General features: G+C 42.5%; 1 protein-coding gene across 3 annotated transcripts; it reads left to right on the top strand.

The window, feature by feature from the left end:
* Window positions 1-6,617: 6,617 nt before the first annotated feature.
* On the top strand, window positions 6,618-63,714 carry CA5B (carbonic anhydrase 5B). 3 transcript variants are annotated; one of them, XM_064364506.1, is made up of 9 exons: window positions 6,639-6,706; window positions 21,963-22,284; window positions 24,817-25,011; window positions 37,888-38,085; window positions 50,717-50,835; window positions 52,535-52,630; window positions 53,476-53,538; window positions 54,928-55,083; window positions 60,181-63,714. In XM_064364506.1, exons 3-9 carry the CDS (start codon window positions 24,870-24,872, stop codon window positions 60,358-60,360), a joined length of 954 nt encoding a protein of 317 aa, XP_064220576.1. In that variant the 5' UTR covers window positions 6,639-6,706; window positions 21,963-22,284; window positions 24,817-24,869; the 3' UTR covers window positions 60,361-63,714. The 3 variants fall into 3 exon arrangements, with proteins under 3 accessions (XP_012290034.2, XP_064220576.1, XP_012290049.2); XM_012434611.2 differs by lacking the exon at window positions 21,963-22,284 and having other exon boundaries at window positions 6,618-6,706; XM_012434626.2 differs by lacking the exons at window positions 6,639-6,706; window positions 21,963-22,284 and adding an exon at window positions 24,416-24,715.
* Window positions 63,715-67,320: the final 3,606 nt, after the last annotated feature.

The following is a 67,320-nucleotide window of genomic DNA, read 5'->3' as shown; positions in this document are numbered from 1 at the left end:
TAACAGAACCTTAAACTATGTTCCTCCTGTTTGGTATACAAAGCTTATAAATTAATCAGCATCTCAATGTTTCTGCCCTTCAGTTTTGGCCAGTAACAGTGACCTTGAATTCTCTACCAAGTGATAGTTATCAAGTGTGCTATAATGAGAAATGTTGTTTTGGTAGGACTGTAAAAGACTTGCATGCAAGGTCTCCATTACTACAAATTAGAGATGTCAGATAGGTTGCTGTAGATAGCCACTCACCCATCCTGTACCCACGATAAACATTGTTAATCAATCACAGAACATTTTCCTTCTGAGTATGGACTCAGCCACAGAAGTTCACAACACAGTTTATTTAGGCAGCTAATATGAATGGATCAGAGTTGACAAGCAAATTGAAACCTACTTGTCATGCTGGGGAGCAGCAATCTGAATACTACCATGGATTAACCCAGACCAATCCAGACGTGTGTACAGTCTATGGAGTTGAACAGGAAAGTTTGGATAATCATAGAATTGATGTAATGCACTGTGCTTTGTGATTGTAATAGTAGCTTACATTGAAGGAAACTGTGTGTAAATCTTTAGGACACTTATTTCCCACTTAGCTCACAACCTCATCTTTATGAGGATTCAGGGTTTCTTTTGGCACTGAAAATCAAGAAAAACTGGAGTTCTCAAAATCAATCAAACAAGCAGACAAAACTTTTGACTTTTATTTTATGAACACTGGGCTGGTCACAGTGGCTCACACCTGTAATCTCAGCACTTCGGGAGGCTGAGTGGGTGGATCACCTGAGGTCAGGAGTTCAAGACTAGCCTGGCCAAAATGGTGAAACCCCATCTCTACTGAAAAATAAAAAAATAAATAAATAAATTAGCTGGGCATGGTGGCGTGTGTCTGCAGTCGCAGCTACTCAGGTGGCTGATGCACAAGAATCCCTCAAACCCTGGAGGTGGAGGTTGCAGTGAGCCAAGATGATGCCACTGCACTCCAGCCTGGGTGACAGAGCGAGACTCTGTCTCAAATAATAATAATATTTTATGAACACTGGAAAACCTTAAAATGATGGTCATTCTCTCTTCATTCAGAAGCTTAGAGCCAAATCTCTGGCCTGCCTTTAACAAGGAAATTTTCCTCTGTGCTAAGAAAGAAAAAATTCAGGCTTGCTTACTTGTTTATTTTATCATTGGCTACATTATTATCTTTCCTTTAAGCTTCCTTTTTCTTGATTCCTTCAGCTATTTCTTTTATCCAATATTGTCTTTAATTTTCTAAACTGCCTCAAATCATTTGTGGGAGAAGATGAGCCGTTGCTAACTACATAAAAATGAACACAGTAACTTAATACAAACCATATTTGGTGCCAATTTTTGTTTCTGTTTTCAGGCAAGAAATGTCTTACGTTTGAAACATTTTATATAAATGAGGCAGAATTCTCAGGGTCAGGGTGAACTTAATAAAAATGTTTTGTGGGAAAATTGTTCTTTTCTCTGTGGTCCTTCTAGCTCAACTTTGTGAATGTTCCCATTGTCTTCAAGGCAGAAATAGAATGGAAGGTGAGAAAAGAAGGGAACTAATATGTGATTCTAAAATCTCTACTGTTAAAAAAAACAAAAGTAAAATCTTTATTGCTGGCAGATGAAGAATTATGTGTAGCAAATCTTGCTGCTATGAGGGGAAAAAAGTGTAGCTCTATAAACTAGTTAAAAGGGTATACAAACAGTGAAGATGTATTATGTAAGAGACTGCAGTAAGTACTATAAATGTGGCTTCCTGTGTTTCCTGCCTAGAAATATCCTACTAATCAGATAAAGAAAGCCTGGCTATGGAAAAATATGACATCCTGGCCGGGTGCGGTGGCTCACATCTGTAATTCCAGCACTTTGAGGCCCAGATGGGTGGATCACCTGAGGTCAGGAGTTCAAGAACTGCCTGGCCAACATGGTGAAATCCCATCTCTACTAAAAATGCAAAAAATTAGCTGCATATGGTGGTGCATGCCTGTAATCCCAGCTACTCGGGATGCTGAGGCAGGAGAATTGCTTGAACCCAGGGGTGGAGGTTGCAGTGAGCCGAGATCATGTCATTGCACACCAGCCTGGGCAACAAGAGTGAAACTCTGTCTCAAAAAAAAAAGGAAAAAAGAAAAAAAAATGGCATCCTAAATAATCACTATGCTTAATGACATATCAGATTTACATTCTAGTTTAAGCTTATCTCAGCTTTAGGCAGAATACCTAGCAGTTCATAGAGTAGCACTTGAGTAGCGCTGCCTTCTATCATTTATAGTTTAGTTCCTGGATATAACTGAGCAGGAATTGATGAATCATAAAGTCATTCATTTAACAATATTTAAAAGGCATTTGCTGATACTACAGGTACTGTGTTAACTGCCAGCACTGTAAAGTTGGACAGACTGGTCAGAGTCCCTGCTCTTAAGGAATTTACATTCTAGTAAGCGACCAACCAACAAATAATGAAATAATTTCAAATACTGACAAACACTATGAAGAAAATGAAATAGATAATAGAGATGGAGAGGTGAAGCTGTTACTCAAAGTGTATTTTTTTTTTTTTGAAGATGAAGTCTCACTTTGTCAGGTTGCAGTGAGCTGAGAATGTACCCACTGTTTTCAAGGCAGAAATAGAATGCAAGGTGAGAAAAGAAGGGAACTAATATGTGATTCTAAACACAGTAACTTAATACAAACCATATTTGGTGCCATTTTTTGTTTCTGTTTTCAGGCAAGAAATGTCTTACATTTGAAACACTTTATATAATGTTTCAACATTTTATAAAATATTTATATTTTATATAATGTTCCCTACTTGGGAGGCTGAGGCAGGAGAATCACTTGAACCTAGGAGGCAGAGGTTGCAGTAAGCCGAGATCGTGCCATTGCACTCCAGCCTGGGCAACAAGAATGAAACTTCAGAAAAAAAGAAAAAGAAAGAAAACCAGTTTTTATCTTATAAACAGTGAAAACCTAAAAATGATTACTATTTCCTCTTTTCTATGGCTATTCAACAAGCTGGAGTGCAGCGGCACGATCTCACCTCACAGCAACCTCTGCCTCCTGGGTTCAAGTGATTCTCCTGCCTCAGCTTCCTGAGTAGCTGGGATTACAGGTGCCTGCCAGCACGCTCGGCTAATTTTTGTATTTCTAGTAGAGACGCGATTTTGCCGTGTTAGCCAGGCTGATCTCAAACTCCTGACCTCAGGTGATCCGCCCATCTCGGCCTCCCCAAGTGCTGGGATTACAGGCGTGAGCCACTGGCCTGGCCTCAAAGTGTCTTTTATAGAACCCCAGGATTGCATCTCCTGGGAGCTTGCTTGAAATCTAGAATCTCAAGTCACATCTCAGAGCCACTGAGTGAGAGTCTGCATTGTAACATGATCCTCCAGTGATCTCTGGGCACAGTGCATATTGAGAGGCTCCAGATACAACTTCAGGTATGGTTGTCAGAAAAAACATATCTAAAGAGGTGACATTTTAGCTAAGTACTGAATAATGAGAAAACTCCAGCCACGTAAAGATCTGCGTAAAGAGTGGTGCAAACAACGGGAACAATAGAAGAAAATGTTCAGAGACAGGTATGAACATGGGAAGGCCAGTATAGGTGGATCAGAGTGAGAAAGGGACCTTGAACTCTCTACTGTCTGACATTTGTCAAGAACGCTGTATTGAGAATTTGTTGATTTTGAGTGACTGCACAAAAGTTCTACATGCAAGACCTCTATCTCTTCAAAGCAGAGGTACCAAGTAGGTTTTTGCATGCAGCCACTTACCTATCCTACACCCACAGCGTTGTTAATTGAGCACAGAACTTTTTCTTTCTGAGCCTGGGCAAAGCCCCAAAACTTCTCAACATAGTTATTCAGGCAGCTATTACAAATAGATCAGAGTTAACGTGTGAGTTGAAACCTATTTGCCATCCTGGGGAAAGATGATATAAATGCTACCCTGGATTAAGCCAGACCATTGAGGGCCTGTGTATTCAAGTGAACAGAAATATTTTGATGGTTCATAGAATTTTTTTTTTGAAACAGGGTCTCAGCCTGTTGCCCAGGCTGTTGTGCAGTGGTGTGATCACTGCTCACTGCAGCCTCAACCTCCCCAGGCTCAGGTGATCCTCTCACTTCAGTCTCCTGAGTAGCTGGGACTACAGGCGTGCATGACCACGCTCGGCTAATTTTTGTATTTTTTGTAGAGATGTGATTTTACCATGTTGTCCAGGCTGGTTGAACTCCTGGGCTCAGGCAATCCTCCTGCCTTGACCTCCCAAAGTACTGGGATTAGAGGTGTGAACCACTGCACCTGGCCATTTCATAGAATTGATTTAATGCACTGTGCTTTGTGATTGTGCCAACAGTTTTCATTGAGGGGATTTGGGTGTCACTCCTTATGACACATAGTTCCCACTAGGCTCACTACATAATCTTGATGAGGAAACTGCATTTCTCTCAGGACAAAAATTCAAGAAAAACTGCTTCTATAAAAACAAAACAGCCAGGCATGGTGGCTCATGCCTATAATCCCAGAACTTTGGGAGGCTGAGGCAGGAGGATGACCTGAGGTCAGGAATTCGACACTAGCCTGGCCAACATGGTGAAACCTCATCTCTACTAAAATACAAAGTTGGGCATGGTGGCGGGCAACTTTAATCCCAGCTACTTGGGAGGCTGTGGCAGGAGAATCGTTTGAACTTGGGAGGCGGAGGTTGCAGTGAGCCGAGATCGCCCCATTGCATTCCAGCCTGAGCAACAAGAATGAAACTTTGAAAAAAGAAAGAAAGAAAGAAAGAGAACCAGCTTTTATCTTATGAACAGTGAAAACCTAAAAATGATTGCTATTTCCTCTTTTCTATGGCTATTCAACAGCTTAGTTAGGGTCAAATTTCTGGCCTGCTTCTGACAACTGTTCTGGATCTGACGGAGTACAAACTCGAATGTTAATTTTATCATTGGCCACATCATTCTCTTTCCATTAAGCTCTTTTTTCCTTGGTTCATTCTCTTTTTTAAAGCAGGTAATGTCTATATTTTAGTAAGCTGCCTCGAATCATTTGTGGAAGAAGGTGGGGTAGAACTACTTGTGTAAAAATCAAGTTAGTAATTTATATAGGCTGTATTTGAACCAATTTCTGTGAATTCATTTTTCAGGCAAAAAATGACTGACAGTTGAAACATTTTATAAATGAGGCAGAGTTCTCAGGGTCAGGGTGAGCATAATGAAAGTGTTCTGTTGAAAGTTGCTCTTTTCTCTGTGTTCTTTCTAACCCACGTTTTTAATATTCTCCCTGTCTTCAAGCCAGAAATGCAAGGGAGGGTGGGAAGAGAAGAAAAAAGCACTGTGCGATCATAAAATCTTTATTGTTGGCATATGAAGCAGTACAAGTAGCAAATTTTACTTCTACAAAGGGGGAAAATTATATCTTTCTATACATGTGGAAGAGTAGATATTCAGTTAAGATTTATTGATAATTTATTGTGTAAAGAAATGTACTAAGTACTATAAAAGTGGCTTCCTATGTTTACTACCCCAAAATATTCCTACTAATGGGATCAAGAAGACCTAAGATTACCAAGTCCTTTTCCACCCATCAACATTTTGTCACATCTTCCCCAATTTTCTCATCCAAATCCAAGTTGGGGCAACTTCAGACTGTAAGGTCCTTGAGGCTTGTCTTATTTGTCAGGGGAGCATGTACTCAATAAATGAAACTTGCATGAATGAGTCAGAGATTTATGTACACAGGGAAAGAAAGCTGGTTATGGCTTCTTCATATTTTTCACGTGGACCCAGAGTTGTAAATGGAGGGAGGAAGGATAGTAGAGTAATCTCAAAGCACAAAGTGGGGGTGATGTCTCCACAGTCCCTCGGCAGCAACGGGGCACTGGGTGCCTAGGAAAGGCCATCTAGAGGAGACATCAGGAAGTAAAGGAATTCTGTTATTTTCCACTCATCTGCTTAGCATTTAAGGTCGGCTAAGAGGCTAGAAGGAACACATCCACGGCTCTGCTTTAAAGGATATGAAAACTGGGCTGAAAGGAACACGAGTCCACAGTTCCAGTTCAGAGGACATAAAAACTGGCTCAAGGAAACTCGGGTAACTTGGACATAAAAACTAGCAGGAAAAGAAACGTTCAGTGTTTGTTTCCCTACTGAGTCACCTGTTCCCAGCACATCAAGTCGTGGTGTTTGGAGATGGAAGGAACGGGGGGAAAGTCACTTTTTAGATGAGGCTCTGAAGCCCCTAGTCTAGTTTCAATGCACAAATGCGGCCAGCGGCGAGCAGGAGGAGGGAGGATTAGTCTGGCGGGGGGGCGGGGGCGGGGGCGGGGCCAGAGCGGGGCTCAGAGGCTTGGCCCAGGGTAGAGGGAAGAGCCCAGGCGGAGCGCAGAGGCGGGGCTAGGACTGAGCAGTGGGATGGGGGTGTGGTCCAGGAGAGAGGGGCGTGGCTGTGGCTAAAGGGATATGGCCATGGTGGAGGGCGAGACTGGCACGGTTTGGTAGGGCGTTACCAGGGCGGTACATACGGGCGTAGTGGGGCGTGGATCTGTCAGATGGGGGCGTGGCCTCGGTTGAGGGGCGTGGTCCGGGTATGTGGGGCGTGACTGGGCACGAGGGGGCGTAGCTCTGATGGCGGGGCGTGCAGGCTGCGGATACCCGGAGACGAGCGAGCCGCTAGGTTCCTGATCTGGAAAGACGCTCAGGTAAGGATGGGTGGCCCAGAGGAGTTGAGGGGACAACAGGGGCGGGCCGATCCAGATAGGGCCGTGATTCTTCCCACGACTCTTCCCCACGCCGCACCAGGTCCCGGAACTAGGAGAGCTGTTGATCCTGCGAGTATTGTCTGGGTCCCGGCGGGGCGCCCCGGAGTACTGAGTGGGGCCTAATAGGGTATCGAACTCCTCCACCCCAGCCCTCTTCCTCCACTATGAAACTTACCAAACGGCTGTCATCCTTCAAGGTTCTTTGCACAGGACGCGATAACAGCTGTTCCAGAGAATGGGGAGAGGTGGGGTCGGAGGAGGGCAGTTCCTTGAGAGGTGGTGTTGCCAAGGTTGGTTGAATCTAAATAACTCCAGAAAGTTCAGCCTTCTGCGAAATAGCTAGAGACGGGGGTAAGGGCGACAAATCTGAGGTTGCTGTTCCAGAAACCGAGGCGCAGTAAACTGGGACTCCCTCAGATCTGCATTATATCGGCACCGCCTACTCTGTCAGGGGCTGTGGAGACTCAGCCACCTCCAAGACAGGGGATCAGCATCACAACTGTGCCATGCGGGCAAATCTGAGCCTTCTTCACTCTGCAGTTCTTCTTCTGGCCTTTTTGTTTTGTGTTCAGCCCTAAAGCTGAAGGAGAGGAACCTCCAAAATACAAACCTTGTTGGTTGTCCCAATTCTTGTGGCATTCAATGTTATATGCTTCTGCCCCAAGGCTTGTGGCAATTCATTAATATTGATGTCAGTGCCCCTCCCTCCAGTGTATTTTCACTAGGAAAGTTTGAGGGATAAAGGGAGTTAATGTGTACACCGTAGTTTGAAAAGAACTTATTCTCTGTTAGCCACTGAAAACCGTATTGCTTTCTGCTTCCCATTCGTCCTTTACTGATAATCCGGCCCCATCACCCTGCTGTTTAAAAGTCTTGATAGACTATGGAGACAAGTAGCCCAATTTCTTTCTTTCTTTCTTTCTTTTTGAGACGAAGTCTCACTCTGTCGCCCAGGCTGGAGTGCAGTGGTGCCATCTCGGCTCACTGCAACCTCCGCCTCCCGGGTTCAAGCAATTCTCTTGCCTCAGCCTCCCGAGTAGCTGGGACTACAGGCACACGCTGCCACGCCCGGCTTATTTTTTGTATTTTAGTAAAGACGGCGTTTCACTGTGTTGCCCAGGCTGGTCTCGAACTCCTGAGCTCAGGCAATCTGCCCACCTCGACCTCCCAGAGTGCTGGGATTACAGGCGTGAGTCACCGCGCCTGGCAAGTAGCCCTATTTCTGTGGTAAGAGAAGCTGCCCAGACCACATCCCTGAATTGTCCCTGCATATCCCTGAGGAGTGGCCACTCTTCTTGGGTATGTTGGAAATGGAAAACCGTAAAGCTTTCTAGGAATTTTCACTTTTACTCAGGTTTTGTTTTTTTTTTCACCTCTGCACCATGTTTGGAATTCACTGAAATGCCAAAAGTAGCCAGGGCACCGTTCTCTGTGCCTGTACACACCTGCCCTGTTCTCCCTGGAGCCAGGCAAAAAAGCTGCAACCACTCACAGTTGGAACGCAGTAAAGATTGAGTGAATTGTGAGTGAATGAATGAGTATTTGGGAAATTTGACGGAAAGGGGAAAATACATTTCATCTCATTGATGGCACTGGGCAATTAATTGCAGCACACAGAGCAGTTACTAGAAATATATTTTGAAACCTTTGGCTACCACACATTGGGATCATGCTCCCAGGGAAGAAGTGGGTGAGAGGAAGAAGCTGAGCTTTCTCAGTCAAGATATTGCAACATAATCTCTATTTAGATTTCAGGGAGTTACAAAAGGCTTGTTTCCTTTTAAAATGGGAGATGAGAAAAGGAAGGGTCAATCTGTTGAGAATCAGGGAATTGTTTCCAATGTAGTTGTTACCTTTAGTCAGAGTATGTTGTTGTTGTCTGTTTTGCCTACATATAAATGGCTTCATCAGGCAGAGTTCAAGGTACTTGTCATTTAATAAACGCAAGATTTATGAATGATTCATTGAGGGCTTTCAGAGTCTTTGTTTCCACACATTTCTAAGTCTGGAATCAGATAAGGGGCAGGTTAGCAAAATCCAAGGATATACATAAGTCATCAGTGATTGCAAAGAGCATATAGCATAGAAAGCTCCCCTGTGGCCCATCCAGCCCAGCGACCCATCTTTATGGACAAACTTACGTATGGACAGATTCTCCATGAAATACAGTAATGTATGGTGCTAGTTGATTGTCATGTGCTATGTTTGATGGTTAAACATTATTTTTGGTTTCACAAACTTGGCTTTTATGAATGCAGTGAGTGAGTTTAAATAACTAACTGTTAATAAACTGCTACTTTTAATTTAACAGAGAGGGTAGACCTTAGGCCTGAGCAAAAATAACCTCATGTGTTTTTATAGGTATTACAACCTAGCATTAGCTGAATTGAATTTCTGCTTACTTGGATTTTCCTGGAACCTCCTCACCTGGATCTTCCATGCTATGTTCCTTCCTTGATTGCCTTTGACTGTTCCTTCTCAGTCTCAGCATCCTTCATGGCTCCTTTTTGTCAGTCTCCCTTGATACACCTGTAGCTGCTGGGAGGAGAGAATTCTCCTTCTGTCTGTAGCTTCCTGACTGCTCCTGAGCACCAGAGCTGTGTTGCTAACTCTCTCCTAGACCTTTCCTGTCAGCTGTCCCATTGGTGCCTTAAATCCAATATTATTAGTGGGCTGGGTGCCATGGCTCATGCCTGTAATCCCAGTACTTTGGGAGGCCAAGGCAGGTGGATTGTTTGAGGCCAGGAGTTTGAGATCAGCCTGGACAACATGGCGAAACACTGTCTCTACCAAATATACAAAAATTAGCTGGAGGTGGTGGTGCTCCTGTGGTCCCAGCTACTTGGGAGGCTGAGGTGGGAGCATCACTTGAGTGTGCGAGGCGGAGAATGCAGTGAGCCAAGATCGTGCCACTGCACTCCAGCATGGGTAACAGAGACCCCATATCATTCTTTTGTTGTTGTTGTTGAGATGAAGTCTTGCCCTGTCACTGAGCACCAAGGCTGGAGTGCAATGGTGCGATCTCAACTCACTGTAACTTCTGCCTCCGGGATTCAAGCGATTCTCTTGCCTCAGCCTCCCGAGTAGCTGGGCTTATAGGCATGCACCACCATGCATGGCTGATTTTCATATTTTTAGTGGAGATGGGGTTTTGCTATGTTGGCCAGGCTGGTCTGGAGCTCCTGCCCTCCAGTGATCTACCTGCCTTGGACTTCCAAAGTGCTGGGATTACAGGCATGAGTGTCCATGCCTGGCCCGGAGACCCCGTCTCAAAAATACATATATATGTGTGTGTGTATATATATATGTGTGTGTGTGTGTGTGTGTGTGTGTGTGTGTGTGTATATATATCTCGAATATGATTAGACGTATGACCTGCCATCTTTCCCTTCCCTGTTTCTCATGACAAGTTCTCTCTTTTTAATATTTATTTTTAATTTTTTTTGAGATGGAGTCTCACTCTGTTGCCCAGGCTGGAGTACAGTGGCGTGATCTTGGCTCACTGCAACCTCCGCCTTCCAGGTTCAAGCAATTCTCTGCCTCAGCCTCCCGAGTAGCTGGGACTACAGGCACACGCCACCACGCCCGGCTAATTTTTGTATATTTAGTAGAGACAGGGTTTCAGCATCTTGGCCAGGCTGGTCTTGAACTCCTGTCATCGTGATCTACCTGCCTTGGCCTCCCAAAGTGCTGGAATTACAGGCATGAGCCACTGTGCCCTGCCTGACAGGTTCTGTTTTTCTCTTCAGGGATTCATCCTCATTCTACTGCCACCATCACTCCAGCCATTAAATCATGAGGTCTTCCACCACTTCTTCCTTTTTTTTCTCCTTTAACTGAGTGCCAGAGCCTACATTTTAAAAATCACAATGGCTATCTCTTGAATACCAAGTCACCGAGGCAAGTGGATCATTTGAGGCCAGGAGTTTGAGATCAGCCTGGACAACATGGGAAAATCCCATCTCTACCAAAAATACAAAAATTAGCCAGACGGAGTGGTACGCCTGTGGTCCCAGCTACTTGGGAGGCTGTCCAACTCCACTGTCACTGCCCAGTTCAGTGCTTCATATTCTTTCACTCAGATTACTGGAGTTTCACTTTAAATTCCTCATGCTTAAAACTGAGCTAATTATTTCCCACCCAAAACCTGTTTCTCCCACTGTCTTCCCTATCTCAGTTCATAGTAACTTTATCTTTCTGCTTGTGTAGACCAAGAATCTTCCAGTAATCCTTAACTCCTTTCTTTCACATCTTATGGACTGTATATTCAAGATATATCAAAAATCCAACCACTTCTTACCACCTCCACTGTGACATCTGTGGATTAGTTCAAGCCTTGGATTATCCTAAAGGATTTTCCTACTTCTTTCCTACTTCCTAATCCTTTCCTGTTCCTGTCTCTACTCCCCAAGGCAATTTTCAATAGGACATGATCTCTGCTCACTACAACCTCCACCCCCCGGGTTCAGGCGATTCTCCTGCCTCAGCTTCCTGAGTAGCTGGGATTACAGGTGCCTGCCACCATGCCCAGCTAATTTTTGTATTTTTAGTAGAGACGTAGTTTCACCATGTTGGCCGGGCTGGTCATGAACTCCTGACCTCCAGTGATCCTCTCCTCCTGCCTCGGCCTTCCAAAGTGCTGGGATTGCACACATGAGACACCATGCCTGGCCTGAGTGATCTTTTAAAAATGTAAATTGGATTATGTTACTGCTCTGCTCAGAAACCTCCATTGTCTCCCCACTTCACTTAGAGCAGTAGTTTTCAACCTGTGGTAACCCTACTCCCCTCCCCCAGGGGACATCTGGCAACATCTAGACAATTTTTGTTTTCACAACTCTAGTATAGGGTGGAACTGGCATCTATTGGATGCTAGCCAATACCAATGCTGCTAAACACCCTGCAATGCACAGGACATTCCCCCACAACCAAGAGTCATCTGTTCAAAAATGTCAACAGTGCCAAGACTGAGAAACCTTAAAGAAAGAACCCTTGCAATAGCCTGGAAGTCGTGATCTGTCATCCATTACCTATGGACCTCATCTCCTACTGCCTTCCTCCTGGCTCACTCTACTACCATATTGGCCTCCTTACTATCTCCCTTGAATATGCCAGACATATGCCCACTTCAGGATCTTTGCCCAGGCAATTCCTCATGCCTGAAATGCCCTTCCTTTAGACAGTCATGTAACTAATTCCCTACCTCCTCCAATCCTTTGCTCAAATTTTATCTTCTCAACAAGGCCTCCCATGAGCAATATATTTACCTTTCCCAAGTGGCACTCCAAATTCATCTTACCCTGCTCCACCTTTTACTGGACATATTCAAATTGTCTCTACAACTGACTTGTTTATTACATTTGTTGTTTATTATCTGTGTCCCCCTACTAAAATGTAAGCTCCAGAAGGGTAGGGACTTTGTTCTGTTCCCCAATGAACCTAGAACCATGTTTCACACTTAATAGATATTCAATTGATATCTTAATGAAGAATAAAAGAATGATGGATTGAATGAAGGATGGTTAAAGGAATCACCTCCTCCCTGACTTTCCTGGCCCCATTCGTTCCCATCCATTATCACTGCTTTCTCCCGTACACGTGGAATAATATCCAAAAGGCTTCCAGTCTCTTGGAAGTTCATATTCCCCAAATTAATCTCAAACCCTTATCTAGCCCCACCTCCTGCTGCATCCCCTGGGCATCTGTTTGGCCAGTGCATTGACAAATATTAATAGCAGACTTGGAATGAAGGGAAGTTCAGAAATACTCTTGGCTTGCTTTAAAAAAAAACAGGTTTGAGGTTTGTGGGGTTTTGTTTTTGTTTTGTCTAAAGAAGAAAAAGGAAAATATTCAGAGTCAGGGTCCCCTGCAGTGAGATCAGCACTATTCTGGGGCACAGATAGAGGTTCAGACTTTTGGATCACTACAAGTAATTCACCACTGAGTGTGGAGGAGAATGACTGAGAGGGTGAAGGTGAGGGATAAGTCAGGCCCTCTGGAGCCCTCCTGCACCCTAGCCCTAGAAAGCCAGTCTGGATGTACAGGAGAAACTTCCTCTAGGCCAGGTATTATAAAAATATAACACCCTCTCCCAAGTGGTGGCCTCTAGACTCGGTGTTATGCAGACAGTGTGATTGCAGAATGCAGGGCAATCCTCAAGGCATGACCATGACCCTGGCTGTCAGCCCCAGCCTGCTATGCCTCAGTGCTTTCCTGATGGCTCTCTGTGGAGCAGAGTCAAGAGTCACTTCCCAGACTTCTCTGAGTGCCATGCTAACAGGCCTCAGACCCCCACACAGCCTCTTGTGCAGAGCCCTGTGCCTTAGCCTCGTGTGTGTTCACTCATCTGTTTGTACAGCTCTCCTGGCTGGGAGGCATGTCCTTGGCCTTGTCTTATCACAATCTTCCCTTTGAAGACAGAGCCCACATGCCCTTTCTGTTGACTTTGCATTGTACTTGCCATCATCTTCCCAAAAATTATTATGTCTCGTTCTCACTCGATTGTGAGCAAGAAAGGAGGCCTTTTCCACTTGCTTGCCCACATCCCCCTGACACTGGAAGTGTTTATTGAACAAACCTAAGGTTCTGCCCATTTTGACCCCAATTGTCCTCTTCAGCCTTGGGGCCTAATCACCCCCTGCCACCTCCTCATCATCGCTGAAGGTTCCCCTGTTCATCCCTCTGCCTTTGCCTCCCTGTTAAACTGTCTCTCTCCTATGATACATTTTTCAGATGCCACCCTTTCCTGAAACTTAGAGCCTCTGCCCCATATATGCTCATTGCACTAAATCAAGGCTGTCATCGTGTCCAGCTTTGATTAAGAAATATCTGTTTATGGCCAGGCATGGTGGCTCATGCCTTTAATCCCAGTACTTTGGGAGCCCGAGGTGGGCAGATCATCTGAGGTCAGGAGTCCGAGACCAGCCTGGCCAACATGGTGAAACTCCGTCTCTGCTAAACATACAGACATTAGCTGAGCATGGTGGCAGGTGCCTGTAATCCCAGTTACTTTGGAGGCTGAGGCAGGAGAATTCCTTGAACACAGGAGGCAGAGGTTGCAATGAGCCGAGATCGCACCACTGCACTACAGCCTGGGTGACAGAGCAAGACTTTTTCTCACAAAAAAAAAAGAAAGAAAGAAAGAAAAGAAATATCTGTTTAATTAGGCTAAGTAAAATAAGCCAGTCACAGAAGGATAAATACTATACGATCCTAGTTATTGGAGGTACCTAGAATAGGCAAATACACAGAGACATAAAGTAAAATAGTGGTTACCAGGGGTTAGGGGATGGAGGAGGAGTTCATGTTTAGTGAGTACATAGTTTACGTTGGGAATATGAAAACGTTTTGGTTACAGATGGTGGTGATGGTTGCACAACATTATGAATGTATTTAATGCCACTGAATGTATACATTTACAGCTGGTTAAAATGATAACTATTATGTATATTGTATCACAATTTTTAAAAGGTAACAAAAAAAGAAGTATTTGTTTAAATAGCTTTTCTTTGTAGAGTGCAAGCTTGTGGGAGTGGAGAAAGAGCATGATCTTTTCATCTTATACAAGCACAGTGCTTGACATGAGATAATCACTCACTATTGCTTCAGTTCAGGAATGGAAATCAGTGGGAAGGAAGCACAGTTAAGGCAAGGTTTCCCCATATCTTTTAGGAGGTTTTGAAATCACATTTTATCAAATCAGTTTTATCAGAGGGAATCCTGATTAGTTGCAGTTGTTTGTTTGGAGTATTTATTGGCTTTAAAAGAAAAAGAAAATGATATTAAAAGTCATCCAAAATGACTATTTTGTTAGCTTTTTGCATTTATACGATGGGTAGCATTTTAACAAAATCAATTTGATTAATAATAACTTATTTATATAACACTTAGCAGCTTTTTCAGAGAGCTTTCATAGCTTGCACCATTTGAAGCCACAGAAAGCGTCAACTTCTTATAACCGAGCAACTATTTTTCCTGCTTCTTGGGTTCTAGATTCTTGCATAAATTTAAGGATGTACTTTAAGCATTAATCCTAACCATTTCAGTTCATATTATTGTAACTGCTCAAGAGGTTCTTCTTGCCTGCCACACAAAGAAAGACCATGGCATTGTAACCGCCTAATGGGTTCACCTTGCCTGCTGCCTGGACAGAATTGATTTACCAAGACAGGGAAATTGCAATGGAGAAAGAGTAATTCACACAGAGCCAGGTGTGTGGGAGATTGGAGTTTGATTATTACTCAAATCAGTTTCCCCGAGCATCCAGGGATCAGAGTTTTTAAAGATAATTTCTCAGGTAAGGGCTTGGGAAGTGAGGAGTGCTGATTGCTCAGGTTGGAGATGGAATCATAGTGGGTGGAAGTGAGGGTTTCTTGCTGTCTTTTGTTCCTGGATGGGATGGCAGAACTGATTAAGCCAGATTACCGGTCTGGGTGGTGTCAGCTCAGCCGTTGAGTGCAGGGTCTGCAAAATATCGCAAGCACTGATCTCAGGTTTTACACTAGCAATGTTATCCCAAGGAGCAATTTGGGGAGGTTCAGACTCTTGGAGCCAGAGGCTGCACAACCCCTGAACTGTAATTTCTAATCTCGTAGCTAAGTTGTTAGTCCTGCAAAGGCAGACTGGTCCCCAGGCAAGAAGGGGATCTTTTTTGGAAAGGGCTGCTATCAGTTTTGTTTCAGAGTCAAACCATGAACTGAATTCCTTCCCAAAGTTAGTTTGGCCTACGTCCAGGGATGAACAATGACAGCTTAAAGATTGGAAGCAAGATGGAGTTGATTAGGTTTGATTTCATTTACTGTCATAATTTCGTCAGTTATAATTTTGCAAAGGCGGTTTCAGCATTGCAGTAAAGAAAGAGTTTAAGTAGTCATGAGGCCGGCCACGCCATGTAGGAGATGGAATTAGTACTCAAATCATCTCCTCCAAAGCTCATAGGTTAGGAGTTTTTCAAAGGCAGTTTAAGGGAATGGGTAGAAGTGGCTAGGCTTGCTGCTGATTGTCTGAGGAGGAGATGAAATCATACTGTCCTCTTGCAAGCTGAATTGCTTCTTTCTTTCTTTCTGGATGGGGCCACAGGAGTGGGGTTGGTGGGTCCAGGTGGAGCCATGGGTGTCAGACATGCCAAAAAAACTGAAAAGATATCTTCAAAAGCCAATCTACAGTAGTGGTATTATCTACAGGAATGGCTGGCAATCTATGTCTACACCTTAGCACAACCGCGGGCCACATGTGGCCCGGGATGGCTTTGAATGTGGCCCAGCACAAATTTGTAAAATTTCTTAAAACATTATGAGTTTTCCATACAGGAGTGGTTAAAGTAATATTCTTTTTAAGGAAAAAAAAACATTATGAGTTTTTTTGTGTGTCTTTTTTTAAAGCTCATCAGCTATTGTTAGTGTTAGTGTATTTTATGTGTGGTCTATGACAATTCTTCTTCCACATGGCCCAGGGAATCCAAAAGATTGGACACCCCTGCCTTAGCAGAATAAGGCTCCTCTCTTCCCCCAGATTGATGGCTTTTTATTAGCTTTACAAACGTGGTTGAGTTTTGGGCAAGGCCTATTATCATTTAAACTATAGCCTAAATGTCTTCCAAAGTTCACTTGGCCCAATAGCCCAGGAATAATTAAGGAAAAGGCAAGATGAGAGGTGGATTAGCTCAGATCTCTTTCATTGTCTTAATTTTCTCACTGATGTAATGTTTGCAAAGGCAAACATTCATTATCCATTTACTCTGTTGAGCTGTGATGATAGATTATGCAGGTTCATGGTCTTCCAAGTTAGAAAGAACATAAAATTTATCATCTGAGATTCCATCCAAGATGAGGGTGGCCATAATAAGAGAAGTAAAATGTTTCTTAAAAGTTAGGTTGATATTGAGAAAGTTTATCAGGTTACTGGGCTTCTTTGCCATTTTTTTAACTTTGAAAAAATGATAGTTTTCATATTGTGTAATAAACTATCACCAGAGCCTACTTCATACAGATAATTTTTATGGAGAAGAAACTGAATTAGGAGAATGTGTTCCTGTGAAAGATACAATGAAGGATAAATTGATAGGATGTCTGGGAATTTGCTTCAAAATAAGCTGGGGAGGAAAAATGGCAGGGGGCAGGGGTAGGAGAAATATAAATAAAACATGATTAGCCATGAACAGACAATTGTTGAAATGGAATTGGTTTTATTACAGTGTTCTCACTATACTTCTATAAAATTGAAGTTTTCCATAATAAAGCTTTTCTTTATTAAGAAAAACAAAGCAGAGTGAGATTCTAAATTGAAGTTGCCAATGGTCTATTGTTCTTTAAGTCTGCCCAGTTAATTGAGTTAAGTAAGTTATTTGAAAACAGGGTGCTAATGAAGTGACTTTCTTGTCTAGGGTAAATACCCGGGGTTTGGTGTCTCACACCGAGAAGATTAACGACACAGACACACACACATGGACTGGGTTAAGGAGTGGAAAGTTTAATAAGGCAGAAGAAAGGAGAGAGGAGAGCTGCTCTCTCTCTTGCGAGAGCGGCATCCAAAAATGGCCAAAGTGGTGGACTGCAGCAGATTTTATAGGCAGGCTTGAGGAGGCGGTGTCTGATTTACATAGGGGCCACAGATTGGTTCCAACCAGGTGTGACATTTACATAGCACATGGGAAGGCTGGTCTCCCCACCCTAATCTTATTATTCAAATAGGCTTTCTACTAGGCCAGTGCCATCGTGTTTGCTCCTTACCGTACACATGGCTGGCAAAGAGAAGATGAAGCTGCCATTTTGCACATGCCTAGTTCTAGGTAGCATTTTTCTATTGGTACAAGCTTCCAGCTTGCTTGTCTGTGTCTGCAGCTCGATTTTACAGGCTGATCTTTGTTCTAAAAGAAAATGATTTAGGGGCTGCTTTTTATTAAAAGGAAAACCTTACTGAGGACTCTGGTAACCTCACTATCTGCCTAAGTAATTTCTTCTTAACTCCTATATCACTATTAGTTAGCTGAAGACACTATCAAGATAACCCCTTGAAAGTTTATTACCAGTCCATGTTTGAAATCCTGAATCAAACATTTACATCTCTTAAATAAGGTACATTTTGACATACATGCTCCCTTCAAAAATGTATATACACAAATGCACACATAAAACTATAAGCAGGCCAAATGCAGTGGCTCACCCCTGTGTAATCCCAGCACTTTGGGAGGCCCTTAACCAGGAGGATTGCTTAAGTCCTGGAGTTTGAGACCAGCCCAAGTAATACAGTGAGATCCCCCCATCTCTAAAAAACAATAAACAAAAGTAGCCAGGCACGGCCAGGAGTGGTGGCTCATACCTGTAATCCCAGCACTTTGGGAGGCTGAGGCAGGAGGATCACTTGAGGTCAGGAGATGGAAACAAGTCTGGCAAACTTAGTGAAACCCTGTCTGTACAAACAATACAAAAAAATTTGCCAGACATGGTGGCAGACACCTGTAATCCCAGCTACTCAGGAGGCTAAGGCAGGAGAATATCTTGAACCTGGGAAGCAGAGGTTGCGGTGAGCTGAGATTGTGCCACTGTTAGAAGCAAATTTTTCGGGGCCACAAAAGAAATAGTACTCGAACATAAATTTTATCAGCACGGCAATTTTTACTTCTATAGAAGGATGTGTCTCATGGATGGAACAGAGAGCACACCTGAACAAGGGAGGGGAAGGAGTTCTTATCCCTGACAAAGATAACCCCTACTGCTGTGTCATTCCTCTATTGGCTAGGGTTGGACTGCACAGTCTAAGCTAATTCTAATTGGCTATTTTAAAGAGAGCAAGGGTATGAGCCAGGGTGGTGGGGTGAGCAGTTTAGACAGGAAAGATGGTTATGGAACAGATGACCAAAGGTGACTCAGGATGGAGCAGGTGACCAGGGGAACAGATGTGAACTACTGATTAGGGCTGGCGGGAAAGTTGTTTACTGAAACTAGGGGCAAGGAGACGAGGAGAATGAAGAAATTAAACTTTAAAATGGAGAACAAAGAACGTACTGGCATACTGGTTCTTTGAAGAGAAATTTGGAACTCACGATATTCAACGCTACTGCACTCCAGTCTGGGCGGCAGAGCAAGACTCCATCTCAAAAAAATAAACAACAAAAAAAAGCTAGGCATGGTGGCACATGCCTGTGTTACCAGAAAGGGGTCTCTATCCAGACCCCAAGAGAGAGTTCTTGGAACTTGTGCAAGAATTCGGGGCAAGTCCATAGTGTAAAGTGAAAGCAAGTTTACTAAAGAAGTAAAAGAATAGGTCAGGCGTGGTGGCTCACGCCTGTAGTCCCAGTACTTTGGGAGGCCAAGGTGGGCGGATCATGAGGTCAGGAGTTTGAAACCAGCCTGGCCAACGTGGTGAAACCCCATCTATACTAAAAATACAAAAAAATTAGCCAGGTGTGGTGGCGCATGCTTGTAATCCCAGCTACTCGGGAGGCTGAGGCAGGAGAATTGCTTGAACCCAGGAGGTGGAGGTTGCAGTGACCCGAGATCACACCATTGCACTCCAGCCTAGGCAACAAGAGCAAAACTCTGTCAAGAAAGAAAGAAAGAGAGAGTGAGAGAGAGAGACAGAAAGGAAGGAAGGAAGGAAGGAAGGAAGGAAGGAAGGAAGGAAGGAAGGAAAGAAGGAAGGATAGATAGATAAAGAATGGCTACTCCATAGGCAGAGCAGCAGCTTGGGCCGCTTATCTGATAATACTTATGGTTGTTTCTAGATTATATGCTAAACAAAGGGTAGATTATTCATGAGTCTTCTGGGAAAGGGGTGGACAATTCCAGGAACTGAAGATTCCGCTCCCCTTTTAGAGCATGTAGGATAACTTCTATTTAGAGCATATAGGATAACATTCTCACTAGCACCATGACAGCTTACAAATTGCAAGGGAGTTTGTAATTTGTCATGGTGCTGGTGAGAATGTGTTTTAGCATACCGATGTGGTATAATTAGCATATAATGAGCAGTGAGGAAGACCAGAGGTCACTTTCGTGGCCATCTTGGTTTTGGTAGGTTTTGGCTGGCTTCTTTACTTCAACCTGTTTTATCAGCAAGGTCTTTATGACCACTGTATCTTGTGCTGACCTCCTATCTCATCCTGTAACTAAGAATGCATTAACCTCCTGCGAATGCTGCCCAGTAGGCCTCAGTCTTATTTTACTCAGCCTGTATTCAAGATGGAGTTGCACTGGTTCAAATGCCTCTGACACCTGTAGTCCCAGCTCCGTGAGAGGCTAAGGTGGGAGGATAGCTTGAACCTGGGAGGTTGGGGCTGCAGTGAGCTGTGGTCACATCACTGCATTGCAGCCTGGGTGACAAAGTGAGGCCCTGTCTTAAAAAAAAAAAATTATAAACAAAACTGACTTTAACTTTGGCTTGTGAATTTCAAACACCTTTGCACAATGCAGATGTACTTTATATGTCACCAGCCTACACACCCAGGGTAAGGAATTAGGCCTGGAAGTGAGGCGCTTCCTGCCAGTCCCTCTTTATGTGATTTGAGTTCATTGTACATTGGCAAAGTGGCAAATGGCACTAGGTAGAAAGACTGATACAGTACTTGTTCAGGCAGATGGCTTGTTGATAGCCAGTGAAAGAGCTCTGCCTGGAGCCCTCAATTGTTCCTTGAACGGTAGTGATAGGAAGTAACTCAGCAACTTGCTTTCATTGGACATGGCTTGTCAGGTATAATTTTTCCTCTCCTTTCACTTAGGGATAGCCTTAAGTTACCACCACATGAAGTTTGGGGGACACATTCAAACCATAGCACAGCTCCAGTCTTAAGGCAGTCTGGAAGTAGAATTTCCTCTTTCTCGAGGGATCTCAGTCTTTTTTCACTTAAGGCTTTCATCTGATTGGGTAAGGCCCATCCACATGAATGGTAATCAACGTTATTTCAAGTCTACTGATTTAAATGTTAATCTCATCTAAAAAATACATTCAAAGTGACATTATTATTTATTTTTTCTTTGAGACGGAGTCTTGCTCTGTGGCCCAGGCTAGAGTACAGTGGTGCGATCTTGGCTCACTGCAACCTTCACCTCCTGAGTTCAAGCGATTCTTGTGCCTCAACCTCCCAAGTAGCTGGGATTACAGGCACGAGCTACCACGCCCAGCTAATTTTTTATTTTCAGTGGAGACAGGGTTTCACCATTTTAACCAGGCTGGTTTTGAACTCCTGACCTTAAGTGATCCTCCTGCCTCAGCCTCCCAAAGTGCTGGGATGACAGGCATGAGCCACCACACCCGGCCTCAAAGTGTCATTTAAACTGGTATTTGACCAAATACGTGGGTACCATGACCTAGCCAGGTTGACACATACAATTAAGCATCCCAGTAGAGAGGCCTAGAACAGATCTTTCACTGCCTCAGAAGGAACCGGCCCTGCAAACAACTCGAACCTCAGCCTTCTAGCCTCCAGAACCATGAGACAAAAAATTTAAGCCACCCAATCTATGGTACTTTCTTCCAAGCTAATACGTTGGCCTGAAGACCTCAGGTAGGGAGTTGGGCCTAGAGATAAGGAACCTCCATGGGATTCACTGACTTCCAACCAGTCCCCTTTAATGTAATGGCCGCTCATCTCTGGCTCCCTGAGTTCAGTGCACATTAGCAAAGTGATGCATATGCAGAGCGAAGCTCATGGCACTGTGCCGAAAGATCGGCTTCTCACCCTGCTGTGCTTCATTTCACAATGCGCACAGAGATAATTCTCCCTCCTTCCACATAGGTGTAGCCTCCTCCCATCTAGCTCAGATGGAGCAGGGTCAAGGACAGCAGTACAGAGAAGAGCTATTTCACAGCCAATTACTCGCAGCAATGTGCACAAAGAGAGGGATGGATGAAAGCACAATATTTGCCTCCTTGCTCAGCATCACTGGGAACCGTGACGTGGGTTTCATTTCTTACACTCTTCTTGGAAAGATGGTATGAAGAAATATATAAAGTTCAGGTCTGTAAGTGAAATGCATCAAAGTCAAAATAAAAGAGATGTATCTTTAAATGTAACTTACGTTTATTGAGATGGCGTCTCCCTCTGTTGCCCAGGCTGGAGTGCAGGGGCACGATCTCTGCTCACAGCAACCTCCATCTCGGGGGTTCAAGTGATTCTCCTGCCTCAGCTTCCCAAGTTGCTGGGAATACAGGCATGTGCCACCACTGCCAGCTAATTTTTTTTTTATTTTTATATATTTAGTGGAGACGGAGTTTTACCATGTTGGCCGGGCTGCTTTCGAACTCCTGACCTCAGGTGATCTGCCCACCTTGGACCCCCAAGTGACCGGATTACAGCGCTGGGATTACAGGCATGAACCACTGTGCCTGGCCCAAATGTAACATTTTATTTGGGAAGCAAGAATCACAATTTGGGGCATACACACAGACTGGATGGTCTTCAGCATGTCTGAGGAACAAAGAGTAGGCTGGAAGTTTTATAAAAAGGAGGAATGTTACGTATTGTTTTGAAAGAAAATTCATTGGCACTAGTAAAGTTTTTGGGACCTGACAAGCACTAACTGGTGAGTAGTGGCGGTGGCTAAACCTATTTTGAGAGGCACAGCAAGTTGTTTTAGTAGCTATAAGATAAAACTGGTTTCAGGTTACAACAGTTTTAGCAACTGGCTTATGGAAAATTTAATTCTTGGAGCAGGTGCTATGTGCCCTGAGTACTGCTTCCCCCTGTCCCTTTGACTCTGATTTAGTTGGGTATGACAAGAAGCACCCAATTTCAGGATTTCTTTTGGCCTGGGGCAGGAGTATTTTTTGTTTTTGTTTTTTTGAGATGGAGTCTTGCTCTGTTGCCCAGTCTGGAGTGCAGTGGCATGGTCATGGCTCACTGCAGTGACCTCCTGGGCTCAAGCGATCCTCCCACCTCGGCCCCCTGAGTAGCTGGGACTACAGGTACCCACCACCATACCTGGCTAATTTTTTATTTTTCGTAGAGACAGGGTCTCATTATGTAACCCAGGTTGGTCTCAAACTCTCTGAGCTCAAGAAATCCTGCCCCTTTGGCTTCCCAAAGTGCTGAGATTACAGGAGTAAGCTACCGCACCTGGCTGAAAGACCGAGTCTGTATGATCAGCTTTGACAAGTGTGTCTTTAGTGCCCCTCGACTTCTCTTTTTGTGCCTTTTGCCCCTGGCCATGGTGATATTGGTGAGCCATCCTTTTTGCAGGAGAAGGTAGAATCTGAGGCAATAGAATACCCTGCTATCAAGTGGTTTGCTGTGTGTTTCCCTTGATCATCACTTTTTTTAAACGTAAACACCAGGGGTTTTTTTGTTTTGAGTTGAATTAGATAAAATGATGTGGACACACATGGAGTGATTTTAAGGAGCAGAGAGTTTAATAGGCAAGAAGGAAGGGAGAAGACAGAAGAAGCTTCCCTTATAGAGACAAAGAGGGGTGCTCCAAAGCTGAGAGAGGAGACCCCAAATGGGATGGAAACCAGCTAGGTATGTGTAGAGGCTGGAGAAGGCGGTGTCTGATTTGCATAGGGCACAGGAGATTAGTTTGACCAGGCATGTTATTTATTTAGCCCGTGAAAAAACTGGCCCTTCCACCCTAGTCTTTTAATATGCAAACGCAGGGCCCCATGATGTTCTATACACGTGGGGATATGTGGGGGCGACCATGTTAACAAGCACATGTGGGGACAAGGGCAAGTCAACAACGGTGGGAATAGCCATGTTGGGTGGACCCAGTTTCTAATGGCCTGCATTTGCATATCAATAACTCCTACCAAACTAAGAGATGCAGCTCTGACCGAGGCAGACATTGTCCCTACCACTGTGGGGCTTAGATAGTGGAGAGGATACAGTCGAAAACTACATTCCTGGTCAGATATTAATTCAACTGCAATAAGCACTGTGACCACAAAGAGGGTTCTGGGCTGACCTGGTGAGCATGTGGTCAAGGGAGCTTTGAGGAAGTGACACTGGCATCAGTCACTTGAAGAGGGGCTGGGGATTCACCAGGCACAGATGCAGGGAGAGTCCAAGAAAGAAGAGCATCTGCACAGGCCGAAGGGAAAGACAGGAAGGAGTTGGAAGAACTGAAGTCCAAGTAGCTGGTGGGCGGGCAGGAGTACAAATAGATTTTAGCAGGGCCAGGGCACATGGCCTTGTAGCCATACCACAGTCATGGTTGCACAACTGGTGTCCTGAACAGCTGTCTGAATGTGTCTCAAGTACTCAGAGTAAACACTTCAAAATCTGTAGTGGAATGAATTCGTAACCAAGAAAAATGGATTTTTTTTTTCATTTCAGAATGTATTTGTTCATTTGGAACAGGGATAGTTTTCATGGAAAATGGATGAAGCAATATTGGGGTGGGCAAAGTGTTGAAAGTTAATATTATTATAATTTCAGAACACCACAGTGAATACCTTGGAAAGGATCTTCTGAGACTTTGACTGTGACCATGTGAAAAGTAGAGAGAGAATTCAGGATTAACTTTGTCCATTTTCCCATGTTCAAGGGCCATTACGTTACACCTAAAATTGGCAGAGTCACAGATTATATTTAAGCTCAGATTTCAAAACTACCCATGACTATTTTGGCAGGATGTATCTTGGTTTTTTGTTTCGTTTTGTTTTGTTTCTTAAACAATCTAGATACAGATGTTTGTTTTTATTCAGACAGCCCGGAGGGAGCTTTAATGTTGGGGTTCTTTGTATATGTAAATACCATGCTGGATAATTAATTGGGATTTCCTGAAGCAATTTGTTTTTAATTTTAAGAAACTTTACTGTAAACAGTTTTTTCATTCTTGTGGATAAAGAGAAGCTTTTCTCTGGACTTCTAATATTTGCCAACCCTGAGGGCAAGGCAAAGCATGTGAGACTGTCCTCAGGACCCTCCCTGCCCTCCCCAGAGGGGACCAGTGAGTTTGAGGAACAAGAGTGGATAAACTATTGACTCTCATCTGCCCTCCCTCCCTCCACCTCTGGGTGTGTATTACTAGTCAGAATGTTGTTATACTTACACGTTTCTCCATGATCTTAAGTCTCTGTCGTTTACAGCTTTCCCTCCTCTGCCCTCCTTCCCTTAGGTTATTAGATTCCTGCAACTTAACTGGGAACTGTTCAAGATTTCAAGCTAAAGATGGTGGTGATGAACAGCCTGAGGGTCATTCTTCAAGCATCACCAGGCAAATTGCTGTGGAGAAAGTTCCAGATTCCAAGATTCATGCCAGCCAGGGCCTGCAGCCTCTATACTTGTACTTACAAAACCCGGAACCGAGCCTGTGAGTACACCACTTCCTCAAAGAGAACAAAAAGGGCTCCAGCCTGGGTGACCGAGCAAAATCTCCTCTTTTAGAAAAAAAGAAAAGAGGGAGTAAGTGCGCAAGAGCAAAAAAACTTGTCTACAACAATCACACTTGATAAACATTTGTAGCTATGCTGTCTTTGGTTTTCCAGTGTAGGATTATATGCCTTATGAACTGTGAGAATAACTGTTTATTGATTCATGAAAGTAATTGTAGAATGGTCTTTCTTGACTAATTTTAGCATGTTAAAATGATGTCATGCAGAAACTGGATAAGAGACAGATCCCAGTTTTTAATATTTTGGAACCTGTTGTTTATTATTTCTTGGTAACAATTGTCTTTTTTTCCTTTTGAACAAAGGTTAATCCACAGACCACAGATTATTTCTGGGAATCTTAAGTTTCTGGAAATTGCATGTAAATGTTTGTAAACAGTTTACTAGCTTCAACCTTCTGGAATATTCTGTCCTGGGTTAGGAATTACAGAGTTAATTCTAGCTGGCCAGTTTACAAGTGTGTGCTCTGCTGTAAGGATGGAAGACTGAGTCAGGCAGGAAATGGTCCTCTGCCTACTAAATGCTAGTAGCACCCTCATGAAGTTATAACAACCAAAAATGTCTGCAGACATTGCCCAACAAGCTCTGCGTGACTGCCCTAGAGAGGGCAGTTGAGAGGATGGGAAAGGATAATGTATGTATTTGTGGACAGATAACTTTGAGTTACTGGAGAGCTGAAGTGGCTAAGCATTATCATTAAGGAGGAATTTTACATGTTTTCCATTATTTACAAAACATTGGCACAGAGTTTTCAAATGTTGGACTGAACTGAGGTATAGGTTTCTCCATTTTGGTGTTTATTTTCTTTGACACTATCTGCACATAATAAAAAGACTGGGTAAGAATGGAATGCTTGTAAATGAGTAATGCTAATCTAGCTACATCCAAGGGCTTGAAACTGCCCCACATATGTATTTTCAGTGTACGTGTATTTTGTTTCCTTCAACATTGACTGTGGTCTTTTTCAAATAAACGGGCCAGGGCATAATAAATTTCTGGTTGCTGGGTGTGGTTTCCTACGAGCATGCCACATCCTACCGAGACTGGCTTGTTCCGAACACTGGCACTTTGTGGTTTAGGGTTTGTATTGGAAAGTATTAGTTTGCTTTTTTTTTTTTTTTTGACAGAAAGTTGAAATTAAACGCCCAAATCCGGTATGCTTATGTAGTTAGGAAAGTTTGCTGCCTTTAGTGCTGACAAAAAACAAAAAAACAAAAAACAGTAGTGGCTTCAGGAGGGGCGGCTTTACTTAGTGAATTTCCCACAACAGATGACGTGTTATTGTTTCTAAGTTACTAGGAAAAACGGGACAGTCACCATTTGATTCCGTTTGTGGCATATTACACTGTTTCCAACCTGGTTGCCCCAGGGAGAATATTGTGGTCTTTGCTGCCCCGGGCCTCTGAGCAGATTCTATTTCTGTCTGGTCCCTCATATGCTCAATTGTAAAGAGGGTTCTCATTGTTTCTGACAGCTCAGTACCTCAACAGAAGGCCAGTGTACACTTGTGCCTAAGAATGACCCGAGATTCTTGAGGGTTAGAGAAGATAATACGTGTCGATGAATAAAGCCAAACTCTGTAAAATATTTGAAGAGGTTCATTCTGAGCCACCTATGAGTGACTGTGGCCCATGATACAGCCAAGAGGTCCTGAGAACACATGCCCAAGGGGTTGGGTTACAGCATGGTTTAGGGAGACAGAAGTTACAGGCAAGACATAAAAACAGGCAAGACATCCAAGGTGTACATTGTGAGGACAAAGCTGATTTTTTTTTTATCCTTGCCCAAATTTCTATCTAAGGGGTCTGGGGAGTCATGCCCTACAAATCATAAATTCTCACCAGATGGATTTTATTTAACCCTATATATCATGATTTACTTTCCAACCCGACATTGGCATAACATTACGAAACAAAGAAGAAAATCAAAATGTTTTACTCCAAAACATGTTTCTTTTCCATATTTTGAAATGGCCTTGCAAAGCTGTTCTGTGTGGGGGAAAATCTGTATCTATAAAGAATCTCTATTAACATAGCTACATCTTTTTTTCCCAGAACCTCCCAATCTTAAAGAGATTAACTAAAATCTGAATAGGAAATATTTGTCATCTATTGTCCCTAAGGGCAGCCACTATAAGACTTCAAAAGAACTTTGGTCCCCATAATCTTTATCTTAACCTGAACATTCCATTTCTACAAATCCCAGGTCTTTAGACATACTCAACTAATTTTCAACCAGAAAATGTTTAAATTTACCTATAGCCTGGAAGCCCCCCTCTGCCCTCACCCTGGCTTTGAGTTGTCCCACCTTTCTGGACCAAACCAATGTATTTCTTAAATGGATTTGATTGATGTCTTATGCCTCTCTAAAATGTATAAAACCAAGCTTCGCCCAGACCACCTTGGGCACATGTTCTCAGGACCTCCTGTGGGCTGTGTCACAGGCCATGGTCACCCATATTTGGCTCAGAATAAATCTCTTGAAATATTTTACAGAGTTTGGCTCTTTTCTTCGACAATTGGTTTGGCAGGGAAGGGTAGGACATCTCTAAGCAGGTGCTTACAGGTCATAAGTAAGTGGATTCAAAGATTTTTTGACTTGCAGTTGGTTGAAAAAGTTAAGCTTTGCCCAAAGAGTTGAAGTCAACTGGAGTTAAGATAAGAGGGGGTCGTAGAAGCCAAGGTTCTTGTTATGTAGATGAAACCTCACAATAGCAGGCTTCAGAGAGATTAGATGGTAAACATCTCTTATAGGACCTTAAAAGGTGTCAGATCGCTCCTGGATCAGGAAAAGACCTGGAAAGGGACAGGGCTTCTCTACAGAATACACATTTCTCCCACAAGGGATGGCTTTGCAGGGCCGTTTCAAAGTATGTCAAATAAATATATTTTGGAGTAAGGCCAGGTACAGTGGCTCATGCCTGTAATCCCAGCACTTTGGGAAGCTGAGGCGGGTGGATCACCTCACCTGAGGCGGGAAGCTGAGGTCAGGAGTTTGAGACCAGCCTGGCCAACATGGCAAAACCTCATCTCTACTAAAAGTACAAAAATTAGCCAGGTGTGGTGGTATGCGACTGTAATCCCAGCTACTCAGGAGGCCGAGGCAGAAGAATCGCTTGAACCCAGGAGGCGGAGGTTGCAGGTGAGCTGAGATCATGCCATTGCACTCCAGCCTAGGCGACGGAGTTTCGTGCTTGTTGCCCAAGCTGGAGTGCAATGGCACCATCTTGGCTCACTGCAACCTCCACCTCCCGGGTTCAAGCAATTCTCCTGCCTCAGCCTCCCAAGTAGCTGGGATTACAGGTGTTATAGGCATGCACTAGCACACCCAGCTAATTTTTTGTATTCTTAGTAGAAATGGGGTTTCACCATGTTAGCCTAGCTGGTCTTGAACTCCTGACCTCAGGTGATCCACCCGCCTGAGCCTCCCAAAGTGTTGGGATTACAGGTGTGAGCTACTGTGCCCGGCCTTTTCCAATGATTCTTAATGTTCATGATCTCCCTACTTTTAGAAGGAAGAGAAACATGTTAGGATAATAGGAACTAAAGAAGGCAGCACTGTATAAAATGTAGCCACTAGGTCGGGCGTGGTGGCTCACATCTGTAATCCCAGCATTTTGGGAGGCCGAGGTGGATGGATCATGAGGTCAAGAGATCGAGACCATCCTGGCCAACATGGTGAAATTCTGTCTCTACTAAAAATACAAAAATTAGCTGGATATGGTGGCGCGCGCCTGTAGTCCCAGCTACTCGGGAGGCTGAGGCAGGAGAATCACTTGAACCCGGGAGGTGGAGGTTGCGGTGAGATCATGCCACTGCATTCCAGCTCGGTGACAGAGCGAGACTCTGTCTCAAAAAAAAAAAAAAAATGTAGCCACTAACCCCATGTGGGTATGTATATGTAAATTCATTAAAATTAAATTCATTACAATTTTATAGCTACATGTGCCTAGACCTTAGTATACTGGACATTTCTATCATCAAAGAAAGTTCTATTTGACAGCAGTAATCTATATCATAACTGTACTGTGTTTGAAAGTTATTCTATTCTTTCTCCAATTAATTTTGAAGAAAACAAATAAAGCCTGGAGATGAATAAAAAGCTTGTTTTGCAGTATTTTCACAAAGATTTCTGATAATATAGACTCAGGAAGCCCCTAGATGATCTTTTATTAACATACACATAACCTTGAGAAACAATGAGCTGCTTAAGAGACACTTAGAATTACATTAATGGCCTCAGGGTTATCTTCAGCTGATTGGGACTGACAAATAGCCCTGGAACTGATCACCAGGAAATGTGGGCTTTAGTCTCCTGTGCTGATAACTGCATGTGTATCCTGTGGCTAATGGACTCGGCATCCAAGTGCCTTTTATAGCCCTGATGATGCCCTAACAAGGCAATTTGTGATTTTACGATCATCCTCAACCAAGTCATACAGAGGGTCCCTGTGTATACACCCATCACCGCATTAAGGCCAAGGCTTACACGAATGGTCTTCAGTAACATGAGGAAGTAGCACATCCCTCATAAAAAGGGCAGTACATAGCAAGGGACCAGAAAAAGCACACAAGGGTATAAGGCAACGATTTCCAGTAGATAAATAATGTAAGCTACAAATACGAGCTATATGGGTAATTCTATATTTTCTAATAAGCCAGATACAGTGGCTCATGCCTATAATCCCAGGACTTTGGGAGGCCAAGGTGGGAGGATTGCTTGAGGCCAGGAGTTTGAGACCTGCCTGGGCAGCATAGCAACACCCCGTCTCTACAATAAAATAAAACAAAAATATGGGTAATTCTATATTTTGTAATAACTGCATCTTAAAAGGTACAAGTAAACAGATTACATTACTGACTAATATATTTTATTTAACCCAACTGACTAATATATTTTATTTAACCCAACTGACTAATATATTTTATTTAACCCAACTGACTAATATATTTTATTTAACCCAACTGACTAATATATTTTATTTAACCCAACATATCTAAAATATTATCACTTTAACATGAAATGAAAATAAGAATTATAAATGAAATGTTAATATTGTTTATTTTGTACTAAGCCTTCAAAGCCCCTGGTATTGTACATTTATATAGTGCACTTCATTTTAGACTAGCACACAGGGACAGTGCTACCATATTGGGGAGCTCAGGAACAGAGAGAATAGGTGTTAAGGAGTAAGAACAGATGAAAGATGCTTTATTTAAGGTGGGATTGTCAGAGAAGGGGCTTGAACTGCCCTTGAAAGCCTGGTAGAATTTTAAGAAACAAACGAATAACAGGTAGATATGATTAGGTGAACCTAAGAGGTGTTCAGGGTAAACCAGCATGCCTGGTAGAGATGGTACCTGCGAGGTAAATGTAGGGAGCCTTGGTATCAATTTGTTTGATTTTCTGTATCAGTAAAATAAGCATTTAGTACCTCCTCTGTGCCTTATACCAAGTAAAGCCCTGGAGACTGTAGAAAAACTGCAGGACACAGACCTCATGGGCTTGCAGTTGACATAGGCCCTTTGGGCAGATGAAGCAAACACAGATTACATGAGGAATGGTTGGGTGCTAAATGGTGTGAAAGCAAATTCAGTGTGTGTTCAGAAAAAGCAAACCTCAGAGTGGTTGGAGAATAGGTCATCAGGGAGATAAGACTTGAACTAGAAAAGATTTCTGTAAGTGTTAAGGAGAAGGAAGGGCTTCTAAGCACAAGCCAAAGTGGGAATAAAGGCCAGGTGTGAGGCTCGTGCCTGTAATCCTAGCACTTTGAAAGGCCAAGACAGGAAGACAGCTTGAGCCCAGGAGTTCGAGACTAGCCTGGGCAACATAGTGAGACCCTACCGCTACAAAAAAATTTATTAAATTTTTCTTTTTTTGAGATGGAGTCTTGCTCTGTTGCCAGGCTGGAGCGCAGTGGTGTGATCTTGGCTCACGGCAACCTCCGCCTGCCAGGTTCAAGAGATTCTCCTGCTTCAGCCTCCCGAGTAGCTGGGAATACAGGCGCATGCCACCACGCCCAGCTAATTTTTGTATTTTCAGTAGAGACATGGTTTTACCATGTTGGCCAGGATGGTCTTGATCTCTTGACCTCGTGATGTGCCCGCCTCATCTTCCCAAAGTGCTGGGATTACAGGCGTGAGCCACTGCACCCAGCCTATTAAAAAAAATTTTAAAAACCAAAGTAGACATAAACTTGTGTAGCTGGGCAATTGTAAGAGGAGTAGCATGCTAGGGGGAATAGCATGACAAGAAAATTAGCTTAGGAACACCGGAGTTTGGGAAGAATGAGGAAAATGAGATTAGATAAGTGAGATGGGTTCTATTTTTTTCCCCCGGATCAGAGATCATGATCAGAATCTTCATGATCAACTTCTAATCAGCTTCTATATCAGCTTCTAATCACCTCCAGTGAGATGGGTTCTAATAGAAAAACCTGGGCATTGAACATGGAAGTTACAACTTGATATACTGTCTTTGGCACGGGAGCAATGTGACCAAGGTGGTTATTTAGAAAAATTGCATAGGGGCAGAACTCTGGAGTAGAGGAGAGTGAGAAAAGAGGAAAAGCAACCAAGAGGCTTTGTGTGAAGTGTAGGGTGTAGGGTTCTGAACTAGGCTGCTGTTCTGGGCAAGGTGAAGAAGAGATAAACCTGAATGATTCTTAAAGAAAAATAATAAAGTAAAGCAAAAAGGAGAAGCAAACTGTCTTATTCTGTGTGGGCTGCTATAACAAAGTACCTCAGACTGGATAATTTATACACAACAGAAGTTTGTTGTTCACAGTTCTGGAGGCCACGAAGTCCAAAATCAGTGTGCCAGTAGATTCAGTGTCTGATGAGGGTTCTCTCTGCTTCCACGAATTTGCCTTCTTGCCGCATCCTCACATGGTGGAAGGAGCTCAGGAGCTTTCTCAAGCCTCTTTTATAAGGATGTCAATCCCATTCATGAGGGCTCTGCCTTCATGACCCAGTCACCTCCCAAAGGCCTCAGCTCTTAATACCATCACCTTGGGGAGTAGGATTTCAGTGTATACATTCTTGTTTTGGTTTGTTTTTTGAGACAGGGTCTCGCTCTGTCGCCCAGGCTGGAGTGCAGTGGCGCAATCTCAGCTCACTGTAACCTCCACCTCCCGGGTTCAAGAGATTCTTCTGCCTTAGCCTCTTCAGTAGCTGGGACTACAGGCATGAGCCACCATACCCAGATAATTTTTTTGTATTTTTGCTAGAGATGGGGTTTCCCCATGTTGGCCAGGCTGGTATCGAACTCCTGACCTCAAGTGAGCTGCCCACCTTGGCCTGCCAAAGTGCTGGAATTACAGGTGCAAGCCACTGCTGCCTGGCTAAGTTTTGAGGAGATGCATACATTGACAGCATAACACAGATCTTCCCAGTGATGCTCCTCATCTTATTCCATCCACAAGTATTGACCAAAAGCCAGCTGGCTTACAGAGCAGTGAGGAATGCAGATAATTAGGCACATATGCATATAATTATAACTGCACTCATGTAATAAATGTCATGAAAGAAAAATCAGAATGCTATAATTTAAAAATTATAATATGAGGTGATCATATTATAAGAGAGTAGCCAGAGATCACTTTTTCAAGGAGGTGACAGTTAAGCCCAAGACCTAAAGATAATGGGAGCCAACACTGAGCCGAATGAGGGGTAATTGGTTTCTGTGGAGGAGGAGCATGAAGAAAGGGACTAAGGCAGGAATGAGCTTTCCATATTTCAAGGACTGAAGGAAGGACAATGCCAAAGCTGGGGAAATAGGTGGCTGCAGTGAACTGAATGTTCATGACCCCCTAACATTTGTATGTTGAAATCCTAAACCCCAAGGTGATGGTATTAAGAGGTGGGGCTTTGCCGGGGAGTGATTAGATCATGAGGGCAGAGCTCTCATGAATAGGATTAGTTCCCAATATAAAAGAGACCCAATATAAAAGAGAGCTCCCTCATACCTTCTACCATATGAAGAAAGCAAGGAGGCTGTCTATGAGCAAGAAAGCAGCCTCTTGCCAGACACCCAGTCTGCTGGTGCCTTGATCTTGGACTTCCCAGACTCCAGAACTGTGAGAAATAAATTTCTCTTATTTATAAGCCACCTAGTCTTTCTGTCATATCAGCCTGAGTGGACTAAGACAGTGCTAAAGCACAACGTAAGTCAAACCTAGGACTACGCATCTAAACAAGAACTAAAATCAAGCACATCCTCAGCGCGGAATCTTCCACAGGGCTTTTGTTGCCCATCAGCTACAAATTACTGACACCTTCTTAATGACAGCGTGCCTTTGTTAATGTAAATCACGATTGGTACAATCACTATCTCTATTTCATTTTCCCTATACAAGCAGAACCTGAAAACGAAGCTTCTGTTAGACCACGTAATCATCTTCTTATTTTTGAGGTAAAATATGAGCAACTACCAGTAAATTGTTCTGATCTGGTTTTTGCTTAAATGGAGGAAAAGGAGCAGAGGAGGAGAGAACAAAAGTGTTAATTAATCTTGAGCGAAACAAGACCTTGGCAAAAAGTTGACTTCGATAGGGGGCTAGAGACCAAGGACCGCCTCTCCCCACAGTGGTTGGATGGTCTAACCTAGATGGTCTCGTTTAATAAAGGAAGAGGTGGGTAGGATGAAAGAAAACCTTCTGGAGGCTGAACTTGTAAACTGAAGGGTATAAATTGATCATGCCATTATGGTCATTAAAGAGCAATTGAAGGAATAGGCCCAGTTTTCTTGGGCTGGTATTGGTATGGATGTGAGTGTTGATACTTCCTATTTCATGAATGAGATGGGGAACAATTAAGGGTGACCAAGGCACCGTCTTAGGGACTTGATCACCACTCCAGTTCTTCCCTATTTTTCACAGGAGACCCCCATTGAATGGCTTTGAAGAGTGTGGACTCTCAAATTATCAGCCATAGTCTGGGTGTCTCAGAGGAGCAGGTGTGTGGTCTCTTTGTGTCAGGAATCTTTAAAAACAGAATCAGGGCCTTTCGAGAAGTTTAAAAATTAACACAATTTGAATCATTTTTCAGATCATTTTAATCCTTTCAAATCATTTAAATTTGAGCTTTTTTCCCCACAATGGCAGTTGGATACATTATATGACATATGTTTATTTTATTTTTTATTTTCGCGTTTAAAAGAGGTGTTTAGATGAATATGAATCCAAGTGTTTGGGCGGATATAACAGAACCAAATGTACCAGAAATGTAAGATCATCTTTCCCTCTAAGATGAAAAATATGGTATATGCTATTTTATTGGATAAAATTACTAAACATTTTTAGACCCTGAGGTTGTATATTTTATGATGTTGGCTGCTGCATAGTTGCCATGATTGCTTTTGCAAATTGTTGATTTCTTTCTTTTTTAAAATTTCCATTTTTATTTTACATTCAGGGGTTACATATGCAGATTTGTTACAAGGGCATAGTGCATGGTGCTGAGGTTTGGGCTTCTACTAATCCTGTCACCCAGATCATGAACATAGTACTTAAGTACATAGGATGTTTTTCTTCCTTTCTTTTTTTTTTTTTTTGAGACAGAGTCTTGTTCTGTTGCCCAGGCTGGAGTGCAGTGGTGTGATCTTGGCTCACTGCAAAGTCTGCCTCCCGGGTTCAAGGGATTCTCCTGCCTCAGCCTCCCGAGTAGCTGGGACTACAGGTGTGTGCCACCACGCCTGGCCAATTTTTTGTATTTTTAGTGGAGACGGGGTTTCACCATTTTAGCCAGGATGGTCTCAATCTCCTGACCTCATGACCCACCCACCTCGGTGCTGAGATTACAGGCTTGAGCCACCGCACCTGGCCTAATAGGATGTTTTTCAGAAGGGCATATGTTTAATAAGATACCACAGGGCAACAAAGGAGGAGGAAGATGTGGCTCCTGCCCACAAGGAATTTGCATTCTAATTAGATTATGACAGTATAGGCCTGATTCTCTTTCAGATGTGCCAGTTCATGTGTATTTTCCATTTTAGATTTCTGAAACAGAAACTTCTTGTTCTTTAAGTTCTTGTTCTTCACAAGTTGTTTCATACTAAGGAAAAAAACAAAACTAAACATTGGGTTCAGATCTCTCCAGAGATGAGAGTACTGCATTATATGAAGAAATAGAAAGAAAAAAGGAGCTTGCGTGCACCTTTTACCTTTGGACCAGGGTTTCTCAACTTTGGCCCTATTGTCATTTGGGTCAGGATGGTCCTTTTGTGAGAGCCCATCCCGTGCATTGTAGGATGTTTAGCAGCATCCCTGGCCTTTATCCACTAGATGTCACTACCACCCTCCCCCATTTTTGCCATCAAAAATGTCTCCAGACTGCCAAATGTTTTTAGGGGACTGAATTGCTCTCTCTGTTGAAAACCACTTATCTAGGCACTCTCAGGAGAGTTCTTTGTCTGTATTGCTGGAACACTTTTCTAAATAAAACAAAACACCAAGGTTAGGATATTGACTTCCGGCCAGGCGCAGCTTCCGGCCAGAAGCAGTGGCTCACACCTGTAATCCCAGCACTTTGGGAGGCCGTTGTGAGTATATTACTTGAGGCCAGGAGTTGAAGACCAGCCTGGCCAACATGGCAAAACCCCATCTCTATTAAAAATACACAAAAGTCAGCTGGGTGTGCTGGCACGCACCTGTAATCCTAGTTACTCGGAAGGCTGAGGCAGGAGAATTGCTTGAACCTAGGAGGTGGAGGTTGCAGTGAGCTGAGATCACGCCACTGCACTCCAGCCTGGGAGACAGAGTGAGACTCCATTTCAAAAAAAAAAAAAAAGATATTGACTTCCAGATTTCAGCAATTACGGAAGGAAGAGGATTATCTGCTCTGTTAAGAGTAAACCAGAGGCAGGTTTCTGCTTTTTATGGAAATAGGAGGATGATGCTGCCATACACGGGGGATTTGACTAACAAAACAACTACGTTAGTCTCATCCTTATTCTTAGTGGTGGGGCGAGATGCAGAGGATCATTGGTAATGATTTCTCTCAATTCATGTTTGTCCCAGTTTTCCTGTTGTTCTTGATTCTACCCATCCATGGTACTTCTAAGGACAGGGAACTGGACCACTCCAAACTGATATACACTGGTTCTGCTTATCACACGTGGGGGTCTCAACAGGCCTATCTGTGTTATCAGCAAGTCTGCTGATACTTAACAGGGGCTTGCTCCAGAGACCTGGTGCTTGACTCTGTGGAAGAAAATGAGCATCAGCAATGTCACCAGTGCCTGTGGGGAATGAATTGTATGTGTACACCTTAATAGATAATCTCCACATCCCTGTGACACACTGCGACCTCCAGGGACCTTGGCGATGCTCATATTCTACCCAGGTTTTGCAGGATGGCTGCCTGGTCCTCAGAGTTTGCTTACATAGGAGGTGGACTCAACTCAGCACCCACAATTATGTGGGGTGAGCATCTTACAGGATGCAGGCTATGCAAGCCTTTATTTCTACCAGCCAACTAATTAAATACTGACAGTACTTGATTGAAAGTCTCCTTTCCAAAAGTTCTCCCATTTCCTTTTTTGAAAATAAATCTGTTATTGAAAATTGAATTAATTTGTATTTAAAGCCACTTTGGGGAGTTGGAGGCTGGGAAGTTCTCAATGAAGAAAAGAACTCATTTATGAATTCCTATTTCCACATGGCACTAATCTCCATGCATTTTACTATTATCACAGGACTGATTGCACTTGGTTTAGGTGAACCTTGTAGGCAGACTGATGTGTTGGTTTTGCAAGTCGCCAAAATGCTCTTCCTCTGCCAGGTGCTCTTTGACCTATTTTAGTCTATTGATTAAGCCCCTAAATGGCTGTATTGGTCAGGGTTCTCCAGAAGCAGAACCAATAAGGTATATAGATAGAGAGATGGATGAGAGGGAATTTATTAGTGGAAACTGCTAACATGATTATAGAGGCTGAGAAGTCCCCTGATAGGCCATCTGCAAGCTGGAGACCCTGAGATACTGGTAGTATGGGACAGTCCAAGTACAAAGGCCTCAGAACCAGGAAAGCTGATGGTATAACTCTCAGTCTGAGGCCAAATGCCTGAGAACCCAGAGAGGTGCTGGTGTAAGTTCTGAAGTCCAAAGGCTGACAAGCCTGTAGCTGTTATCTAAGGACAGGAACAGAAGAGTGTATCCAAGCTCCAGCAGATAGATGGACGCATTCAACTTTTCCATGTGTTTGTTCTCTCTGGGCCTCCAGCAGTTTGGATGATACCTGCCCACATTGAGGGCGGATCTTTCCCATCTAGTCCACTCAGAGTTACGTGATAGTCCCCTCTGGAAACAGCCTCAGAGACACACCCAAAAATAATGCTTTACCAGGTTTCTAGGTATTCTTTAATCCAGTCAAGTCAACACCTAAAAGTAACCATCACGGTGGCTAATTCCTAAGGCTTTTAGTTTCTATTTAGACAGGTTCTCCAGAAGTACAGTAGACAGGCTTTTTTTTTGAGACACGGTTTGGGTCTGTTGCCCAGGCTGGAGTGCGATGGTGCGATCACAGCTCACAACAACCTCGACCTCTTGTGCTCAAGCAATCCTCCCACTTTAGCCTCCCTGGTAGCTAGGACTGCAGGTGTGTACCATCATGCCTGGATAATTTTTTTTTTTTTGTATTTTTTGTAGAGACAGGGTTTCCCCATGTTGCCTAGGCTGGTCTCGAACTCCTGAGCTGAAATGATCGACTCGACTTGGCCTCCCAAAGTGCCAGGATTATAGGAGTGAGCTACTGAATCTGGTCCAACAGTCTTGATAAAAGCGTGACCTGCTTTCTCCTAGTGCATCCACTCTGGGAGAGCATGGACCTGGTTCCTGCAGGTGATCGACAGTCACCCATCAACATCCGGTGGAGGGACAGTGTTTATGATCCCGGCTTAAAACCACTCACCATCTCTTATGACCCAGCCACCTGCCTCCACATCTGGAATAACGGGTACTCTTTCCTTGTGGAATTTGAAGATTCTACAGATAAATCAGGTGAGAGCAAGATCTGGTGGTCTTGGAAGGAGTTAAAGAAACAGTGTCATATTAACATGGACACATCAAACTCTCTTCATGATAGTATTGACCTCTTTGTGAGCAATGGCATGGAACTCATTGATCTTAACTTTTTGAATGTGTGAAAAAAATTCCTTCTAGTTTTTATGCATATTTCTTCAACTAGTATAGGTAGTATTTTTAAATAATAAATATATCTCTCTCTATGTATAGATTTTATAGTTGTGTAGAACATAGGTGTGAAATTGCTTTTGCCAGAAATTTATTTTGTATATATATATAGAATGTGTACTAACTTTCCCTTTGCTTGTTGACTTTATAAGAATTTTTTCATTAAAGTAACATAGTTTAATTAGATTTAACTTACCAGATTATAATATACTTGAAATGAGGCAAAAAGGATATTCATGTGTGCATTAGGTTACAAAGACTAGTCATATATTAGAGAAATGAAAACTAACGATCTGGTAATTTTGTGAAATAAACAATGTTACCTACCCAGTTTAAAAGAAACACAATTGAAAAGAGTTTTTTAAATTTAAATATTATATTGATTTTTAATCTTCCTTTTTTTTTAACCTTCCTGGATATAAACTAATGTGAATGACTTCAAAGTTTACCTGAAACTTGCAGTGTCTATGGAAGACAGAAGGTGGTTAATTTTGTGAATATTTCTTCTTTTCCCTTTTTTTGTTTGCTTGTTTGTTTTACTGCATTTGATGATGTCAAATAGTTCAAATTAGTCTCAAAATGATTATCATTTGAAATAGTTTATCTAAAGTAGTTATCAACCAGTGGTAGTTTTGCCAGCTTTCCCCCATACCCCTCCACAGGACTGGGGACACTTGGCAACATCTGGAGGCGTTTTTGGTTGTCACAACTTGGGAAATGAAATTAGCATCTAGTGTGTCAAAGTCAGGGATGCCGCTAAAGATCCTACAGTGCACCAGACATCATTAACGAAGAGTTATCTAGCCTCCGGTACCGATAGAGCTGAAGCTGAGAAATCTTCATCTCAAGGAAACTTGTTTTCTCTCATGAATGTTAAGAAATGAGTACATAAAAATGATGATGATGCCGGGTGTGGTGGCTCATACCTGTAATGCCAGCACTTTGGGAGGCTGAGGTGGGCTCGTCTGAGCTAAGGAGTTTGAGACCACCCTGTGCAACATGGTGAAACCCCGTCTCTACTAAAATACAAAAAATTAGCAGGGTGTGATGTCGCATGCATATAATCCCAGCTACTTGGGAGGCTGAGGCAGGAGAACTGCTTGAACCTGGGAGACAGAGGTTGCAGTGAGCAGAGATAATGCCACTGCACTCCAGCCTGGGCGACAAAGCCAGACTCTGTCTCAAAAAAAAAAAAGTAAGCCGGGCGCAGTGGCTCAAGCCTGTAATCCCAGCACTTTGAGAGGCCGAGGCGGGTGGATCACGAGGTTAAGAGATCGAGACCATCCTGGTCAACATGGTGAAACCCCGTCTCTACTAAAAATACAAAAAATTAGCTGGGCATGGTGGTGCGTGCCTGTAATCCCAGCTACTCGGGAGGCTGAGGCAGGAGAATTGCCTGAACCCAGGAGGCGGAGGTTGCGGTGAGCCGAGATCGCGCCATTGCACTCCAGCCTGGGTAACAAGAGCGAAACTCCGTCTCAAAAAAAAAAAAAAAAAAAAAAAAGTAAATATTCACTCCTGCATTTATTCTGGCTCTGAGTCTGCACTGTGTCTTTGTTTTCTTCGTATTTTCCTAGTGATGCTCTGATACTTAGACATGGCACTCTGGCTCAACTACAAGCAGACTGCTCCTCCAATGGGCTTAATCTCTCTCTGGCTTTCTCCCTTGTGATAGATTTCTCTGCTGTGATTCAGGAGGTAGTTGAGTCTGTCTTTAAGGGTTTAGGTGTCTTCATGTCCCCAACTTTTCTTTCTCCTCCATGGTATAACACAGCCCCCAAACCGTGAACATCTTACTTTCATATCTCAAAGTAGGAAGAAATTGTTCTTTTTCCTCCCAGATTCATGGGCATCTTTCTTTTCCTCTTTTTTTTTTTTTTTGGCATAAAGTTATTTATTTAAATTTTATATCTGCAAATTCTCAGGTTGATATGTTTCAATATATTGTTTCTGATTCTCTTAAAATAACTATGCAAGTAAAACCTTCTTGTACCAAATAAAGCCATTTCAGGTGGGGTGCAGTGGCTCATGCCTGTAACCCCAGCACTTTGGGAGGCCAAGGTGGGTGGATCACATGAGATCAGGAGTTCAAGACCAGCCTGGCCAACATGACAAAACCCCGTCTCTACCAAAAGTACAAAAATTAGCTGGGCGTGGTGGTGGGCACCTGTAATCCCAGCTACTCAGGAGGCTGAGGCAGGAGAATTGCTTGAACCTGGGAGGTGGAGGTTGCAGTGAGCCGAGATCATGCCATTGCACTCCAGCCTGGGCAACAAGAGTGAGACTCTGTCTCAAAAAAAAAAACCAAAACAAAACAAAAACAAAAACCATCTCATGTGCCATCAGTGGTATATGAACCATGCTTTGGGAAACATTGTTTAAGGCCATCTGGGTCTGCTGATGGACTAGCTAGAGAAGGGAGGAATAAAAATGATAAGAAACAAAAATGATACTGATATACATTATTTTAAAATAGATTTAGTGGGTAAAAGTTGAGTTTCGGCCGGGCGCGGTGGCTCACGCCTGTAATCCCAGAACTTTGGGAGGCCGAGGCGGGTGGATCACGAGGTCAAGAGATCGAGACCATCCTGGTCAACATGGTGAAACCCCGTCTCTACTAATACAAAAAAAAATTAGCTGGGCATGGTGGCGCGTGCCTGTAATTCCAGCTACTCAGGAGGCTGAGGCAGGAGAATTGCCTGAACCCAGGAGGCGGAGGTTGCGGTGAGCCGAGATCGCGCCATTGCACTCCAGCCTGGGTAACAAGAGCGAAACTCCGTCTCAAAAAAAAAAAAAAAAAAAAAGTTGAGTTTCATTTTGTTACATGGATATATTGTGTAGTGGTGAAGTCCTGGCTTTTAATATACCCATCATCATTCATCTTTCTTAATTTTCCCAAAACTCTAGAGTGTGCCCCCCTTCTCAGCTGGAAGTCCATAATATTACATTGTTTATAAGGATTCCAGAAATCTTCAAAACAAGAAGCTAAATTCCTGTGTTCCGGATGACTGTCTGGCGCTCTTTCGTGAGCTCCCCCTTGGGGCTCTACCGTTATCCCTGCCAGATGTAAACTAATGGGCCAAACCAGTCTATAGAATACCAACTCTCATCCATTTGCTTTACATGCATAGCAATCCTTTTGAATTCTCAACCCCATCTAGGGCCCTAGCAGCCTGCTTTCTTCTGAGAATCCTAGGTATTGGTTAGCTTTCTAAAGCCCTTAACGGTCTAGGGACTGTCTGTTTCCAATATATCATTGCTTCATTGAGTTGGAAGTCTTAGAAAGTTGCTTAATTAGTTTCTTAACCAAGTGACTTGAGCCCAAGAACTTTCAGGGCAAATGGCCATTTTATTTTTGAGTCCTCTCTTTTTCTTTTAGACGATAGATTCTAGAATTTTTTTTTTTCTTTTTTTGAGACAGGATCTTGCTCTGTTTCCCAGGCTGGAGTACAGTGGCATGATTGCAGCTCACTGTCACTGCAGCCTCAACCTCCTGGACTCAAGCAATCCTCCCATGTCAGCCTCCCTAGTAGCTGGGACCAGAGGCATGTGCCACAATGCCTGGAAATTTTTTTTTTTTTTTTTTTTTTTTACAGTGTCTCACTCTGTTGCCCAGGCTGGAGTGCAGTAGCACAATCTTGGCTCACTGCAACCTTCACCTCCTGGGTTCAAGTGATTCTCCCACCTCAGCCTCCCAAGTAGCTGGGATTACAGGCACAAACCATCATAACCAGCTAATTTTTGTATTTTAGTAGAGATGAGGTTTCATCATGTTGGCCAGGCTGGTCTCGAACTCCTAACCTCAAGTGATCTGCCTAACTCGGCCTCCCAAAGTGCTGAGATTATAAGCGTGAGCCACTGTGCCCGGCCCTGGCTAATTTTTATATTTTTTGTAGAGACAAGGTTTCCCCGTGTTGCCCAGGCTGGTCTCGTATTCCTGAGATCAAGCGTTCCTCCCACCTCAGCCTCCGAAAGTGCTTGGATTACAGGTGTGAGCTACCAAGCCAGGCCTCAAGAATTCTTATCCACCCATTTGCATAAGTAATCTCACATGGAAAACAAGCCATCTGTGTTTTCATCATAATAGCTTCTTTTTAGATACCTACAAACCCAACCAACTAAATCACCCCTTGAACCTATCTTCGCTAGGTGTGTCAATCTCACACTTACAAAATATGCAAGAAAAATTGTAGAGTGTTTGCTAATTTTTCTTTTGTTTGGTTAGAAAGAACTAAAACTGATAGCTCTTTTAAACTATGCTTTAATAATTATTTTCTTTAAGAAAGCATCAATTTTTAATAATTATCTAATTTTCTTTCTCTCTTTTTCCACCTTTCAGTGACTGCCTCTTATTTCCTGCTTATTCTTCACTGCTCTTTCTCCATGTTGTTGCAAAATAATCAATAGCATGCAAAGAGGAAAAAAGAGTGAATGAACATAAAAAATAAAAAGTGAAAGAAAGTAAAGACATTCTAGAAACAAAGAAAGGCAAGAAACAATTCTAGAAAAGTAAAAACCTAATAAATATCAGTGACTATACATTTCAAAGAAAAAAAAAAAAGTAAGAAATGCTACCATAGTGTGCTTTATGAGGATGGGAATAAAGTTCAAGGAAAACAAGCTGGGGAAGGCATGTGACAAAAACATTATACCAGTCCTTTTGGGATGCAGCTAAAGCAGTGCTTAGAGGGAAATTTATAGATGAAAATGCCTATAATAGAGAAGAACTTTCTCAAGTCAGTATCTCAGCTTTCCACTTTAAGAAACTAGAAAAAGAAGAACAAACTAAACCCAAAAGCAAATAGAGAGAAGGACATAATAAAGAACGAGCAGAAATCAATGAAATCAACAGTTGGTTCTTTGGGAAGATCAACAAAGTTGACAAACTTTTAATTAGGGGAGACCAAGAAAAAAAAATCAAAGAAGACTCAAATTACTAAACTCTGGAATGAAAGAGAGGACAACATGACCTACCTTAATAGGATCATAAGAGAAGGTATGTGACCCTCTCCTACTGCTGTCCTCTGCTGGGTGCTGTTTGCTATTTGGTCCCCTGAGTAGGACACCATTACTGATTTTAATGAGTTCATATAAGAGAGTCGAAATTCTGTGGGGGAAGGGCACGAAATGACCCCTGGATGATCCCTGTCAATTATCATCTCCTCTGGAATCCCTCTTATTGGCACTGTCAACAGGCGTTAAAGAGATGGAGAGGTGAGTGCCTTTGTTCCCCTCCTCAGGGTGCTTCCTGCTCCATCCTGCTTCCCTGACTTTACACTTCTATGGGGCAGTGCCGGTGAACCTCGTAAGAATGCTTTCACAAACATTTTAAGTTCTCCTTCCCTGTTTTTGATCCTACATTTACTTTAAAACACACATACACAGTTTAAAACACACATACGCAGTTCAATGATTTTCAAAGGAAATTTACAGAGTTGTGCAACCATCACTATAATCTAATTTGAAAACATTTCCATCACCCCAGAAGCATTCCTCGTGCCCATTTCCTGCATTTGCTTTTATTTGTATGGTTTCTGTGTATTTCCTTTCTCTTCACTATCCCTTTCCCTGCGAGCTCTGTCTCTTTCACATTGAAAAGCAAAAGGAGGGAGTAAATATTACAGATTGCTTACTACAAGTCAGACTCTCTGCCACATGTTTTATATTTGTTATCTTATTATTATTATTATTTTTTTACAAATTTCATCTTCGAGTATGAAAATAATAAAATATCAGGCCAAGCATGGTGGCTCACCCCTGTAATCTCAGTGCTTTGGGAGGCCGAGGTGTGTGGATCACTTGAGGTCAGGAGTTCAAGCCCAACCTGTCCAAGATGGTGAAACCCCGTCTCTACCAAAATACAAAAATTACCCGGTCATGTTAATGCACGCCTGTAATTCCAGCTTCTTGGGAGGCTGAGGCAGGAGAATAGCTTGAACCTGGGAGTTGGAGGTTGCAGTGAGCTGAGATTGTGCCACTGCACTCCAACCTGGGCAACAGAGTGAGACGCTGTCTCAAAAAAATAAAAAACGAAAGAATAAAATATCAACAACCTCAAATACATAAGAATATATTTATTTGATATGTGTTATGACTGTCTGCTCTCCAGTTGACCATCTCTGTCTACCTGCCCCATTTCTTTGTTTCTTTTTTTCTATAGAGACTGGGTCTCACTATGTTTTCCAGGCTGGTCTCAAACTCCTGGCCTCAAGTGATCCTCCCACCTTGGCCTCCCAGAGTGCTAGGATTACAGGTGTGAGCCACTGCTGGGCCTGCCCCATTTCTTAATGACTATATTTCCTTCTTTCCTCCATTCATCTGCCCCAACCAACCCCACCTTTTTCCTTTAATCTTGCCGAGGTTGCCAGTGACATCCCAATTAACTAACCTAACAGCCGCTTATTTCTCTCTCTCTCTCTTTCTTTCCTTTCCTTTTCTTTTATTGTCTAATAACAAACAGGGTCTCACTATATTGCTCAGGCTGGTCTCCAACTCTTAGGCTCAACCAATCTTCTTGTCTCAGTCTCCCAAAATTCTGGGATTACAAGTGTGAGCCACCATGCCCAGCCCGACACTCTATTTTTTTAGTTTATGGTTTCATTCAGATCTACTAAGTGCCACGCCCTGTGCCGGGTACTTGGAACAGAAAGAGGAAGGACAAATGATCTCTGCTTTTAAAGGAGTTTATAGTGTGGTGGGGAGACAGACATTAGAAAAGATGATGCTAATGCCAAGTGCTTTCCTTAGTGCTATGATGGAGGTGTGCACGTAGTAGTGGGAGAAGGCTTCCTGGTAGAGGTGACACTTGGGCCATCCACGCAGAAGTGGAGCTGTGAGGCAGCGTGATGCTTGTGTTAGGTATTGCACAAAAGCAAGTCCAAAGGTAAGCAAGAGCCAGTTTATGGAGAGTTTTGCAGACCATGCTCATAGACTGGAAATCTGGACACGGCTTTGCTGGGTGCTGTGGCTCTGGGTCTCTTGTAGGGTTGTGATCAAGCTGTCATTCTTGGTTGGGGTCTCATCTCAAGGCTTCTCTGGCAAAGGGTACTCTTCCAAACTCGCTCAAGTTGCTGTTCACAGGGTTCATTTTCTCTGAGGCCCTTCAGTGCTGGGTGGCTGATGGCCAGAGGCCACCTTCATTTCCTTGCCATGTGAGCCTCTCCATAGGGCAGCTCACAACATGGCCACTGACTTCATCAGAGCATGCAAACAAGCAAACTCAGAGAGGGCAAGCAGGATGGAAACCAGGGTCTTTTTGTAACCTAATCCTGAAAGTGGCATCCTATCACTTTAGCCCTTAGAAGCAAGTTACAAGATCCAGCTCATACTCAGCGGAGGTGAGTACATAAAGTTGCAGAACCCAAGAGATGGAGATTACTGGGCACCATCTTAGGCTGAGGTGGGTGGATCACCTGAGGTCAGGAGTTCAAGATCAGCCTGGCCAACATGGTGAAATCCTGTCTCTACTAAAAATACAAAATCAGCTGGGCATGGTGACTGGCGCCTGTAATCCCAGCTACTTGGGAGGTTGAGGCAGAAGAGTCGCTTGAACTCAGGAGGTGGAGGTTGCATTGAACTGATATCACGCCATTGCACTGCAGTCTGGGTGATGACAAGAGGGAAACTCCATCTCAAAAACAAAAAGGAGTTGCAATAAAGAAAGAGTTTAATGCGTGCAGAGCTGGCTAAATGTGGAACCAGAATTTTATTATTCAAGTCAGTTTCCCCAAAAATTTGAAGACTAGAGTTTTTTAAGGATAATTTGGTGGGTAGGGGGCTGGGGAGTAGGAAGTGCTGATTGATTGGGTCAGAGATGAAATTATAGGGGCTCAAACAGGTTCTTCTTGCTGTCTTCTGTTCCTGGGTGGGGTTGCAGAACTACTTGTGCCAGATTACTGGTCTGGGTGGCACCAGCTGGTCTATCAGAATGGAGGGTCTGAAAAATATCTCAAATACCAATCTTAGGTTTTACAATAGTGATGTTATCCAGAGGAGCAATTGAGGAGGCTGGGGATCTTGTGGCCTCCTAAACCATAATTTCTAATCTTGTGGCTAATTTGTTAGTTTTATAAAGGCAGTCTAGTCCACAGGCAAGGAGGGGTTTTGTTTCAGGAAAGAGCTGCTATCATCTTTGTTTCAAAGTTGAACTATAAACTGAATTTCTCCTACAGTTAGTTTGGCTATGCCCAGGAATGAACAAGGGCAGTTTAGAGATTAGAAGCAAGATAAATCAGATATCTTTCACTGTCATAATTTGCTTACTGTTGTAATTTTTGCAAAGGTGGTTTTATAATGACACAAATGGAGGGTCTTTCCCTACAAAATATATGCTCTTAACCACATTAGACAATAGAATACCTCCCTGTCTCACCTCTCCTCTGTGTACAATTTACATAGGTATAAGGTCCAGCACATGTTGGAGACGTTAATGGTTTTTCTAGCTAGCAAGTGCCCAAGTCAGATGCCTGGGCCTCTAAACTCTTTTCTCCCAGGGGTCTCAAACACAACTCTACCTACAGGCCAGGGAAGTAATGAGAATGAGCGAGGCTGGGCATGTCTGAGGGAAATGGGAACAGTAGGAATGGTGGGCCTATCTAAAGGGGCAGCACTTTCTTCCACCCAGCATCTTGTTGCCTGGTGGGATTGTGTGCCCATCATGGCCAGGGTCTCTCACTGTCATAAGTTAAGTTGGCAATGTGGATTTTTATGTGAAATTGTCCAGCTTTAAATATTGGCAACTAATTAAAAAATGTGTTTAGTACTATGTGGATCAACAGTGTGTGGGTGAATCACAGCACACCTGAAGACCTGGCTGGGTGCAGTGGCTCACACCTATAATCCCAGCACTTTGGGAGGCTGAGGCAGGCAGATCACCTGAGCCCAGGAGTTTGAGGCCAGTCTGGGCAGCGTGGTGAAACAAAATATGCAAAAAATACAAAAATTAGCCAGATGTGGTGGTACGCGCCTGTAGTTTTCCCTGCTCAGGTGGCTGAGGCAGGAGGATTGCTTGGGGCCAGGAAGTCGAGGCTGCAATGAGCCTTGATCACGCCACTGCACTCCAGCCTGTGTGACAAAGTGAGATCCTGTCTCAAAAACAAAAACACAACTGAAGACCGATTCTGCCCCCACCTTCCTTTCCTTGCAGCCCTATTGGTGACATTCCTCTCTGCCCTGCTAATCACCTTTGGAGGAGACACAGTAAGGGTTCAGGAAATATTGCTAGGAAAGAGAAGCTGGCTTTTTCCTCTGCCCTGGTCTCTTGACGTGAGACCAGAACTTCAATTTCATTCAACAGATTGGATTCAATATTTGCCAAAACCATGCTCAAAATATGGCATAGAAAAGACTTTTGGAAGATATATATTTTTTTCAGTGTACTTTAGTACTGTCCTCCTGTTCACTTAGTGAATCATGTGATCTTATTCTGTGTACCTCACTTGTCTCCCAAAGAGAAGTAATTATTGATGTATTCACTAACCTTTTGCAATAACTTTTCTTTTTTTTTGAGACAGAGTCTTGCTCTGTTGCCCAGGCTGGAGTGCAATGGTGTGATCTCGCCTTACTGCAAACTCCGCCTCCCGGGTTCAAGTGATTCTCCTGCCTCAGCCTCCTGAGTAGCTGGGATTACAGGCGCCCACCACCACGCCTGGCTAATCTTTTATTTTTAGTAGAGACAGAGTTTTACTATATTGGTCAGGCTGGTCTCGAACTCCTAACCTCAGGTGATCCACCTGCCTCGGCCTCCCAAAGTGCTGGGATTACAGGCATGAGCCACCGCACCTGGCCTGCAAAACCTTTTCATGGAGAAAATTATGTAAGAATTTTTAAAAAGCTGGTAAGACACATAGCAGAGGCCGGGCCATGTTGGTTCACACTTATAATCCCAGCACTTTGGGAAACCAAGGCTGGAGGATCACTTAAGCTCAGGAGTCTGAGAACAGCCTGAGTAATATAGCGAGACCCCATCTCTACAAAAAATACAAAAATTAGCCTAGCTTGCTAGTGTGTCCTGTAGTCCCAGCTACTTGGGAAGCCAAGGTGGAAGGAATGCTTGAGCCTGGGAGGTTGAGGATGCTGTGAGCCAAGATAGCGCCACTGCACGCTGGCGTGGGCGACAGGGTTAGACCCTTTCTCAAAACAAACAAACAAAAGATACAGAGAAGACCATTGCGTGACATATCCAGTACATTTGGATCTTCAGATTGCTGTACTTGATCGTTTGTGTACCTAAAATTCAATTAATGATGCAATAAACTGTAAAAATTATTAATAGGGATGGTATAGATGGCTTTCGTGTTGCTGTGTTGGTTTCATTATGTACAGCCATTCCCAGGGTCTGATCAGATGGAAGAAATGGAGAACATGCCTTGGCAAATTAAAGGCAACAGAAAAATCAACACAACCCAAGGTGGTATCTGGGCCAGGTGCAGTGGCCCAATCGCCTATAATCCCATCATTTTGGGAGGCTGAGGTGGGTGGATCTCTTGAGCTCAGGAGTTCAAGACAAACCTGAGCAACATGGCAAAACGCCATCTCTACAAAAAAAACAAAAAACAACAACAAAAAAAACTTAGCCTGGCGTCCGGGTGTGGTGGCTCATGCCTGTAATCCCAACACTTTGGGAAGCCGAGGTGTTGAATCACAAGGTCAGGAGTTGGAAACCAGCCTGGCCAATATGGTGAAACCCCATCTGTACTAAAAATACAAAAATTAGCTGGGCATGGTGGGACATGCCTGTAGTCCCAGCTACTCGGGAGGCTGACGCAGGAGAATTGCTTGAACCCAGGAGGCAGAGGTTGCAGTGAGCTGCGATCACTCCACTGCACTCCAGACTGGGCAACAGAGTGAGACTTTGTCTCGGATAAAAAAAAAAAAAAAAAAAAAAAAATTAGTCTGGCATGGTGGTGCACACCTGTAGTCCCAGCTACTCAGGAGATTGAGGTAAGAGGATGGCTTGAGCCCAGGAGGCAGAGGTTGCAGTGAGCCGAGATTGTGCCACTGCACTCCAGCCTGGGTGACAGAGTAAGACCCTGTTTTTAAAAAAAAAACAAGAACAACTTGTCAATGTTTTGCCTATAATATATTGGTAGTAATTTGTGTGTGTGTGTGTTGAGACAGAGTCTCAGTCTGTCCTGAAGGCTGGAGTGCGGTGGCATGATCTCAGCTCACTGAAACCTCCACCTCCCGGGTTCCAGTGATTCTCCTGCCTCAGCCTCCTGGGTAGCTGGAACTACAGACGCCGGACACCACACCTGGCTAATTTTTTTGTGGTTTTAGTAGAGACGGGGTTTCACCATGTTGGTCAGGCTGGTCTCAAATTCCTGACCTCAGATGATCCACCTGCCTCGGCCTCCCAAAGAAATGGGATTACAGGCATGAGCCACTGCACCCAGCTGTGTGTTTTTTCAGTTGACATATTTGTATATATTTACCGGGTACAATGTGATATTTTGATATATGTATGCATTGTGGAATGATTATATCAAGCAATGAAAATATCCAGCCGGGCGCAGTGGCTCGCGCCTGTTATCCCAGCACTTTGGGAGGCTGAGGTGGGCGGATCATGAGATCAAGAGATTGAGACCAGCCTGGCCAACATGGTGAAAACCTATCTCTACTAAAACTACAAAAATTAATTGGGCATGGGGGCATGCGCCTGTAGTTCCAGCTTCTCATGTAGCAGGAGAATTGCTTGAACCCAGGAGGTGGAGGTTACAGTAAGCCAAGATGGCGCCACTGCACTCCAGCCTGGTGACAAAGTGAGATTCCATCTCAAAAAAAAAAAAAAGAAAAGAAAATATGCATCACCTCACATGCCATTTTTTTTGTAGTGAGAAAATCTACTGTTACTCTTTTAGTAATTTTGAAATGTGCAATACATTATTATCAACTATGATCTCCATGCTGTGCAATAAATCTTGAAAACATATTCCTCCTAACTGAAACTTTGTACCTTTTGACCAACATCTCCCAGGTGATCATTTTTGACTTGCAAATTACCTATTCCATTTCAATGAAAGGGAAAGCAACACTAGTATCTTCAAAAATTGAAAAGCAAACTGTGCATAAAAAAAAAGATCCCTTTGTCCCCATATTTCAGTATTACGAGGTCATGTTGGATAAATATTCTGAGAAATTTGTGTTTTATTGCACACAAAAGAAAACTGTACACAATAATATAGGATATAAAATTAAGTTAAGAATTGGCCTTTAACGATTGTTTGTAGTTTGTGATGTGGTTAAATCTTGATGTCATTTGGTCTTGTCCTTATATGTGCATTGACTGCATGAAAATCAAATTTATAAACACTTGTATGTAATTCAGTGTAATCCATTTAAGACAGGTCACATGGAGGGTCCACTGGAGATTTGGTCTTTCACCCACTTTCCCCCACAGCACAAATAACTCTTCCCTGAATTGTTGGATATGCCATTTTAGTGATCAAGGGAGGACCCCTGGAACACAACTACCGATTGAAGCAGTTCCATTTTCACTGGGGAGCCATCGATGCCTGGGGCTCCGAGCACACTGTGGACAGCAAATGCTTCCCAGCAGAGGTACGTTGAGAAGGTCAGGAACAGTGACAACGGTAGAGAAGTGGGGATAATTCTGAAGTTGTAGTTGTAAGAAATTATCAGAAAGAGTCAGGTGATTCCTATAAATGCTAAATAGCTTTCTCAGGCAATTTTGATCATTCTCAGCTAAGACATGTAAAAATGTTAACTTCTCTCATCTCAAATAATATAGCTGAAATGAACCTTAGGACCCTGAAACTGAATTCTTCTGGAATTCGAAGGTGGGCTCAAATAGTAGCCCAAAGTAATAACCTAGGGAATGTTGCGGAGCCACAGGTTGAATTAATGCAAGTTTGCAATGGTGGGAGCCTAAATGAAGGCTGTGGCAATAGAAGTAGAAAAAGAGATCCAGATTTATCAAGCATTTCTGAAATTAAAGCAACGGTACTTTAGGTAGGGTTCTCTTCAGGATAGGAGAAGGCAAAATTAACCGTGACTTTGTGGTGTCTCACTTGGGAGGCTGGGCGATAATGCATTCATAACCGATGGATGAGGAATGATTTGTAGGGAAATAAAGGGAGATTCTAAGGAAATAGAATTTCTTCTTACAACTTTTTTCCTAATTCCGTTGTAAATGTTATGTTAAAAATAAAAGCACATTTTAAAATGTATTTTATATTTATTTTGTTTTGTTTTGTGAGACAGGGTCTCACTGTGTCACCCAGGCTGGAGTGCAGTGGCACAATCACAACTCACTACAGCCTCTATCTTAAGCAATCCTTCCACCTCAGCCTCCCATAGCTGAGACTACAGGCATGCACCACCATGCCCTGCTAATTTTTCATTTTTTTTGTAGGGAGACAGGGTTTCACTATGTTGTCCAGGCTGGTCTCAAACTCCTGGGTTCAAGTGATTCTCCCACCTCGGCCTCCCAAAATTCTGAGATTACAGGTATAAGCCACCACACCTAGCCTAAAAATACATTTTATTTTATTTTTATTTATTTATTTATTTATTGAGACAGAGTCTTGCTCTGTCACCAGGCTGGAGTGCAGTGGTACGATCTCAGCTCACTGCAACCTCCACCTTATGGGTTCAAGCAGTTCTCCTGCCTCAGCCTCCCACGTAGCTGGGACTACAGGTGTGCGCCACCATGCCCAGCTAATTTTTGTGTTTTTAGTAGAGATGGGGTTTCGCCCTGTTGGCCAAGATAGTCCCGATCTCTTGACCTCGTGATCCACCTGCCTTTGCCCCGCAAAGTGCTAGGATTCCATGCGTGAGCCACAGTGCCCGGCCAAAGCACATTTTAAATGGTTATTCTTTGAAGAAGAAATTTGTCTTTAACTCCTGCATAATTTCCATAGGGAGGATCTGTTTCTCTCAATATAAACATCTTCTCTGCTGTAGATGCAAGTGGATTTTGAATATTGGTATTTCATGCAAATCAAGATGGAACTGGACAAATGTTGACTGCTCACTGAAATGTCACTTTGCTATAAGAATTTTCTATTTTTCTCCCCAAATAAATCCCTTTATTCTAAAATAAAATTAATTGCTGCTCTTGCCTAAATTTCTCCCTGATCTTTGTTTCTATCTCATTTTGGATTGTCATATGCTTTTCTTAGTGGCTTGACTTTGGGTGAGGAAACATGTTTAAATGTCATAGGTTGACTGAGGCTGGGCTTTATTCTAGAGAGATCCTGTGTAGTCACGTGTTAACCCTCTTTTCATGGTGTTTCAGCTGCACTTAGTGCATTGGAATGCAGTCAAATTTGAAAACTTTGAGGATGCAGCACTGGAAGAAAATGGTTTGGCTGTGATAGGAGTATTTTTAAAGGTAAAAAAATCTCACCAACTTTAAATAATGTGTTGTATTCTAGAATGAAAAGATGGAACATTATAATATTGTTATATACTTTAAGAGTATTGGGATCCATACACTGGTAAGATAAATAGTACTTGAAATACAGGATTGTTAAGAATATATTTTAGGTCCAAGCATGGTGGCTCATGCCTGTAATCCCAGAACATCGGAAGTCCAAGGAGGGCAGATCATTTGAGGTCAGGAGTTCGAGACCAGCCGGGCCAACGTGGGGAAACCCTGTTTCTACTAAAAATACAAAAATTAGCTGGCCATGATGGTGCACACCTGTAATCCCAGCTACTCGAGAGGCTGAGGCAGGAGGATTGCTTGAGCCTGGGAGGCGGAGGCTGCAGTGAGCCAAGATTGTGCCACTGCACTCCAACCTGGGTGACATAGCAAGACTCCATTCCCCCCACCAAAAGAATATAATTTAAATGGTACTAAAATGCACAGTCCAACAGAGTGGTCACAATCCACATGTGGCAACTGAGCACTTGAAATGTGTCTAACTGCAATGGTGGAACTATTTTTTATTTTATTTAATTTTAATTTCAATTTAAGAACTGATACTTAAATGAAGCAGGGGGCACCTTTCTCTGCAGGCATGCTGACCTTGTCAGCAAACAGCCTACTCATTTATTCTCTAATTTAATTCAGTGAGGTTTATAAAATTATAAATTACAAGTTTAAGTGTAGTTTCTGTCATGCAGTTTGTTTTTATGTAATCACCAGGTGGTTAATTTTAATTCACATTCTGTCACAGTTTCTACAGTGAGATGTCCATTGTTTGTAATGTTTTCTTATTTGTTGTTCTTTAGCTAGGCAAACATCATAAAGAGCTACAGAAATTAGTGGATACTTTGCCATCAATTAAGCACAAGGTACTATTTGTTTTCCTTAATGACTTGAAATATACTTTTATGTTTCAATCTCAGAGCAGAGACATTACCAAGGCACTTGAATTGGGAAGTTTAATTAAGTGAACTGTATTCAGCCTTAGAAGAAAACTTGCCATTTATGATTCCAGGGGACAGAAGTAGTAATTCTGTGGGTAGGCAGTGAGCTTTCTGGTTTTGCTGCAGTGCCACTGAGGACTTGGGGCCTCAGGGGCATATGGCTGTCCCCTCCTCTGTTCCCGACACTGGCTCCTTCTAAGTCCTTGTGAACACACCCAGAGCAGTCTTCTTTTCTCTAGCTGCCCTCCCACAGGCAGGGAGCAGAGAGCAATTCTACAGAAACTTGCCTTGTCCAGCTGGAAAGAACAGTAATCCACATCCTTCAGGTCGGATGCCTTTGTCTAGTCCCCAAGATTAATTCTTCAATATTCAGAATCTCAAAGGGCTGCTCTCTGGAGGCCCATATAGTCTCTCCCTCTCCTTCTCATCCCCCACTGTATCCCTATGGTCCCCACCTCTTTCCCTCTCCTTTCCTCTCTGGAAGCCCATATATTATTTCTCCCCATCCCCCACTCTCTCCTTCCGGTCCCTACCTCTTTCCCTCTCCTTTCCTCTCTATTTCCCTCTTTTTTTTTTTTTTTTTTTTTTTCTGAGACGGAGTTTTGCTCTTATTACCCAGGCTGGAGTGCAATGGCGCGATCTCGGCTCACTGCAACCTCCGCCTCCTGGGTTCAGGCAATTCTCCTGACTCAGCCTCCTAAGTAGCTGGGACTACAGGCACGCGCCACCATGCCCAGCTAATTTTTTGTATTTTTAGTAGAGACGGGGTTTCACCATGTTGACCAGGATGGTCTCGATCTCTTGACCTCGTGATCCACTCGCCTCGACCTCTCAAAGTGTTGGGATTACAGGCGTGAGCCACCGCGCCCGGCCCCTATTTCCCTCTTTTTCTCTCTCTCGCCTTTTAGTTCAGGATTCTGGCTCTTCCTGATCTGCATTTCTTCTTAAAAGGACAATTCTCAGCCTCTCTTAAAAATGCAAAGCCTCCTTCTTTATGCATTGGCCACTGTCTAAAATCGCCTAAGAAAATTCAGAGGAGACTACCTCCTGGATCCTCACTAGAATTGAGAGATCAGATGGTTTTGGCTGTTTTCCCACTGGAGAATTTTAAAAATACACAGTTAACTGCAGAAACAAAGCCTGGGCATGATTCCATCCTAAGCAGCAATGCTTCAGGAAGCTACCTAGAAGGGCCTGGAGCTCCTCTGGGCCACTGCTGATCCCCAGACACTCCCTGAGAACCATCACCTGTTGTCTGATTCCTGAGTGGTTTTCACCACTAAATAATGACTTAGTTATCTCTTCCTTGGCCAGGACACCCTTGCGGAATTTGGATCATTTGACCCTTCCTGCCTGATGCCTACCTGCCCAGATTACTGGACCTACTCAGGGTCTCTGACTACTCCACCCCTCTCTGAGTCTGTCACCTGGATCATTAAGAAGCAGCCAATAGAGGTTGATCATGATCAGGTACGTTCTCTCTACAATTTCAACCAAAGGAAATCTTTGCCCATTTAAAACAAGGCTGGGTTCAGACTGTGGCATCAGTTTTAACATCTTGTAATGCTTATACATTTTTATTAAAGTGTACCAATATCTTGTCTCAGTTTGGATATGAATTTGGGGATGTTTCAAATTAACTAGAGAGAAGAGTTAAAACACAGAAGAACATAAGCTTTTTACATCTATATTTGACAATTACATATGTCTTCTTATGCCTTTTGTATTTTATATATAAATATTAAACTCTATACAAAATCAAGACTCTTTTAAAGGGAAGAAAGAAGGCTGGAAATAAAATGTGTTCAAAACTCTTTAAAATCCTTAAGGGAGTTCTACTGTAGAATCTCAGGATAAATATAGAATCCAACAATGTTTGTCCAGAAACTTTAATTTAAGTCAGTTTTGTGAACTTGTAGTTACTATGCAAATACTCAAAATCCCATATAATGTATAATATAACTGAACTACAATAATATTTGCTCATACTTGCCTTATGGGATTTTTATTGATTGCAAAGCATTTTCATAAGAACAAAAGCTTCCAAATTCTTTTTATGAAGCCAGCATAACTGATAACAACACTCACCAAAGATTGGACCCCCCTCTGAAGAATATATTAAAAAAAAAAAGCTAAAAAGAAAATATTAGAAACAGAATCCAGCAGTACATCAGAAGAAATATATACTTTGTCCAAGTAGCTTTTACACCGGTAATACAAGAATGGTTCATTTTTAAGAATGATATTAATATAATTCATTGTATCAGTGGATCTAAATAGAAAAATCATATTATCATTTCCAGGGAAGTCAAAAAGACATTTGTAAAAATCACCATTCAGTTTTTGAAAATTTTTAATAAAACAGCTGAATAGAGACTTTCCTATCTTAATAAAACAGATTGATCTCAGTTCAAAAGTAAATAGTAGGTTTTGTATGGAAAGGATTATTACCATATTAAGTTTTATATTAAATTACATTCTGGAAGTAGCCAGTACAGTTAGACCAGAAAATAAAAACTAAATTAGAGAAACAATAAAACACTACTACAAAAATCAGAGATAATTCAGTAATCAGTGGAGTACAATATTAATTTCAACAAGGAAAGCTAATAAAAAAAAACTTAAAATGTTCCTGGAGTATACAAAGAAGTCTTGAGTTAATAAAGTTAACACATTACAGGATCAAAAGACATCATAAAGACACCTTTTTTGTCATAAATGACAACCTAATTCGTCATTCTCCATGAATTGTTTATTCACCATAAATTTAATGTGTTTCCAATAAATATACCAATAGGATTTTAAAATCAATATGCTATTTCTAAACTCATGAATAAAGACAAACACATAAATAACCAGGGAAAATCCTAGAAAAGGAAATAAGGGACGATTAGACTCACAAGGTTATAAAGCCTCAATAATTAAATAGCATGTTACTGGCACATGGATAAAGAGATCAGTCAAGGGAAGTATATTAGTCAGAGTTCTCCAGAGAAACAGAACCAATAAGATAGATATTGTATTAGTCCATTTTCACACTGCTACAAAAAACTACCTGAAACTGGGTAATTTATGAAGAAAGGAGGTTTAATTGACTCATAGTTCCACAGGCTTAAAAGGAAGCATGACTGGGAGGCCTCAGGAAACTTAAAATCATAGCAAAAGGCAAAAGGAAGCAAAGACCTTCTTCACATGGTGGTAGAAGAGAGAGGGAGAGATGGGGGAAGTGCCACACACTTTTAAACCATCAGATCTTGTGAGAACTTTCACTATCACAAGAATAGTAAGGAGGAAGTCCACCCCCATGATCCAGTCACCTCCTACCAGGCCCCTCCCCTGACATGGGTGGAGGGATTACAATTTGACATGAGATTTGGGTAGGGACACAGGGCCAAACCGTATCAGATATAGATAAAGACAAATAAAAAAAAAAAGAAAGAAAAAGTTAAAGTTAGATAACTAACCCTAAAAAGGTTAAATAACCCTAACCCTATAACTCTATAAAGATAAAGGAAAAGTTAGATAAGGATAAAGAAAAAGTTTTATCATAAGGTATTGGCCATGTGATTATGGAGACTAAGAAGTCTTACAATCTGCCATCTGCAAGCTGGAGACCCAGGAAAGACAGTGGTGTAGTTCAAAGGCCTGAGAGCTGGAGAGCTGATAATGTAGATTTCTATCTTGGTCTGAAAGCCTGAGAACCAGGAGCTCCAAAGGTAGGAGACGATTGATGTTCCAGCTCAAGTATTCAGAGCAAATTCAACCTTCCTCTGCCTTTTTATTCTATTCAGACCCTCAGTGTATTAGATGATTCCCATCCACTTTGGGGAGGGCCATTTACTTTACTCAGTCCACCTATTCAAATCCTAATCTCCTCCAGAAACACCTTCATAGACATACATAGACACAGTATTTAACCTGTCTGTGTATCCTATGGCCCAATCAAGTTGACACATAAAATTAACCATCACAGGAAGAAAATAATAATTTCAGAAATATGTCCAAATAAATTTGATAAATATAGCATCTCAACTCAGTAGGCAGGAAAGATAGAGTATCCAGTAAATGCTGTTGAAGAAAAATTGAGCAGACATTTTGGGGTAAAAATTGGATCCATCATTCAGACCTTATACAAGAATACATTCCAGATATATTATATGTAAAAACTATCATTATAAAAGTACTAGGATAAGCACAGGAAAATCCTTTTATACCTGCAAATGTGTAGGCTTTGTGGCCTATAATTTAGTCTGTTTCTATTCTTTGGATTAAAAAATTGACACATTTCCTTGACTTGTATTCCTTCTAGAAAAACAAATGAACATAACATTGAAAAATAAATAAATACATCACAGGGTCAGTGGCCCATGTGAGGATTTTGTAAATAAAATTTCAACAAAACTTTAAAATTTATTTTTCAATTATATAATTTCAAATTTTATTTTTTATTTTCTGGTCTAACTGTATCGGCTATTCCAGAATGTAATTTAATATGAAACTTATGGTAACAGAAAATTTAGTAAGGAAAACAATGCTACCTGTCATCTGTAATATTATCCTATTGCCTATAATTTTACCACTATCATTGTTTGGGGAAATGCTTCTGGTCTCCTGTCTATCCAGATGCACATGAATCCTTCTGGACACACACACACACACACAGAGTTTTTGTATGAAAATGGAATCATTCTGTACATACCATTTTGCTGCTCTTTTCACTCAGCGATGCATGGAACATTTTACAGAGAATGAACATCTTCGGTATTATTTTAAGGACTATATACTAGTTCATTTCATAGATCAGATGTCATTTTTCTTTGCTATTTAGGCTATTTCTAACCTTCTGCAATTAGCTGAATAAAAAGAAACATTACTTGTATAGCTTCCTAATTAGTGAGAGCTTATGTGTAATTTGCAAGTACAGCCACTGTGTGATACGTGCATTGCTTGCTTTCAGTCGTAGTTCAGCCTCCTCAGCTCTGCTTGGCCTGAAGTCTTTGTTGCAAATGACCCTTCACTTGCTTGTCTACTGTGCCTCAGGCTGTATTCTCAGTTGTTACAATGAGGCAGATTGAATGAGGGGGAATGTAGTGAATGGATTTTCCTACAGGCCTGAAGTAAAGTATTTCTTTCTCCCCCCGCTACCCTCGCCCCCCAGTTTCACTTTTGTTTCCCAGGCTGGAGTCCAGTGGTGTGATCTCAGCTTACTGCAACCTCTGCCTCCAGGGCTCAGTAGCTGGGATTACAGGCATGCACCACCATACCCAGCTAATTTTGTATTTTTAGTAGAGACAGGTTTCACTATGTTGGTCAGGCTGGTCTCAAACTCCTGACCTCAGGTGATTTGCCCACCTCGGCCTCCCAAAGTGCTGGGATTACAGGCGTGAGCCACTATGCCTGGCCTAAGTAAAATATTTCATAACAATTGGGTCTGAAACCAAGGGACTGCTGGTTGATACTGCTGCCATATCACAGAACAAGCTGTTGATATTCTGGGTTGATCCTTTTGCATTGAGCTATACTGTCTGATATTGTAGCCACTGGACACATGTAACCATTTACATTTAGATATAAGTACATTAAATGTAAATTTTAGTTCCTCAGTTGCACTGGCCACATTTCAAGTGCCCAGTAGCCATATGTGGCTTGTGACTACTGTAATGGACCATGCAGGGGACATTTCTGACATTGCAGAAAGTTCTGTTGGACAGCATAAGCACAGAGCATCCCATCTCCAGTTAAGACACCTACATGCAGCCTGGTGTGGTAGCTGATGCCTGTAACCCAGCACTTTGGGAGATCTAGGTGGGAGGATCACTTGAGGCCAGGAGTTCAAGACCAACCTGGGCAACATAGCAAGACCCTGTCTCTACAAAAAATTAAAAAATTAGCTGGGTGTGGTGGCATGTGCCTATAATCCCAACTACCTGGGAGCCTGAAGTGGGAAATCACTTGAGTCCCAGAGGTTGAGGCTACAGTGAACCATGATCACACCACTGCACTCTAGCCTGGGTGACAGAGTAAGACTCTGTCTTAAAAAAAAAGACATCAATATGCATTCCTTTGCCCACACTACCCAGGTGCAGTGAGCAATCAATAATACATGTTTTATGTTAATGAGTCAGTTAAATTTTTTTTAAAACCTACTTATTTTTGGTGTTTTTAGTATATGCATCAGTCCTTTCCTTTCTCATTCTGTAAGCTGGCTATTTTGCTCATTTGAAAAGGAGGTTCTTGAGAATGAAAGAGATGAATGAACTCATCCTTGGTAAATGGATAATATGTAGGGACAGGGCCTTTGCCCCAGGTCTTTGGATCCCAAGTGCCCTCCTGGTTTCACCACCTCCTGCTGCTCTCCTCCCCACAGGACCACCATCAGGATCATCACCACCACCAGGCATTTTATTCCCTGTCAAGTGGTGAAGGCATTCTTACCCAGAAATAACTTCTCCTTCTGTATCTAATTTGAGACAAATGCTTCAGAATTGTAAAAACGAAAGTAATTTATTCACGAGGTAAAGCAGGTTTTCTATTGAAATTATTCATGCTTTCTGTTTCTATTTCTAGCTTGAGCAATTTCGGACCCTGCTTTTCACTTCCGAGGGGGAGAAGGAGAAAAGAATGGTGGACAACTTCCGCCCACTTCAGCCACTGATGAATCGCACTGTCCGTTCATCCTTCCAGCACGATTATGTGCTGAATGTACAAGTGAAACCCAAGCCGGCAGCCAGCCAAGCAACCCACTAAAACGTTCATACCTAGGCAGTATTTTGCCTTTGCTTTAATATATACTAGCTTACTAAAAATTGTTAACTAGACTAATCTAAATATCTGCATTTGATAATATTTACAGATGTGCATTTCTTAGCATGTGAGTGCTTCATCAGTCTTTGAGTAAAGCTATTTGGTACCAGCAAGAGACACAAGTTTCTCTTACAGCTACCTGTTGGTAACTGTAATGCCTTTTTTTTTTTCCAGACTAGGTCTCACTCTGTTGCCCAGGCTAGAATGCAGTGGCACAATGACAGCTCACTGCAGCCTTGAACTCCTAGACTCAAGCAGTCCTCCTGCCTTAGCCTCTGCAGTAGCTGGGGCTACAGGTGCTGGCCACCTAGCCCGGCGTGTAATATCTTTTTATATCTGACATTTTTGAGCTGTCTTTTTATGTTTATCCATTAGTGGTTCTATAGTGCTATATGTAGGAATTATAATCAAAATTTTTAACAAGTGGTAAGGCATAGACATTGACCAGAACTCAGGCCTTTCAGAAACAGCCTGTGGGCCCAGACTGGTACTTCCTGGCTGAACATGAGTCATGGTTTAGGTGTATTTTATTTCATAACATGAATGTGTATTCTTTCATAAGGGCTTCTCAATGAGTATATTTGCCCCAGTCTTTAATTGTTATAAGGACATGATACGTTTACTTACTATCAATTTATGATGTAGAAAAACAAGGACTTTTCCTATATCCAGAAATACTTTTGCACTTCTGAAGATCAGATATTTTACTTAAAGGTCTGATCATATAGAAAATATATGCAGAACATTTTAAAGAAAATACTTGGCCAGGTGCGGTGGCTCACGCCTATAATCCCAACACTTTGGAAGTCTGAGGTGAGTGGATTACTTGAGGTCAGGAGTTCGAGACCAGCCTGGCCAACATGATGAAACACTGTCTCTACTAAAAATACAAAAATTAGCTGGGCATGGTGGTAGACATCCGTAATTCCAGCTACTCAGGAAGCTGAGGCTAGAGAATCGCTTCAACCCAGGAGGCGGAAGTTACAGTGAGCCAAGATTGTACCATGCACTCTAGCCTAGGTGACAGAGTGAGACTCCATCATGTCTAATAAAAAAAAAGAAAATGCTAAAAGTACCTAGAACTTAGAATTCTTTCATTGTATATTTCCAGAAATAATTTTCAAAGGTTTCGTAATCTAATAGCCTGTAGTTTATAATATTATTTTGTATTATTTGCACACTGTTACATAGTATATAATGATAATCTTTTCTACAGTAAAAAAGGTATCCTGTCTGAACTTTACAACTGTCTGAACTTTATTTACTCATTAGTCAAGGTTCTTTGCAAGGCAGGTGATCAACTTAAATCTCTCAGTTTATACAGTAGTTTATAAGACTTTTGTTATGGTCATAGGGAGAGAAACTTGTCAGATAGGCTAAAATCTAGATGCCCCTGTTGCTGTTGCTTATCTTGGAATGTTTCCAAATGCCTCTAAGGCTATGTTCAGACTCAGTGTTGCATCAATAACTGGTAGTATTTCTTTCATTAATATGTTAGTCATCTGGTCTGCAAGATAGGGTTGGATGAATATACTTAACACTACTGAACTGTACACTTAAAGATGGTTAGGAAGGAAATGGGACTACATCAGACTTAAAACTTTCTGTGTGTCAAAGGAAGCAATCAACAAAGTGAAAAGGCAAGCTCTAGAGTGAGAGAAAATAATTGCAAATCATATATCTTATAAGGAGCCCACATCCAGAATATATGAGGAACTTCTATAACTCAACAACAAGAAAACCAAATAACTCAATTTTAAAAAATGGGCAAAGGACTTGCATAGACATTTCTCCAAAGAAGATATACAAATGGGCAGTAAGAATATGAAAAGATGCTCAACATTGCTAATTATTAGGGAAATGCAAATCAAAACCACAATGAGATATCATCTCACACCCATGATGATGGCTATCAGAAGAACAAAAAAATAACAAGTGTTGGGGAGGATGCAGAGAAACTGAATCTCTTGTGCACTGTTGGTGGTAATGTAAAATGGTGCAGTCATCATGGAAAAGAGTACACAGGTTTCTCAAAGAACTGAAAACAGAATTACCATAAGAATTACCACCAAAGTGGGATCTCAAAGAGATATTTGTACATCCATGTTCATAGAGCATTATTCACAATAGCCAAGAGGTTCTGGAAGCATCCCAAATGTCCATCAACAGATGAATGGATAAAGAAAATGTGGCATATATGTTCAACAGAATATTATTCAGCTTTTAAAAAGAAGGAAATACTGTCAAACGTACAATGTGGATGAACCTTGAAGGCATTATGTCAAGTGAAATAAGTCAGTCACAAAAGAACAAATACCGTATGATTCCTCCACGTGAAGTGTCCAAAGTAGTCAAAATCATACAGTAGAAAGTAGAAAGGTGGTTACCAAGGGCCGGAGGAAGGGGAGAGGGTGAATTTGTATTTAGTGGGTATAGAGCTTGTGTTGCAAGAATTCTAGAGATCTATTGCAAAGCAGTGTGATTATACTTAACACTACTGAACTGTATACTTAATATGATTAAGATGGTGTATTTAAAAAAATAATTAAGATGGTCATTTTTATATTTGTATTTTACCACGTTAAAAGTAAAAAATTAATTTCATAGAGAAAAAAAGATAGGGCTGGAGTTGCACGTATAAGTTTCAGAAATATCTCTTTTAAAAAGGGGGAGATGTGAAGTCTTTTGCATGTATGCCCCAGGAAACGCGTAAGATTCTTAAAAAGGTAAACATGGTATGAAATGAAATCTTTGTTAACTTTCTGCAGTTCACCTATTTCAAAGTATAGTTACCTTTAAAAGGGTAAACACACAAGATACGCATTTTCCAGAGCACACAGGCTTTCCTCCTAACTGCCTTGTGAAACGATCAGGGCAAAACCCTTCCTGCAGTGAGTTTTCCAAATTGAAGGGAGAAGTAATGTACAGAATGCCTGACTTGCCCTCCTTCTTGCGTCTTATACCTGATGTTCTGGTGTGATTATTAACCACACTCTTTCACTTTGAACCGTGTCCTGGTTTGCATGGCCACCTTCCCTGCAGCGGTGATAGAAACTTCCATGCCTTAGTTAGATGACCCTCAAAGGGGCACATTAGATTTCCCTGGCTACTGATACACCTTAACAAGAAGCTTGTGTTTTTTATGCCCTCAAAAGTGTTTTGCTTGTACTTTCCTAGACATGAAGGTGGAAAATGGGCCTAAGGTCTGTCAAAGGTCTTGGAAGATAAGCTTGTATTAAAATTGCTGTTCATTTTCATTAAATAATACTAGATCAATAAAACCCTTTCTTTACAATATTAGTGGTTGGTGAAAGACTTGCTTTCTATTGTTTCGGTATATGTATATGTCTGTAAAATTAATGAGCTATCCTTTAACTTGTAGATTAGAAAGTGACTAAAAACTCATAGGGGTACTAAAGAAGCAACAATGGGAAGAGGCGGCCGATCCTCCTCAGTGCGCCTCTTTCTGTCAAACAGTACAGTGTACAGTCTGCTGATATCATCATATAGGGCAGGCTGTGACTGCCTTTCTCCTTTCCCAGGGCTAAATGGTGTCAAGCAGGTTCAGTGTACACTGGTTACCAACCTGAGTCCAGTGTGACAGAACACACTCATACCCAATAAATTACATGAAGCAGGTTTATTACTTACAGACAGGAAGCAAGGGACAAAAGAGGCCCTGGCTGCATTGTGAGCCAGTCCCCCAGGGCTCTAGAAAGCTGCCCAGGGCAGGGGTGATGGAGTCTTGACTGTACCTGCCCCACTTGCACCACAGCTGACAGACCCCAAAAGGCACCCTGCCTTGGGTTATATACCATAGGGGCCACATGACTCACTGGGCAAAGCTTTAAAGGACATCCTGCTTCTAGGGGAGAGCAGAACACAACCTGGCTGACGTGAACAGTTCCTCCCTACCTCAAATGTTACATTCCCTAAGAGGGACAAGAACAAGGGCAAACTGTTTCAGGCAGTTCTTCCATATCAGGATATTGCATTCCCAGTGCATTCTACAGTTATTCTTAAGAACTACAAGCAAGGAAGAGGGAAGAACTGGGTCAGTCCAAGGCCACCTGGAGAACTGTCTTGCACATGGGTTAAGGTAAAGTTGGCTATTCTAAAACCAGGCATCCACCCAAAAGAAGTTTGGAAGATGTCTTTCTCTATTAAATTCAAATGATGGTAATTATAGTTTGGAAGTGGAATTGGCTTTTAGAGTTACTTCTGTAATGAAATTAACAAGCAATTCAAGCCTATTTCTGAAAATGAATTCAGTGGTTAATTGCTGAAAATAAATGTCTAACTCCTATAAAAGGAAATTTACATTCATTTCTAACTCATTAAAATATCTATGGCTAGGCACTGTGACTCATGCTTGTAATCCCAGCACTTTGGGAGGCTGAGGCAGACGGATTACCTGAGGTCGGGAGTTCGAGACCAACACCCAGCCAACATGGTGAAACCCCGTTTCTACTAAAAAATACAAAAATTAGCTGGGTGTGGTGGCGTGAGCCTGTAATTCCAGCTACTTGGGAGGCTGAGGCAGAAAATCACTTGAGCCTGGGAGGCGGAGGTTGCAGTGAGTTGAGATTTCTTAGAAGATATTATTACTTATTGTTCTGAAGTGAAAGTCTGGTCTGATTCATAAGAAATGTTGCAACAACTCAAACACTGATGCTTTCAGAATGGGCAGCAATTCTCAGCATAAGTTCTGATCACAGGGGCAAAATTTGTGACTTCCATAGCTACAACATTCTGTGCCATCCGGGGCACTCTAGTTTGGAGATACAACTGCCAAATCTCCACCCAGAGAGTTTAGTTTAAGATTTAGTCAAGAAGCAGACAGGTAAAGGTGACGATGTGTACTAAACCATGATAGATGTTATAAAAGGTGGAATACTTGTGCTGGAAACGCATATAGTGCCTCACCCCTCTTGAGGGGGTAAGGAAATTTTCACACTAATGATGATAATGATGATGGTGATGATGATGTAACAGCTAAAGTTTTGGAGGCATCCACTATTGCCGGGCACTGTACCAGCATATAGCATGGATTATCTTACTCAGTTTTCATAATAAAAGCCTTATAAGATGGAAACTATTATTACTATCTTTGTTTTTACAAATGAGAAAACAGGAGTAGACATTAAGAAAAAAAAAAATTTTTTTTTTTTTCAGATGGAGTCTCACCCTGTCACCCAGGCTGGAGTGCAGTGGTGCAATCTCGGCTCATTGCAACCTCCACCTCCCGGGTTCAAGGGATTCTCCTGACTCAGCCTCCCAAGTAGCTGAGACTATAGGTGTGCGCCACCACATCTGGCTAATTTTTGTATTTTTAGTAGAGACGGGGTTTCACCGTGTTAGCCAGGATGGTCTTGATTTCCTGACCTCGTGATCTGCCCGCCTCAGCCTCCCAAAGTGATGGAATTATGGGTGTGAGCCACTGTGCCCCGCGACATCAAGGAATTTACTCAAGATCACAACCAGCCAATGCACTGAGCTGGACAAGGTCAACTTGGAAGTGAAGGGAACATGTGTTGCCCCAAGTGTGTCAGTATAAGAGGGATTAGGGTGAGGTTTTATGCAGAGTTTGGGCTTCAGTTGAGTAATTCTAAGGAGGGATTAGAGGAAGCAGGGCAGTAGTTTAGTAATAGGATATCTCAGCAACTTTAATTTGGAGGAGAACGGAACAAACCTAGGCCAAGGAAGCTATTCAATCACTCAAAAGATAGAGGTTGTTAGTCATTTTACAGCTGTAATGTATCCTTGTGAGGAACATTTTTTGCTTGGCCTTGTATGTGTACATTAAAGTCTGATTATTAGTTGGGATAATTTTCAGTTTCTCAATCCCTACTCTAATTACTCCAGTTTAATTCCTTATCACCTTTCACTCAGATTATTGTGATAGTCTAGCTTTATCTTTTAATCCTTTATATTGCAAAGCAGAGTAATTTACCTAAAACATAAATGCAACCACAATAAGCCTCTATTTAAAAGCTTTCAACGATTCACTGTTGTCTCTACAGAATGTAAACACAGCGTCTTAACATGGCACACCAGGCCCTCCTCCTTAACCTAGCCCTCCCACCCCATCATAACAACTATTCCTTGATACTCTAGAATTGCACTTTAAATTGGATCGCTGGGCGGGCATGGTGGCTTGAGCCTGTATTCTCGGCTAGTCGGGAGGCTGAAGGATCGCTTGACCTTCGGGAGGTCGAAGCTGCAATGAGTCGTGATTGTGCCACTGCACGCCAGCCTCGGTGAAAAAGCAAGACCCTGTCTCTAACATATAAGAAATGAACAGCCGGGCGCGGTGGCTCACGCCTATAATCCCAGCACTTTGGGAGGCCGAGATTGGTGGATCAAGAGGTCAAGAAATCGAGACCATCCTGGTCAACATGGTGAAACCCAGTTTCTACTAAAAATACAAAAATTAGCTGGGCACGGTGGCGCGTGCCTGTAATCCCAGCTACTCAGGAGGCTGAGGCAGGAGAATTGCCTGAACCCAGGAGGCGGAGGTTGCGGTGAGCCGAGATCGCGCCATTGCACTCCAGCCTGGGGTAACAAGAGCGAAACTCCGTCTCAAAAAAAAAAAAAAAATGAAAAAGAAATGAACAAATAAATTCGATTGCCAAAATTCTTGCTGTTCCCATCATATTCCAGTTTTACCTCTCAGTGCCTTTGCATATTCTGATCTGACTGTAACCACATTCCCACCCTTCTCCGTCTGGGTAAAGGGCATCTTCCTTCCAAACTCAACTCTTTTTTTTTTTTTTTTTTGAGACGGAGTATTGCTCTGTTGCTCAGCCTGGAGTGCAATGGTGTGATCTTGGCTCACTGCCACCTCTGCCTCCCAGGTTCAAGCAATTCTCCTGCCTTAGCCTCCCGAGTAGCTGGGATTAC

The sequence above is a fragment of the Aotus nancymaae genome, unplaced genomic scaffold, assembly GCF_030222135.1.
Source record: "Aotus nancymaae isolate 86718 unplaced genomic scaffold, 86718_ANA_hifiasm-v0.15.2.pri h1tg000058l, whole genome shotgun sequence".
NCBI classification, from domain to species: domain Eukaryota; kingdom Metazoa; phylum Chordata; class Mammalia; order Primates; family Aotidae; genus Aotus; species Aotus nancymaae.
Note: the sequence above shows the minus strand (reverse complement) of the source record. Positions and strands in the feature narration are given on the sequence as shown.

Bases quoted from the DNA above. Each gene is read 5' to 3' on its own strand.
- CA5B (XM_012434611.2), top strand. From the start codon at position 24,870: ATGGTGGTGATGAACAGCCTGAGGGTCATTCTTCAAGCATCACCAGGC. The intron at 38,086-50,716 runs GTGAGAGCAAGA...ATGCCATTTTAG, and splicing joins AGATTCTACAGATAAATCAG to TGATCAAGGGAGGACCCCTG. The intron at 52,631-53,475 runs GTAAAAAAATCT...GTTGTTCTTTAG, and splicing joins TGATAGGAGTATTTTTAAAG to CTAGGCAAACATCATAAAGA.